We start from the raw sequence: 72089 nt of genomic DNA, 5'->3' as shown, positions 1-72089 counted from the left end.
ATCCACGGTACTGCACCCGCTGAACGCTCTTTTACAGAAGGGTGTACCATGGGAATGGAGTGAAAACTGTAAGAAGGCATTTCGCAAAAGCAAAGAATTGATCACCTCAGAGGAAGTGTTGGCTCACTTCAACCCGACACTGCCTATTCGGTTGGCTTGTGATGCTTCTCCATATGGTATTGGGGCAGTACTCTCACACAAGTTGCCAAATGGCACGGAAAGGCCAGTCGCGTTTGCATCCAGATCATTGACCTCCGCTGAGCGCAACTATGCGCAGATCGATAGGGAGGCTCTCAGCCTTGTATGGGGAGTGAAGAAGTTTAATCATTACCTGCAGGGCCAAAAATTCACACTTCTGACAGACCATCAGCCGTTGGTATCCATTTTTAACCCTAAGAAGGGTGTTTCGGTGATGACAGCACAGCGACTCCAGAGATGGTCCCTTTTCCTAGGGGCACATCAATATCAAATAGAATTCAAAGGTACAAAGCAGCATGGCAATGCTGATGGGCTGTCGCGCCTGCCACTACCTGAAGCAGAAGAGACGACGAAAGTTGACCCTGTTGAGTTATTTCATTCGACCATCATCGAGTGTTTACCAGTCACCAATGCAAGTATTGAAAGAGAAACCAGGAACGACCCGACACTGTCCCGAGTTTACGAGGTGACAGTGAAGGGATGGCCAACACATGGTGATCCTCTGTTACCGGCATTCTCGGCAAGGCGAGACCAGCTGTCCGTCTGCCATGGTACTTTGATGTACGGGACAAGAGTGATTATTCCTCCCAAGTTACGGGAAAGAGTTCTAAAGGAACTGCATGAAGGTCATCTGGGGGGAGTTAAGATGAAAAGTCTTGCTAGGGCTTATGTATGGTGGCCGGGCATTGACCAACAGATAGAGGAGTTGACAAAAAGCTGCGCTGGGTGCCAAAAAGTGCAAAATGCACCTCCGATCGCACCGCTACACCCATGGGAATGGCCTTCAGCCCCATGGCAACACGTACATATTGACTTTGCTGGTCCATTCATGGACTCCGTGTTCCTAATTGCGGTGGACGCACATTCCAAATGGCCAGAAGTGATCAAGATGAATACCACTACTTCAGAAAAGACAATTGCGGTGTTAAGAACAATACCCGCAAGGAACGGATTGCCAGAACAGATATGTTCGGACAACGGACCACAGTTCGTGTCGGAAGAATTCCAAAAATTCTTAAAGAAGAATGGGGTGAAACATTATACCTCTGCCCCATATAATCCGGCGACAAACGGGTTGGCCGAGAGATTTGTCCAAACATTCAAAAAGGCAATAAAGGCCATGAACGATGATCAGATTCCATTACAACACAAGGTGGACAATTTCCTAATGGCATATCAAAACGCCGCTCATGCAGTGACTAACCAAAGTCCTGCCATGATGTTTTATAACAGGAGGTTGCGGTTCAGGTTGGACTTGTTAAAACCAAATGTGCAGAGGGAAGTGGAAAACAAACAGTTCCGGCATATTAATAACAAGTCCACTCGAAGTTTCGACGTAGGACAACCAGTGTTGGCAAGGGGCTATGGAAACGAAAAATGGCAGTCCAGAACAATTCGGGCCAGACAAGGACCTCTGATGTACACAGTAGATATTGGTAACAATGTGATAAGGCGTCATGCGGATCAACTGGTAGAATCAAGAGCAAGGGTCGAACCCCTGGTTGCGACAGAGACAACTTTGGAAGACGTTAATGAACCTAAAGCATCTACCTCGGCAGGGACTGTACCTGATGATGACGTCCAATACATAGGAAACCAACAAGAAGAGTCACCTCAGCAACAAGAATCAGAGACCACTGAAAGGCGTTATCCAAACCGAATCAGAAGGCCTCCTGAGAGACTGAACCTTTGAACTGTTTATACCTGAAGTTATATATGTTATGATGTTATGTTAAATGGGTATATGACTGTTAAGCTAAAAAGGGAGGATTGTGGTGTATGTAACCTGTTCCACCTTAAGAGAACTTAAGCCTGTTCCACCTTAAGAGATGTACTACTTTCTCTGGCTGCTGTATACGTAATACCGGTGGTGACCACCGGTATATAAGTACTGTGTAGTGATATTGTATTTAGTATAGTCCTGACCTCCAACTAGTAAAGACCTGTTGAACTTTATTCTTGTAGTCTGTGTCAGTAATTAATCTTAATACAACTGGAACACACAGACTTAACATTCAGCAGCACCAAATAAAAGAGCATATTACAGTGACAGTTGTATTGGAGAGATACAGATATTCTTGAGGGCCTAGTGCTGTTTTGGTAGGGCATTGGCTGTGTCCCATTTTTTTGTCAGCAAATTTCAGATTAGCGTCACTTGTGCACTTTCTCTTGATTGCTGTGCTGTGACTCCAACTGGAAATTGTACATGTGTGAGTAATGGCTGAGAACAGGATAGGGCGTAGCCATTGTGCACCCTCTCGATGAAGCCTCTCCCCCTCCCGACCCTCCCCCCACCTGCCGTCCCCCACCTCCCTGCCTCTCAGTTGAATATCCTAGTGACCCTCAAGCTTAGATTTTTCAATTAGCCATGGACCCAAACAGAAGTAGAATGGAGTGTGATTCACTCCTGCCTGATGTAGTGAGTCCCGACCCCAATGTCATGGGGCAGTCGTATTATAATATTTTGGGTGAATTCCCAAGTGCTGTCTGCCCTCTAAGCTGTTGCAGCACATGAATTCCTGTAACATCGCACTATTTTCCACCCTGAAACAGGTGAGCTCCTCTGCTTGGAGGCACTGAGTTCTCTAATAGAGTAGTAGAAATGCTGCTGCAGGAGCTTAGGCAAAGAACAACAATACTCTTTGGTATGGAGTGCTGCAGGACCCCAAGAAGAGCTGCCCAAGGGCAATAGCAGCAGATCGTCATATACCGTAAGTATCAACTTAGCCAGGCAGCCCCAGAAGAAGTTTAATGATCTTACCAGGCCAGCCAAGATAAGAGAGGTCACCAACCCCTTCCAAGAATACAGCATTATGCCAGCCACTTGCAATGACCTTTCTATCACACTGTGTTAAAGTGCTTTATTACTTACCATCAATATCCCTGAGGTGGCACCATACCCTTGATATCCCAGTCTTCACTTGGAATTGTTTCTTCCCCCATATCATGAGATGCAGCCACTCTGCAAAACCTGCATGTGGCTATTAATTGCTCATTTCATGCACCAGTCATCGCATCCATTATGGGCTGAACATTGTGTTTTACCACATAACATAGTAACAAAAGTTAATTCTTACTTTTTGTATCCTTTTTCAAGAAGGTCCATAGTACTAGAGAGAGCTGTGACAGACGATATACCTGAAAACCTCCCATCTCTTACCCGTAATGAGGAATAGGTGCAGCAAATCCTGGTGAGGAAGACTAAAAGGGCGCCAGAAGGGGGTAGAATAAGGGCATGTGCCAGCTGCGGGTTCATAATGAAAATCTATCTAGCTTCATTCTCATCCCATTATGCTCCACATCAATGTTCTGGACAACTGTTTTTTATGGGTAAGAGCAGGTCCAGGTCGAGTTCAGAAGAATGAGAGGTGATCTTATTGAAACATATAAGGTTGTGAAGGGGCTTGATCGGGTGGATGCGGTGAGGATGTTCCCAATGATGGGTGAAACTAGAACTAGGGGGCATAATCTTAAAATAAGGGGCTGCTCATTCAAAACTGAGATGAGGAGAAACTTCTTCACTCAGAGGGTGGTAGGTTTGTGGAATTTGCTGCCCCAGAAAGCTGTGGAAGCTACATCATTAAATAAATTTAAAACAGAAATAGATAGTTTCCTAGAAGTAAAGGGAATTAAGGGTTACGGGGAGCGGGCAGGAAATTGGACATGAGTCTAGGTTCGGAATGGTCATGGCCCTGTGGGTAGTGGAGTGGGCCCAGGGGCCGTGTAGCCTTGTTCTGCTCCTACTGTGTTCTAATTCTGTTAGATTTCAGGAGATGGTTTTATTCCTGTTCCTGGCTGGGGTGGAGATCGCCTTTACAGAAGGTAAGTACTGTAGAAAATATAGGGACAGAGTGATCTCCTGGAAGAATTTCGATCGCCTAGATGGGTCGGAGAGGAATTTCCCAGATTTTTTTCTCCCAAATTGGCCATTGGGTCTTTATCTGGTTTTTCGCCTCTCCCGGGAGATCACATGGGTTCGGGTGGATGCAGAGTGATAGAAGATTTGAGGTTAGGATCAGATCAGCCATGATCTTATTGAATGGTGGAGCAGGCTCGAGGGGCCGATTGGCCTACTCCTGCTCCTATTTCTTATGTTCTTATGTTCTTATGTTCAGACACAATGGAGGCTGCAATAACTTAAAATCGGACAGCTTTTATCACTATGTAATTACTGCCTGATTTGAATGCACATAGCCATTTTGGGACGTTGCTTTCCTTAACAGGTATAGATCCCTATTTCCATTTCCTGTCTGAATTGGATTGTTAAAATCCAGGATTCATTGTCTAGGTTCATTACTTCTTGGCCAAAGTGCCAGAGAGAGACTAGCACCCAAGAAATTGTAACCCAATGCACTCAGGAGAGGAGGCAAGATCATTAGAACAGCAACAATATTTGATGGTGTTTCTCATTTAATTTTGCAGTTTAGATGGAGTTGCTGAACAGATGATTTATTGGACTCTGCTACAACAATTTGCAAATTGGTTATTTTTTATATACGGCTCATAAAAATAAAAATCCTGATACCAGCAAAATCTGGATCCCAGAATAACACTTTTGGAAAGCATTTGTCACAATTCGATTGTACTGCCCATCAGGAACAGATGGAGAGGCAATAATTTGCTACGTCAGATTTGCTTACATTATGACCATTGTGCAAAGCATTATGGGATAGGGAGAATTTAAGATTTGAAGTCAGTTTGTGTGACAGTATCTCACTGCACCCTTTCTCATAGCTGAATCCTTGATACACTTCCACTCCAATCTTATTTATGTTGCAAAATATATTTTTTGGTGGGCAAAGTGAATACAGGAACAAAACTTCCCTGAGCCTCCAGCCCTCATTGTTTCACTTCTATTAATATCAGCTGCTCTCAGTGATCACACTCTTGTCTCTCAGAAAGTTGTAGGTTCAAGCCCCACTATGGACTGGTGCACACAATCTGAGCTGACACTCTGGGCTGAATTTTGCCAATGGGGAGGTTTTGGAGGCAGGACTCCCACTTGTTGGGTTTCAGTCCCGCCTCCATCAACTTCTGGTCAACCCACGCTATTTTCCCTTGATTAACCTTGTTAAGCCTGCCCACTCCTCATCAAACTACAGAGAATGTCAGTGTTTGACAGCTTCACAAAGCTGTCAAATGATGATAATTCATCTGTCAAAAATTTTTGACATACGTTGACATTCTTTGCAACCGGCTTTCCCTTAATTGGCCTGTCAATCAAGGGAAAATAACGTAGGTTGGCCAGAAGTTGATGGAGGTGGGACTGAAACCCGACAAGTGGGAGTCCCACCTCCAAAAGCTCCTCACTGAGAAAATCACCCCCTAAATCTTCTGATGGATGCACCCATATTTAGCAGTTCAATGGTATTGAGGTGAAAATGCCTTCATGGCCTTATACCTCCAATTTTCCTTCATTTCCACCTCATTTACACAGCTTGCTCTTCTTGCTCTTATGGAAAGGTGGGGGAATTGGGTGGTGCCCATTTTGGGGCGCTAACCTCACCGGGGTGCTAATTTTAGCGCCCCAAAATAGTTAGCGCTGCTACCCCGTAAATTCAGTAGTAGCGCCCCAAGAAGGAGGCGGAGTGCTGCTGGAAGTGCTCTACCTCCTTCTTGGGGCACTACTATTCAATGTCGCGGTGCTACGTGCAACAGCGCCGCGACATTGCAGGCCTCCTGTCCTGATTAAAGGGGAGGGGCCTAGTGCTGCACACACCGGGGCCCTGCCGGACCACCGGGGAGTGGGGTGTTGTGGAATCAGCCTGGCACTCAAGAGGAGTGCTGAGCTGAGTGATCGCAGCCAGCACCCTACATACAAATGTGAAAGGGGGCAGATGCTGGCAGTTGGCCAAAATAAAAATGGCCGCACGATACCTGCCGTTTAAATTGCGCCGCCGCCCGCTACCACCACTGCAAAACCGCCCCCTGATCCTGTCACACATATTGCCCGGCGATAGGTCAGGGGACGCAAGGGAAGTTTGTGGCTGGGGAGTAAACAGGGCGCTGCACACAGCGATGACGTCATCACCGCCGTGCTACCTTCGCCGCTAACCTCCCACTGAATTTCGCAGGAGGCGTTAGCGGCGCCCTGCCCGGGCACAGGGCATTTGCGCCCCGTTAGCGCCCAAGGTGCAAAGCAACCCAATTTCTAGCCCATCTGAGTGTCCAAAGTTACTGGGTGCTGGGCAGAAGAAAATTTAAAAGAGGCTAGCATCAATATTCATAGCATCAGTGTAAAGCTTATTTTTGACTCAATTTTTCAGGTATTTTTACTGTTGCTAACTACTTAGATACTTGCCTGAGCCATTTGCAGTGGGATTGCCGTTTTTTCTCCCCACCATTTCAGACAGGACACAATGGGCTTTCCATTGGGAATCATTATTTAGAAGAAGAGGAGCAATGTAGGGATGCCAGGCAGGCCAGGCAGCACTGGAGGCTCTGCATCATTCACCAGTATTCCCATACCAGAATATATAGGCAAAGGTGCACGTAACTGTATTTGTCAGAGGAGTAACCCATAAGAAGGGACTATTGTTCATAAAAGATGACAGATTGAAATATTTGCTACGGTTCTGTCAACACTAAGACAACAGGCCAACTCAATAACTACCCAAGAGTGAACCTATATTACTTTATCTCCTGATGCTGGCAAGTGAAGGTTGGAGTTCCTAGGAACTGAAATGTTCATTCGAAAGGTTTATAAATAAAATGATATTTCTGATCCAATAAAATGTCAATGAAAGTAGGTGATTGATCGGATAGTTTTGATATCTGTCAGTCTTTGGCTCTGGTTTAAAGTATTTTCTGACCTCCCATTAACTCTAATAGGAGCTGTCAGATTATTCCCAGACACATGCCATTTGTTTTGAACCCCCTCCTGAACTGTTCCTACCATGAGTCTTGAACACCACCACCTTGTATTTATAAACAGCTCATGTAAAGAACATCTTGGAGCACTTTACAAGGCAGAGTGCAAGAAGCGAAGGAATTTAGAGGAGAGACTGAAATATTTGATGAAAGCTTTTGAAGGCAGGGGAACAAAGAATTCAAGAAAACATCAGCATAACAGCTGAAAAGTTGGCCTTTGATAATGGAACTAAGTAGATAGGGAATGAGTTGTGTTTTGGAATCTGAGGAATGAGGGATATATGGTTGGAAAAGACTTCCCATGTATGGTGGGGCAAGACCATGGAAGGATTTGAAAATTAGGATCTTGTCAAGGGCGTTGATGGGAGTCTTCAATGCCCTCCCCACCTCGGGCTGCAGCAACCATACAGCTCTGCCTCAGCCACTCCTAAAACATTACCTCCCACCCAACAACTTATTTCCTTCCCCAACAGTTAGCTGTTAACAAGCCTTATCTTCCTGGCCACCAAAATTTGCTTTCATTTTTCCCTCTGCTTGAATAATAGAAAAACCATTCACTCCCTAGGTTGCTTTGGTTAACCTTTGTTCCATTCCACCTTGGGGCATCATCCTTTCTGGCCATCCCAACCATCACAATAAACCTTTACTTCCCCCCTCCCCCATCAAACCAGGAGGATTTCTTCCCTTCAGCTTTCTGCTCGTTTCTACTGAAGGCATTGAATCTTACTGAAGACAGTTCTACCAGCCACCCTTACCTGAATGGCTACTCTTCATGCATAAACCAAGGCAGTAAGGCCTGGATTTTCCTCAGATATCCAACCCTGACCTTAAATTTCCTCTCACTGCCCCCACTGGGACTGCCCATGAATGCCTCTTTCCTGCCCACCGCGGTGGCGTTGAGTGGAGCGAGAGTTTGGTAAGTGGGAGAAAAGTCATTTAAGTGTATTTAGTGAATTTAAGTGAGGGGAAAAGTAAATTATTTAAAGTAAGTTTAATTATTTAGAGTTAGTAAAGCTGTTGGGGAGTTTAAACCGGAAGTCGAATCCGGGTATAAAAAGGGGCGGGCCTAGTGCGGCAGCACGAGTGCGGTGGTGTTGAGTGGAGCGAGAGTTTGGTAAGTGGGAGAGTTCGGGCAAGTGGGAGGTGAGGGGGTGTTTTTGCTCTGTTTTGTTCCCTACTCCCAGGCTTAGACAGCACTGCGGAAGTGGAGCAGCGAGACGAATCAACCTAACAGGCCCCACAGACAGCATTCAAAAGGGAGGTTGGTGATCAGCTGGTTGGTAGGTTCTCTTCCTTCTCTTTTATACCTGTAAGTTGGTAAGCCCTATTAAATAGTGGTGTGATATTACCATCTATATCCGGGCAGAGGGTCTTCATAACTAATAATAAGAAATTTAATTAATTACATAGAATGGAGCAGGTGATGTGTTACTGTTGCAAAATGTGGGAGCCGGTGGTCCCCATTGAGGCTCACGGTGATTACATTTGCGACAAGTGTTTGCTGCTAGAGGAACTCCGGCTCCGTATTGAGGTGTTTGAGACCGACCTTCAGACACTGCGACACATCAGGGAGGGGGAGAAGTACCTGGACTCTATGTTTCAGGAGGCAGTCACACCTATGAAATTAACTAATTCAGATGTAGTCCGTGGTCAGGGACAGGATGGTGTGACTATGAGTGAGGCAGGTACGGGGATCCAGGAGGCAGTGTTGAAGGAGCCACAGCCCTTGCTCTTGTCAAACAGGTTCGAGGTGCTTACTCACTGTGAGGGCGGGAGCGGGGACTGCAGGGAGGATGAGCAACCTGGCCACAGCACCGTGCAGCAGGGGGCCATTCAAGTGGGGGGAGTAAAAAGAAATGTTGTAGTGGTAGGGGATAGTATCATTAGGGGGATAGATAGGGTTCTATGCAGTCGAGAGCGGGAGTCCCGAAGGCTGTGTTGCCTGCCCGGTGCCAGGGTTAAGGACATCTCTTCTGGGCTGGAAAGAAACTTGGAGTGGGAGGGGGAGGATCCAGTTGTCATGGTCCATGTTGTTACAAATGACGTAGATAGGACAAGGAAGAAGGTTCTGTTAAAGGAGTATGAACAGCTAGGGGTCAAATTAAAAAACAGAACCTCAAGGGTAATAATCTCTGGGTTATTACCTGAGCCACAAGCGAATTTGGCTAGGATAAATAAAATTAGAGAGTTAAATGCGTGGCTCAAAGACTGGTGTGGGAAAAATGGTTTTTGCTTCTTGGGGCACTGGCACCAGTACTGGGACAGGAGGGAGCTATTCCGTTGGGACAGACTTCACTTGGCCAGTGCTGGGACTAGAATCCTGGTGAATCATATAACTAGGGCTGTAGAGAGGGCTTTAAACTAATTAGTGGGGGGGAGGTTTCTAGAGAGCAAATAATAAAAATGACAACGGAGAAGGTCATAGACTTAGGTAGCAGTGGGGGGATTAAAAACCAGAGCGTGTCAGGAAGGGACAGAAGGTATGGAGTGAAAGGTAAAGTAGTAAAAGGGGAAAAAGCAGGAACTAAGTGTCACAAAGCATATTTGAAAGTTCTTTATCTGAATGCACGTAGCATTCATAACAAAATGGACGAGTTAACGGCACAAATAACTACATATGGGTATGATCTAGTGGCCATTACAGAAACATGGCTGCAGGGTGACCACGACTGGGGATTAAACATACCAGGTTATTTAACAATCAGGAAGGACAGGCAGGAAGGAAGGGGAGGTGGGGTGGCTATGTTAATAAAGGAAGGAGTCACTGTAATACAGAGAAATGATATTGGGTCAAAGGATCAGGATAGTGAAACAGTTTGGGTGGAGCTAAGGAATAATAAGGGGAAAAAAACACTGATGGGCGTAGTCTATAGGCCTCCGAACAGTTGCAACTCTGTTGGACGGAGTATTAATCAGGAAATAGTTGAGGCTTGTAATAAGGGAACAGCTATAATTATGGGGGATTTTAACTATCATATTAACTGGACAAATCAAATTGGGCAGGGCAGCCTTGAGGATGAGTTCATTGAGTGTATTAGGGATGGGTTTCTTGAGCAGTATGTAACTGAACCAACCAGGGGGCAAGCAACCTTAGATTTGGTCCTACGTAATGAGACGGGATTAATTAAAAATGTCCGAGTAAAGGATCCCCTTGGAATGAGTGACCATAACATGGTTGAATTACATATTCAATCAGAGGGTGAGAAGGTTGGATCTCAAACAAGCGTGCTGAGTTTGAATAAAGGAGACTATGAAGGTATGAGAGCGGAATTGATTAGAGTGGACTGGGAAAATAGATTAAAGGGTAAGACAGTACATGATCAGTGGTGTACATTTAAGGAGTTATTTTACAACTTCCAAAAAATATATATTCCACTGAGGAAAAAAGGGTGTAAAAGAAAAGATAGCCATCCGTGGCTAAGTAAAGTAATTAAGGATAGTATCCGACTAAAAACAAGGGCATATAAGGTAGCCAAATCTAGTGGGAGGATAGAAGATTGGGAAGTCTTTAAAAGACAGCAAAAAATAACTAAAAGATTGATTAAGAAAGGGAAGATAGATTATGAAAGTAAATTAGTAAAAAATATAAAAAAATATAGCAAAGGTTTCTATAGTTATATAAAAAGAAAAAGGGTGGCTAAATTAAATGTTGGTCCATTAGAGGATGAGACCAGGAAATTAATGGTGGGAAACATGGAGATGGCAAAAATGCTGAACAAATATTTTGTATCAGTCTTTACGGTAGAGGACACTAAGAATATCCCAACACTGGACAAACAGGGGGCTCTAGGGGGGGAGGAGCTAAATACGATTAAAATCACTAAGGAAGTGGTACTCGGTAAAATAATGGGACTCAAGCCGGATAAATCCTAGGGTCTTGAGGGAAGTGGCGGTAGGGATTGTGGATGCATTGGTAATAATTTTCCAAAGCTCCCTGGACTCAGCAAAGGTCCCGGCAGATTGGAAAACTGCTAATATAACACCCTTATTTAAAAAGGATAGTAGGCAGAAGGCTGGAAACTATAGACCTGTTAGCCTAACATCTGTGGTTGGTAAAATTTTAGAGTCCATTATTAAGGAGACAGTAACGGGATATTTGGATAAACATAATTTAATAGGACAAAGTCAGCATGGTTTTATGAAGGGGAAGTCATGTTTGACAAATTTGCTTGAGTTCTTTGAGGAAGTAATATACAGGGTGGATAAAGGGGAACCAGTGGACATAGTGTATTTAGACTTCCAAAAGGCATTTGACAAGGTGCCACACAAAAGATTATTGCTCAAGATAAAAAATCACGGGATTGGGGTTAATATTCTGGCATGGGTGGAGGATTGGCTATCTAACAGAAAGCGGAGAGTTGGGATAAATGGTTCATTCTCAGACTGGCAATCAGTAACAGTGCTGGGTCCCCAACTCTTTACAATCTATATTAACGATTTGGAGGAGGGGACCGAGTGTAACATATCAAAGTTTGCAGATGATACAAAGATGGGAGGGAAAGTAGTGAGTGAGGAGGACATAAAAAACCTGCAAAGGGACATAGACAGGCTAAGTAAGTGGGCAGAGATTTGGCAGATGGAATACAATGCTGGAAAGTGTGAGGTTATGCACTTTGGCAGGAAAAATCATAGAGCAAGTTATTATCTTAATGGCAAGAAACTAGAAAGTACTGTAGTACAAAGGGATCTGGGGGCCCTGGTGCACGAAACTCAAAAAGTTAGTATGCAGGTGCAGAAAGTGATCAAGAAGGTCAATGGAATGTTGGCTTTTATTGCTAGGGGGATAGAATATAAAAACAGGGAGGTATTGCTGCAGTTGTACAAGGTATTGGTGAGACCGCATCTGGAATACTGCATACAGTTTTGGTGTCCATACTTAAGAAAAGACATACTTGCTCTCGAGTCAGTACAAAGAAGGTTCACTCAGTTAATCCCGGGGATGAGGGGGTGGACATATGAGGAGAGGTTGAGTAGATTGGGACTCTACTCTTTGGAGTTCAGAAAAATGAGAGGCGATCTTATTGAAACATATAAGATTGTGAAGGGGCTTGATCGGGTGGATGCGGTGAGGATGTTCCCAATGATGGGTGAAACTAGAACTAGGGGGCATAATCTTAGAATAAGGGGCTGCTCTTTCAAAACTGAGATGAGGAGAAACTTCTTCACTCAGAGGGTAGTAGGTCTGTGGAATTTGCTGCCCCAGAAAGCTGTGGAAGCTACATCATTAAATAAATTTAAAACAGAAATAGACAGTTTCCTAGAAGTAAAGGGAATTAGGGGTTATGGGGAGCGGGCAGGATATTGGACATGAGTCTAGGTTCAGAACGGTCTTGGCCCTGTGGGTAGCAGAGCGGACCCAGGGGCCGTGTAGCCTGGTCCTGCTCCCACTTCTTATGTTCTAATTCTGTGTTAAATTTCAGGAGATGGTTCTATTCACAGGGATCAGTGGAGACATCGAACAGGCTGCCAGCTAGGTGTCCTTCAAGAGTAAATTGGGCCTGTTCCTGGCTGGGGTGGAGATCACCTTTTACAGAAGGTAAGTACTGTAGGAAATACAGGGACAGAGTGATCTCCTGGAAGAGTTTCGATCGCCTCGATGGGTCGGAGAGGAATTTCCCAGGTTTTTCTCCCAAATTGGCCATTGGGTTTTTTAACTGGTTTTTCGCCTCTCCCGGGAGATCACATGGGTTCGGGTGGGATGGAGAGTGATAGTAGATTTGAGGTTAGGATCAGATCAGCCATTATCTTATTGAATGGTGGAGCAGGCTTGAGGGGCCGATTGGCCTACTCCTGCTCCTATTTCTTATGTTCTTATGTTCTTATGTATAAATGCTGGCAGAAAGGTAGGGGCCACATTCCTGGTCCATTTCCCTCCTGTCCTGCCTCCTTACAGTCACTTCCTAGGAATGCCACGTGAAGCCTATCAGTAGTTGATGGGACGGCTCCCAAGTGTGATGATGGAGGCAGAGGGCCTAATTGTAGCCTCCTCACCCTCTATTTTGCCCTAATCCCTTACCTACTTCCTGGTCTTAGCTGAGGCCTTCACTAGAAGATCTGCTGCAGCCTTTGGGGCTCTTCTACCACTTTAACCTGGCCTCCCGCCTCTTCTGGTGCTACACTGGTGGTCTCTGTTTGTGGCAATTGGCAGGTTTCTGCTTGCTGGTGGGGAACCTGCCATGAATACATAATAAGTCCCAATGCAGGAAAATGGACCAAGGTCATGGTGGAGTCGCGAGGCTGCGGCATAAGACCTGCCCTGAATCTCAAGGACAGGATCAGGAAAATCCAGCTCCGTCAGCAGGCAATTTGCTCATGGGAACATCACAGCCACTCTGATCGAACAATCACACATATACACACTTTGCAATAGTGCAATAGCCATTCATCCCACAGCAGTCACGTACACGGTGTGATGTTGTCCATGAAATAAATGTAACTGATGCAGGAATTTCTAGCCCAGTGTTTGCACACATGAAGCCTCTTTGAAGGCTGAGAATAGTATTCTGATTGAAAGCTATGAGAAAAATGTTTGAATGGAACGTGACACCTGACCTATTAACCCATATTTCTCTGTCAGATACATAGAAACACAGAAACATAGAACATAGAAGATAGGAGCAGGAGTAGGCCATTTGGCCCCTCGAGCCTGCTCTGCCATTTAATGAGATCATGGCTGATCATCCAAATTCAGTACCCTGTCCCTGCTTTCTCCCCATATCCCTTTAGCCTTAAGAAATATATCTAACTCCTTCTTGAATACATTTAATGAATTGGCCTCAACTGCCTTCTGTGGTAGAGAATTCCACAGGTTCACCACTCTCTGGGTGAAGAAATTTCTCCTCATCTCTGTCCTAAATGGCTTACCCCTTATCTTTAGACTCTGACCCCTGGTTCTGGACTCCCCCGCCATCGGGAACATCCTTCCTGCATCTAGTCTGTCTAGTCCTGTTAGAATTTTATAAGTTTCAATGAGATCCCCTCATTCTTCTAAACTCCAGTGAGTATAAGCCCAATCGACCCAATCTCTCCTCATACATCATTCCTGCCATCCCAGGTATCAGTCTGGTGAATCATCGCTGCACTCCCTCCATGGCAAGAACATCCTTCCTCAGATAAGGTGACCAAAACTGCACACAATACTCAAGATGTGGTCTCACCAAGGCCCTGTACAACTGCAGCAAGACATCCTGGCTCCTGTATTCAAATCCTCTCGCTATGAAGGCCAACATATGTAGAGAAGGGGGGCGGTGGTACTGGGGTTATTGTCTCTGGCCAGTCAGAAGTATCTGAGCTGCTCCAGAGCCCCGTGCGGTTTCGAATCGCTCCCCTTTTCTGGTTCTGACCGCCGGACTTATTTCAGTAGCGATATAGACAAAATGAGACTCGTGGTTGGGTGCAAAGAAGACCAGTATTTATTGGAAATAAGAATAAATTGAAAATAATGATGAATACAGCACTCTTTTACTTAATACAGCACACCTTTGCTTAATACAGCACACCTTTGCTTAATACAGCACACTTTTGCTTAATCTTAATAGAGCACACCTGTGCTTAATACAGCACACCTTTGCTTAATACAGCACACTTTTGCTTAATCTTAATACAACACACCTGTGCTTATACAGCACACTTTTGCTTAATACAGCACACCTTTGCTTAATACAGTGTACTTTTCTACTTAATACAGCACACTTTTGCTTAATGGGAGGAGAAACAAACACATCGAGGGAAAATTGACTAAATTATGATTTAACAAAATTCCCCTTTAATTCCCACCTTAATACCTATCTAGGTTGCCTTGTAAAGGGCCAGAAAGTTTTATGCTCACCAGTAAATGCCTGCTCTGTGCCCCTGCGGTCTGTCTTGGATTCTTCACCGCCGCGAAGTAGAGATACCCCAGTAATTCAAAAGTAACTGCTGGTATTCCACTTCTTTGGGCGGGCTGTTGAGCTGTTCCCCTTTGTAGGCAGGGCATGGAGGCGAGGCAGCAGAGAGAGAGAGAATGGCTCCCTGAGGGGCTATCTTTATACCCCATTGGGAGCCGTAATCTTCGTGCCCAAATCTGGATGGATCTGGGCCATACAAAAAGGACCGAACTATCCCCATTGACTGTAATGGGTTTGAATGTGTTACCCATTCATTTACACTGATTTACGACCAGTTTGAAATGTCCCACTGATTTCTCAAGTGTTCAGTCAACGGCACTCAAGTGCTTTGTAAACAATCCATTGTTCTGCGGTCACCGCCCAACCGCAATTGATTGACAGCTTTAAGTACTTAAGCCTTTGAGTCAACATTGTAGACAGTTCTGTAAACAACATCCTTTGTCCTGTGGGTGAAACTTCCTAAACTGCAGTTGATTGACAGTTTCAAGTACTTCAACATTCGCGCAGGCTGGTGTTTTATTCAAATCCTTTGTCAGCCCATGATTGAAGATATACAAGCAGGCTGTCTTTGTCTTCTGCCACGAGGCCTGACAGCCATTTTGATACCCTGGGTTTTTAAGGTATATTCCACCCAGGTTTTCTTTAATCAAAAATAATCTTCGGGGGCTGTAGGAATTTTCTGAAATTTTTGCAAACCTTATAGTCCCCCATCGGATACTAAAACTTGCTTGAAGTATCCTGTTTAAAGGTGAGCAATAACTTCTGACCCCCCACAAACAACCTGCCCTCATACTTATCTATATCTGTCTCTGATCCCCCGACACCTCCATCTCCCCTACCCAGAGAGAATCACATTACACGGTAGGCATCAATCAATAGAAAAACATGATTAGTTAATAATTCAAACATGGAGGGGTTCCAATGCCCCTGCACCACTGAATACTTACAATAATTCAAGCATGGAGGGGGACCAATGCCCCTGCACCACTTGTGACATAGTTTTTAACATGATACAACGGCCTAGAAATTCAGTATAGCCACTTTTGGGGCGGTAAAGTCGGGCGGCCGCTAAAGTTTGCGCCCGGCGCAAAGTGGAGGCCACTTTGCCGATATTCAGTAGCTTTGGCCAAGGAGTTTGCTCGAGCGCTAAAACTGGCGATGCACGGCTATCTTTAGGCGCTAAGCCGGCGGTGCAGAGTGATACCGCCGAGGCCGGGCGCAGCGCAGGTGCGGTCATTTCTTGATTGACAGCAGACACCCTGGCGCCGGCCAGCTCTTAAAGGGGGAAGGGTCGAGTTCGTCTGCTGCCACGCCCTGGATACTGCAGCCCTCCAGCTAGGCCTAAACACTGCTGCTGGAGAGAAATAGCGCCAGGAAGGATGCAGAGGGCCCGTGAGCGAGCGCAGCGCTTCTCTGCCCATGATTTAAAGGTGCTGGTTAGGGCTTTGGAGAGGAGACGCCATATCTTGTTCCCGGACAGTGGCAAGAAGCCTGCCACCAGGGTGTACAGGAAAGCTTGGAGGGATGTCGCCCAGAGGGTCACAGCCACCTGCGATGTCCCCAGGACTGGTGTCCAATGCTGGAAAAAGTTTAACGACCTCACTCGGATTGTCAGGGTGAGTACCCTTTCCAGTGTCCTCCTCATCCTTGCATGTGCACCTCACATTATGGGCAAAGGGACCTCAAAGCCCTAATGGCCAGCCCTCATCCAGCAGCTATGGCACTGGCATGAACATCAATTGCACTTTCTGCACTTTACACACTGGCCAAGCTATTCGACCATGGGAGGCAGTGCATACAGCAACAGGGCACCACACTGGCCAAGCTATTCAACCATGGGAGGCAGTGCATACAGCAACAGGGCACCACACTGGCCAAGCTATTCGACCATGGGAGGCAGTGCATACAGCAACAGGGCACCACACTGGCCAAGCTATTCGACCATGGGAGGCAGTGCACACAACAACAGGGCACCACACTGTACTTAGAGGCCGTCCTTTCTCTTGCAGGCCAAGCTGGCCCAGAATCTGAGGAGCCGGACTGACACCGGGGGAGGCCGTCCCCAGTTCCAGCAGCTCAGTGACCTGGAGGAGCGCGTGGGTCGACTCATGGGTGGCCGGCTGATTGGCCCCGTTGCATGTGGCGATGCCGACCCTGTGCTGGGCCCCAATGGTAAGGACATCACCTTTTGGACCTCTCTCGTTCCCCTTGCGCTTCAGATCTACATCCTTTGCCACTGTCCGACCAATGCGCTGAATGCCACCACTCATGCCTCCCTCGCTGATGCCCTGTCCTCACTCTAAAGCTACTCTTGTGCCTTCCTGCTTTCAGCTGGTGAGGAGGAGGTCCCTGAAGCTGCCAGTGACAGTCCCTCGGAAGAGGAGGACGAGGAGGAGCAAGAGGAAGGCGGCCCATCTGGGGAACCCTCATCCGCGCCAGGGGATGGCAATGGAGAGGACACGTCTTCCCTGGAGGAGAGCCAGGGGGAAGTGTCGGAGGGGGGTGTAGCTCCTGTGCCCAGTGGCGTCCAGCCACGCGGGAAGGGTCGGTCAGCTCGGCGGCCTTCTCCCCAGAGGGGGGAAGTGTTGCAGGGGAGTGTAGTTGCTGTGCCCAGTGGCGTCCAGCCACGCGGGAAGGGTCGGGCAGCTCGGTGGCCTTCTCCCCAGAGGGGGGAAGTGTTGCAGGGGAATGTAGTTGCTGGGCCCAGTGGCGTCCAGCCACGCGGGAAGGGTCGGGCAGTTCGGCGGCCTTCTCCCCAGAGGGAGAGTCCGGCCTCCAGTCCGGAGATGGCCCTCGCCCAGGAGGTGCGCCTCCTCGATCAAATGTCCGTGGGCTCGGATCGCCGGCACACCGAGTTCATGGGGGTTGTGGCACGGTTGCCTGAGGCCATCGAGTCCCTGGCTCATAGTGTGTCCAATTTCGGGGCCTCACAGGCCAGGGGTTTCGAGCAACTCGGGGCAGCACAGGCCAGGGGTTTCGAGCAATTCAGGGCAGCACAGGACGCGAGTCGGGCCGAATTCAGGGCAGCACAGGACGCGAGTCGGGACGACTTCAGGGCAGCACAGGCAGCGAGTGGCCAGTTGATCAGTGGTGCCGTGCAGTCACTGGCTGGTCTGATGCGGGCACAGACCAGGGCAGTACGGGCACTCACTGCTGCCACACTCGCTGTGTCAGCCAGGCATCGCCAGGGCACCCGCCGCGCTGCAGCAGCACAGCGGTCTGGCCTTCAGCAGATTGCTGCGCTTGCTGCAGTGCCAGCCCGGCCGAGTGCCAGTGTCTCAGGCGAGCAGCGAGCGCCTGGCATTAGCCAGCTTGCCCCCATTGCTGCAGCCGCCACTGCCACTCCCCCAGTGAAGCTGCCACGAGCTGCTGGAGAGACTGATGCTGCCCAGCCACAGCTGCAGCAGTCAGCAGCCGGCCCCTCGAGGGCCAGAGCTCGTCTAGGCCGACCCCCAAGGGCATCTGCCGTCACACCATGTGCCCCTCAGGAGCCTTCCCCCAGCCTTGCAGCACCCACAGGGCCCAGGTTGAGGCGGAGCAGCAGGTCGGCCAGGGGCCGGAAAAGGCTGGACAAGGACTCGCCCTCTCGGCACACAAAGTAGAGGGTGTTGCCAAATGTTTTTTTATATGGGGGTGGTTGTGTTGTCTATGGGGGTGGTTGTTTTGGTAAGGCCGAGGATGAAGGCCATTTGGATGGAAAAGTTTTGTTATTCCTCCCCAGGTTGTGGGAGTGAGTCATGTGTTTGACTGTTTTTTGGGGGTGTTGTCTGTTTTTGGGTTTCATGTGGGAAGGGCCCTGAGTTTGTTCAATAAAGCTTTTTCTTTATTCAGCTTGTCAATGTTTGATGTTTGAAGTGGTTGTTGCGTTAACCGGCTGAGGGCTTGCGGAGCGGCTGCATTCATGTCCCTTCATTGCCACAAGCCATTCCCTGACAGGGGGCCTAGAAGTGTCGTTCAATAAGCCGCCGACGGATGGCCCTTGGACCTTGTGGCTCCCTCCTGGGCTGGTACTCCTCCTCCTCCTCCTCCTCCTCCTCATGGTCCTCCTGCTCCTCCTCCTGAGGTGGTGGTCCAACGTGAGGTGGCAGTGCCTGAGTCCTGCGGATAGCCAGGTTGTGCAGCATGCAGCAAACGACGACGAACTGGGAGACTCTATCCGGCGAATACTGCAGAGATCCGCCGGAGTGATCCAGGCAGCGGAACCGTTGCTTGAGGATGCCAATCGTTTGCTCTATGATGTTCCTTGTGGCTTGATGGCTTTCGTTGTATGCCTCCTCAGCAGGGATCCTGGGCGCGCGGAGCGGGGTCATGAGCCATGTACACAAAGGATAGCCTTTGTCCCCGATAAGCCATCCTCTTGGGGGAGGCTGTGCCTGGAACATGTCAGCCACAGTAGTCTGGCGCAGGATAAATGCATCGTGGCTGCTGCCTGGAAAGCGGGCATTGACAGCTAGGATGCGCTGCCTGTTGTCACACACCACCTGTACATTGAGGGAATGGTAGCCCTTCCGGTTGCGGTAATCCTCGGCATTGTCGATAGGTGCCCGCAAAGCCACATGCGTGCAGTCAATGGCGCCCTGCACCATGGGGAAGTCCGCGATCCTCGCAAATCCGACTGCACGCTGCTCCTGCCTCTCCAGGGTCATGGGGAAGGAGATGAATTGGTGTCTCCTTGTGAAAAGGGCATTGGTGACCTGCCGGATGCAGTGATGCACGGCAAACTGGGATATGTTAGCTATGTCCCCAGCAGCGGCTTGGAAGGAGCCGCTTGCATAAAAGTTCAGAGGCACCGTGACCTTCACTTCCACCAACAGAGGCGTCCTGCACATCAGTTGTGGATGCAGATCTCTGTGAAGCAGCTGGCAGATCTCTGCAACCACCTCCCTTCTGAAGCGCAGCCTCTTAACACACTGCGCGGCAGTCATGGTGAGATAGGACACCTGCTGGCGGTATTCCCTGAGTGGGTAAGGCCTACGTTGCCGACGCCTGATGCCCCCTCTGCGTCTAGGCATGGCTGCCCCTCTCACACAGCGTCTGCGAGCCCTTCACACATAATGCTGGAACTGAGGGTTGGCACCCCATGCAGCCCCCATAATATACTGGCAAACAATGAAATCACAATGAGGCAAATTGCCAAGCTCTGGCCAGAAGCCAAAAATACCTCTCCTATGTTGGGCCAAATCAGTAAGGTCTCTTCCTTGGTCTCTGTCCAGAAATCCGTTGCACAAAAGTCATTGCAGCAAAATGGCTGGCCTTTATAGTTCAGCGTAAGTGCCCTTTAATTAGCGCTCCCCGAGGCCCGCAGGGCCTCTGCTGCGTTCCACTTCACAGTTCTTAACACCGCCATGCCCACATTGGGCGGGCGCGACTGAAGTTCCGGTTTGGGGCGCACAAAGGGCGTTGCACGACGAAATGATGTCATAAGCTGCGCGCGCAGCTGAGCGCACGCAAACACTTTGCGCCGGCGCTAAATGTCTCCTGAAGTTGGGCGCAGGCGCAGATCGCGCTGCGCCCGGCTGCTAAGTGTCTAGCGCTCGAAGTCTACTCCTCTTAAGGCGCTAACGGCTGGCGCACGCAACTGAATTTCTAGGCCAACATCTTTAATGGGATTACCACCAAGCCAAAACATATCTGTTAAAAATACAAACGGAAGAAAACGAGCTTCCTTTTCTTTTTCTTTATAATGCAATTGCCTGACACTTTAATAAATGGCACCATTCTCCAGCCATAAATGTATTTCAAACTTTCACAATATACAGACACAACAATTCATAGGCATATGCAACTTGTTCAATTGACTCTAAACAAGTAGTGCAATCTCACAGTTAGGAACTAAATTCACACATTATTTCCTTTGGAGTTGGGACCAGTACATAATACAAAATATAAAATAATTAACAAGCTTTTGGTAAACTCTTAATCTTAATCTGGATTTCCAATAACAGTTTAATAGCTGTGGGCATCTGCCTCCTGCAGACCCCTCCCTTCGTGGGCTAGGGGTGCTCCCTTCTCCGAGCATTCAAAGACACGATGGTCCTCTGCACCTCCCGAAACTCTGAAAAAGACTTTAAAAAAACATCTAGCCAGGTTCCCTGGCTCGGGGGAATGTGATCGGGTCCCACGACCTTGGCTCACATAGACAACACTCTGGAACGGTACCATACTTAAAACTTATACTCTAATAATTAACACTACCGAATTGCAATATAAAATTAAAATTAACACATTCTAACTTAATCATTTATACACGTTACTTAAACAAAGCTATATACAAGCACCGCCCATCTCCGGGCGGCCAGCCTAATCCCTGTTTGGATTGTTACAGGCTGCTCCCTGTGCCGAAGCTGGACTGATTCCAACTTCTAGTCCCTCGCAGCTTATGGCTGCTGGTTGGGGACTTCTGTCTTTTGGCTACTCCCTGACTCGGGAGACCACCCTATTCCACTGGAAAGTGGGTGACCATACTTTCTTGGGCTGGGGTACCCGAAGAGACCTCCTAGGGAGTGTCGCTGGTGGGGCTACCCTGGTGAGTGGACCCTTAGCTCGGGTCACAGTCCTTGCTGGCTGGGGACCTTCTCCCTCGGGTCCCTCCCTTCCCAAACCTGGGCTGGGGACAGGCAATCCCTTGCCACTGGCTGCCAGTGGCTGAGAGTCTTCCCCTTCAGGTCTAAAACCTGGTTCAGGCTCCTCCCCGGAATCCCATAAGAGAGGGGGAATCGCTCAGGCCAATTGCTGGGGAACTTCTCCTCTCACGCACGCGACTGCGCCTGTGTGTGCAGCCTGTGTGAGTGTACGCGCTGCAGGCTGAGGATTTCTATTCTCAGGTTCAATCCCAGCTGCCCGTTTCCCTGCCTCCGGCTTATACAACCTGCATTGTTTAATATAACTGGCAGCCTGCCAGTAACCCTGTTCTAAATCCTTTTCCCTTACCAGGGCGGCCTTAAAGGCGGAATCTTGGGCTTGGACCTGCTTTTGGTCCGGGGCCAAAACTATCCCCTGTGTGCTTCCCTTGTCCCGGATTGCTGCTACCAGGCCTGCTCTACAGGGGTCCCAGAACTCTCCTTCCCTGTCCACCTGCTTAAACAACTTACACTGGTCATGAATGGCTCCTCCCCTAACACAAGCCACAGCGCCTGCCTGTGCAGCCTGTGAGCTTGTACCCACTGCGGGCTGAAGATTTCTGGCCTCAGGTTCAATCCCAGCTGCCCGTTTCCCTGTGGGTCCCATTAAGCTAAATGGGACCTTGTTAGACCGGGGTGAATTGGTCAGGTCTTCCGAGTGGACCACCGTGCTGGAAGCTCCAGTGTCCACCGAATATCTCCCCTGCACTGTCTTCACCCCCATCTTATCATAGGGCCTGCTCCCCTCAGCATTTTCGCGGGGACACAGGTCGACAGGCTGCGCTGGCTCTAGTCATTGCTGGGAGTGGGAAGGGGCAGATGGGGTCAAAGCACCGGTGGTGGCTGCTACTCTCCCCTGGCCAGTCAGAAGAGACCGTAGGGGCTGTAAAAATGACTCGACCACAGCGGGAGGGATATCTGGCCCTGCCTTTTGGGCTGGAGCTGTGGGGTCCTTTCCCTTGTTATCCTTCCAGGGATTCTTACAGTGTTTTCCCCAGTGACCGTCTTTCCCGTACCCATAACAATTTAACCTAGCCTGGGAGGGACGGTTCCCCTGCTGGTGCCACTCTTTTTTACTCTGGCTCCCAGGTTTGACCTCATGGACTTTTCCCTTAGGTTGGGGCGCCTTGATACACCTTGTGATAAAAATGATAACTTCCGGAAAGTTATGTCATCACTTCCTGTGAACTATGAACTATGAACTGTGTACATACCTCACTTCCTGTCATATGTCACTTCCTGTTGGACTGGTATAAATACTGGTCTGTTCAGTATTGTAAGAGGCTTCTACCAGAGGCATGGTAAAGACCTCTCGTGTATATAGTGTGTTTATAAGTTACTTAAAGCTTACTTTAAAGTTACTTGATGGTAAGTCTCCTTTTTCTTACATCAATTTAAGTAACTTAGTATTTACACTGACAAATACTAGACCTTCAGACAAACTCGGAAGTTAAGGATCCAGGGAACCACCCATCATGGAGAAAATCCTTAGACCTATTCGTCTGGACTTGGACCCGAATACACCAGCAGCTGGCAGGGTATGGAAGCATTGGTATCGTACTTTTGAGAATTTTCTGGATGAATGTAAAGCGGATGCTTCTGCTAAATTGAAGATACTTGTCAATTATGTGACCCCAAAAGTGTTCGAATATGTTGATGAATGGGATAATTACGAAGAGGTGATTCGGGCACTTAAGAAACTGTATGCGAAGACCCCAAATGAGGTCTATGCTAGACATCTACTGGCCACAGCCCGACAAGGGCCCGGGGAATCAATTGACGAATTCCTGCAAGAACTTCGCAGGCTCAGCGTAGATTGTAACTTTCAGGCAGCCTCAGCTGAGCTGTACCGCCAAGAAATGATTCGTGATGCTTTCATCTGCGGGATTGCCTCTCCATTTATACGCCAGCGTCTACTAGAAAGTAAAACACTTGAGCTACAAAAAGCTTTTGACCTAGCTTGTTCACTGGATTTGGCAAAGAGAAATGCAGACCTCTATCAGCTGCCCAGATCTCGATCTGCTGCTGTAGCTGCAACCAGACAATTCAAGCGGTCTCAGGTGAACCCTATCATGGGGGAATCTAATTCTGATAATTCTGATGAAGAAGAGGAGGACGACCCCACTTTAGCAGCCTCTTGGCAATCTAGGAAGGAATGCTTCTTTTGTGGAGATGCTTTTCACCCTAGGAAAACCTGCCCTGCTCGCAATGCAATCTGCAGTTATTGCGGGAAAAAAGGACACTTTGCTAAAGTTTGCCTATCAAGGGCCTCTACGAGGGCCAATCCAGCTAAGGCCTACCGAACTGCCCCAATTAGGGCCTATCAAGATGCTCCAGCTAGGACCTATCAAGCTTCCTCTCGAGCTCTCTCCCGAAGAAGCACACCGAGAGTTTTAGCCACTCTCTGTGCAACGACACCAATTACAGCTGCTTGCCCACAGAACCTGTCTCATGCAGCCACAAAAATTTCAATTAAAGGGCATACCTTAGATGCCTTAATTGACTCAGGAAGTACTGATAGTTTCATTAAGGAACAGATTGTTGCGAAATTGAAACTACATGTCTTCCCATCGGACCAGGCAATTGCGATGGCCCAGTCATCACTTAATACCAGAATCTCCGGCTTTTGTGTTGTTGATATGACACTTCATGGTCGTATGTATCCCTCCACCCGACTTTCGGTGCTCAAGGACTTATGTAGTGATCTCCTCTTAGGGCTGGACTTCCAAAAACAGCATAAGAAACTCACCATTGAGTTTGGTGGATCCAAACCCGGACTTACTATTTCTAATATACCGTCTAAATTACCATTTTGTGCATTATCAGCAGCTTCACTTGATGAACCCTCATTATTTGCCAGTATTCCGCCTCAATGCCAACCGATAATAACGAAATTGCGGCGCTTTAATCAGGAAGACCAATCTTTTATTGCGGCTGAAATCTCTCGACTTCTAGCAGAGGATATCATTGAACCATGTTCGTCGCCCTGGCGGGCTCAAGTCGTCATTGTCAAGAACCCTCTAAAACCTCACAAACAGCGACTATGCATTGATTATTCGCAAACCATCAATCAATATACCGACTTGGACGCCTACCCATTGCCACGCATTGATGATATGGTTAATAAACTGGCCGAATACAAAGTGTTCTCAACTTACGATTTAAAAAGTGCCTATCATCAGTTACCCTTGAAGGTCTCAGATAAACAGTACACAGCCTTTGAGGCCAATGGACGGCTGTACCAATTTCGTCGCCTCCCATTCGGGGTTACTAATGGAGTGGCTGTCTTTCAACGGGCAATGGATGGCCTGGTTAAGCAGGAAAACCTAAGGGACACTTTTCCCTATCTTGATAACATTACCATTGCAGGTCACGATCAACAGGAACACGACTCCAACCTCCAAAAATTTCGGGATGCCCTCCATCGCCGTAATTTGACCCTGAATGAATCCAAATCTGTTGAGTCGCAACCGACCATCAACATCCTTGGCTACTGCGTAGGCAATGGTATCATTAAGCCAGACCCAGAAAGACTTCGCCCGCTCCAAGAGCTCCCGTCACCTAAGAATCCGGCTTCTTTACGTCGGGCTCTCGGTCTGTTTGCATACTACGCTAAATGGATTCCTCATTTTTCGGACAAAATCCAACCCTTGCTGCATGCTAGATCATTTCCACTGGGAACAGCGGCTGTTGCAGCCTTTAACCTTCTCAAAAAACAGTTGGAGAAAGCGGCTCTTCACTCCATTGATGAGAATCTCCCTTTCGTGGTTGAATGTGATGCCTCGGAGGTGGCGATCTCGGCTACTCTGAATCAGGAAGGTCGTCCTGTAGCATTTATGTCCAGGACCTTACAAGGTGCCGAGCTACATTATCCTCCGGTTGAGAAAGAAGCCACAGCCATCATAGAGGCAGTACGGAAGTGGAACCATTTTCTAGCTCGCCAGCACTTTACATTGATCACGGACCAACGATCAGTCGCCTTCATGCTCGATAATCGAAAACGAACCAAAATTAAGAATAATAAAATACAACTTTGGAGGATGGAACTGGCCTCTTTTGGTTATACCATTCTCTATCGGCCTGGCAAGGAGAATGTGGCCCCGGACACCCTCACACGGGCATTCTGCTCCACTATGTCATCCTCCACTCTCATGGATGTCCACAATGGTTTGTGTCATCCTGGCGTTACGCGCATGCTACATTTCGTACGATCACGGAATCTCCCTTTTTCCACTGGAGATGTGAAGAAAATATGCTCAGAATGCCGGCTTTGTGCGGAATTAAAACCTCAGTTCTTCCGCCCCTCAGATGGTATACTCATACATGCAACCCAACCGATGCAACGACTTAGCATCGATTTTAAGGGCCCAGTGCCCTCTTCAACTCGGAACACATATTTGCTCACCATGATCGACGAATATTCACGTTTTCCGTTTGCCTTCCCCTGCTCCAATATGCTGGCGTCCACAGTAATCTGCTGCCTTGAGCAGGTATTTTCTCTCTGTGGCATGCCGGCTTACATTCACTCAGATCGGGGTCCATCCTTTATGTCAAGGGAACTCAAGGACTACCTCTCAGAACGGGGAATTGCTACAAGCAAAACAACACCATACCATCCCATCGGAAATGGGCAGGTAGAGAGGTATAATGGTATCATCTGGAATTCCGTACGTCTCGCTTTAAGATCTCGGGGCCTACCAGACCAGCAATGGGAAACAGTGCTTCCGGATGCATTGCACTCTATACGGCCCCTGCTTTCTACAGCCACAAATACTACACCTCATGAGCGGTTCTTTAGATTCCAGCGTCGCTCATCTCATGGGACATCACTCCCGTCATGGCTAACTACTCCTGGACCTGTATTACTCCGAAGATACGTTCGGACGTCTAAAAATGACCCTCTTGTAGACGAGGTCGAACTAACCCATGCCAACCCCACCTATGCAAACATACGATATTCCGACGGCCGAGAATCTACCGTATCATTACGGGATCTGGCTCCCTGCCCACCAGGACCTAGTGGGATATCGGGTGATGGCATTTCACCAGGAAACTCTTGGGACCTATCGGGTACCCCTCTCCAGGATCCTGATCGGATACCAACTAGCTTGGTGCCGGTAGAACCCCGTGCTCAAGGTTGCGACCCTCCCAGTACCGCGCATGAAAGTACTGATCTGCCACAGACCAGCTCTGCACCTCCCTCTGAACAGAGGCAGTCCGACTTTGAACCTATTGGGGCTCGTACTTGAAGCCATGATCTCCCCGACCCTTCACAGGGCAATCCAGGCCACACAGACTCTGACCAATGGCCAACCGCATGTAAGCGGACCAGCGACCCTCTACGACGGGAATCCAAACGGGTGCGACTCTTCCTTGTTCGGCGGCTGCGGACCAAAAGGTAGACCACAGCCTCCAAATCCTGCAGGAGGGAAGAATGTGATAAAAATGATAACTTCCGGAAAGTTATGTCATCACTTCCTGTGAACTATGAACTATGAACTATGAACTGTGTACATACCTCACTTCCTGTCATATGTCACTTCCTGTTGGACTGGTATAAATACTGGTCTGTTCAGTATTGTAAGAGGCTTCTACCAGAGGCATGGTAAAGACCTCTCGTGTATATAGTGTGTTTATAAGTTACTTAAAGCTTACTTTAAAGTTACTTGATGGTAAGTCTCCTTTTTCTTACATCACACCTCATGTCTCTAAAGGCTACTGTGAGCCGGTGGGTCACTGCTTCTTCGGTGGTCTGGGGGTTTTGGGGGTCAAACCAAGCCGCGACCTGGGCTTGGATTTGGGGTAGGCTGTTTGTCATAAGACAACGGAGCCAGTGAGTCAATTGGACTGGGTTCAGTGCTGCCCGCCCAGGCATTCCCGGGCATGCACTCCGGTAGACTGGCCACAGCCTGTCTGCGAATGCCTGCGGGGACTCCCCTGGGAGCTGCACCGTTCTTTCTACCCGGGCAAATGGACTACCATCATTGAGTCCCATGGCCTCCAATATCTCATTCTTCAGATCCTCATAATCCTTCTGCCCCTGTGAGGTGCCAGTCAGTTCCTTCTGTAACCTCTAGATGGCACCTTCACTTGTTTGTTTGCTAGGCCTTTGTTAATTGTTTCCTAGCCTCCTGTGTTTATGCTTAATGGCCTGTTAGCTGTTCATGGGTTGCACCTGGTTTTCTTGGTATATAAGTTCTGTGGTTGCTTCATTCCTTGCTCAGTCCTAGCCGGGTAACTGGGGGGGACTAGCCCTTGCTCTGTGGCTCCTGGCTTTAACTAGTTGGTTGCCACAGTTCTCTCGAGCTTTGTATTTAAGATGTATTCTCGAGCTTTGTATTTAAGATGTATTCTCAAGCTCTGTATTTAAGATGTAACTAACATTGTGTCCTTGTTTTCTTAGTCTTGATAAGGTGCTGGACTGGACTGGCGTGTTGCCATGCTGGCGCTTGTCTTGAGCTCTATTGAGAAGCCTGTTATCCCTGCGGCAGCCCCTCGTGATAGCTTGTCTCGAGTCCCGTCTCGGCAAGCTGGTTGCGCTTGTGGTAAGCTTATCCCAGCTCAGCTTGGACAAGTATGTTGCCTCATGGAAGCTGTCCTGAGTTCCTATTCTTGACTAGCCATTTTGTAACTTGTCTCGAGTTCTATGTATATTGTTCTTCTCTCGAGTTCTATGTATGATGTGGTGTTCCTGTCTTGAGTTCTTACGTATGCTGTTGTGTCCCTTGTATGAATCTAGTTATGTGTGAATCTTGTTAAGTAATGAATAAAGTACTGTTCCTTAAGATTGTATACCTGCCTCTAGCCTGGTTTCTGCACTTGGGTCCAGACCCTACCTTGCCCGGAGAGCACGGCCCCATATCTACACGGCCCCGTGGCTCCCCAACCCTGACAGTAGGACTGAGCCATACATGGACCCAATAGAAACCAACCGGCTAAGGTTTGAAACTCTCAAGTTAATTTTCGAGTTCTCTTGGGCAATATAAACTCTTGAGTTAATTTTCGAGTTCTCTTGGGCAATATGCGGTTCTCCTAGGAAGGAGACCCCCACTGTGTTAAGTTTTCAAGTGTACTTTCAAGTCTTGTGTTAAATTTTCGAGTGAATTTTCGAGCCTCCGGTGTTAAATTTTTGAGTGAATTTTCTAGTCTCTTGTGTTAAGATTTTGAGTAAACTTTCAAGTCTCCTGGGCCTTCATAGTGTTAAATTTTCAAGTAAAACTTTTGAGTCTCCTGGGCCTTCATTGTATTTAGACTCCCAGGTGAACTCTCAAGTCTCCTGGGCCTCTATTGTGTTAGAACCCCAAGTAAATTCTCAAGCTTCCTGGGCCTTTGTTGTGTTATATTTTCAAGTCAAACTCTCAAGCTTCTTGGGCCTCTACTGTTAGACCCCCAAGTCAACTCTCAAGCTTCTTGGGCCTCTACTGTTAGACCCCCAAGTAAATTCTCAAGTCTCCTGGGCAAATTAAGCCTTCAAGTTCTCCTAGAAAAGTTAGGTTTTCCAGTTCTCTTGGGCAAATTAACTTTTCAAGTTCTCCTGGGCAAGTTAAGATTTCAAGTTCTCCTAGGAAAGGTTAGGTTTTCAAGTTCTCTTGGGCAAATTAAGTTTTCAAGTTCTCCTGGGCGAATTAAGCTTTCAAGTTCTCTTAGAAAAGTTAGGTTTTCAAGTTCTCTTGGGCAAATTAAGTTTTCAAGTTCTCTGGGGCAAATGACTCCCCCCTGTGTTTGTGTTTAATTCTTGAGTTCCCTAGGAGGAAGACCCCGCTGTGTTTTGTTATTCTCCTGGACAAGTTAAACTTTCGAGCTCTCCTGGATAACATACTTTCGAGTTCTTCTGGACAAATGAAACTTTCGAGCTCTACTGGATAAGACGTTCTTGAGTTCTCCTGGACAATTAAATTCTCAAGCTCTCCTGGACAAGTTAAATTCTCGAGTCTTCGCCCTTCTTGCATCCCTTCGGAATATAGTCCATTGAGCGTGCTAACTCTGGAGAGACGATGGCTCCGTTGCTTACCAAGATTTTGGTCAGATGATCGCCACGACATGTCTCTGCCGCTAGTGGATGAAGAGGATGATTCTGTCTTGAGATTTCTGAACATCTGCAGTTTGTGAACTGTTGGAATGGGGAATATCATTGCTTGAAAAGCTAAGAAGAGCGCCTTGTGTGTTAGCGCCCTGTGTATTAGCGCCCTGTGTATTAGCGCTCTGTGTATTAGCGCCTTGTGTATTTTCGAGCCCAGTGTATTTTTGAGCCCAGTGTATTTTCGAGCCCTGTGTATTTTCGAGCCCTGTGTATTTTCGAGCCCTGTGTATTTTCGAGCCCTGTGTATTTTTGAGCCCTGTGTATTTTCGAGCCCCCCTGTTGTCTCTCGAGCCCCCCTGTTGTCTCTCGAGCCCCCCTGTTGTCTCTCGAGCCCCCCTGTTGTCTCTCGAGCCCCCCTGTTGTCGCTCGAGCCCCCCTGTTGTCGCTCGAGCCCCCCTGTTGTCTCTCGAGCCCCCCTGTTGTCTCTCGAGCCCCCCTGTTGTGGAACGTCAGGAGCCGTTCCTAGGAGGGGGGGTCCTGTGAGGTGCCAGTCAGTTCCTTCTGTAACCTCTAGATGGCACCTTCACTTGTTTGTTTGCTAGGCCTTTGTTAATTGTTTCCTAGCCTCCTGTGTTTATGCTTAACGGCCTGTTAGCTGTTCATGGGTTGCACCTGGTTTTCTTGGTATGTAAGTTCTGTGGTTGCTTCATTCCTTGCTCAGTCCTAGCCGGGTAACCGGGGGGGGGGACTAGCCCTTGCTCTGTGGCTCCTGGCTTTAACTAGTTGGTTGCCATAGTTCTCTCATGCTTTGTATTTAAGATGTATTCTCGAGCTTTGTATTTAAGATGTATTCTCGAGCTCTGTATTTAAGATGTAACTAACTTTGTGTCCTTGTTTTCTTAGTCTTGATAAGGTGCTGGACTGGACTGGCATGTTGCCATGCTGGCACTTGTCTTGAGCTCTATTGAGAAGTCTGTTACCCCTGCGGCAGCCCCTCGTGATAGCTTGTCTCGAGTCCCGCCTCGGCAAGCTGGTTGCGCTTGTGGTAAGCTTATCCCAGCTCAGTGTGGACAAGTATGTTGCCTCATGGAAGCTGTCCTGAGTTCCTATTCTTGACTAGCCGTTTTGTAACTTGTCTCGAGTTCTATGTATATTGTTCTTCTCTCGAGTTCTATGTGTGATGTGGTGTTCCTGTCTCGAGTTCTTACGTATGCTGTTGTGTCACTTGTATGAATCTAGTTATGTGTGAATCTTGTTAAGTAATGAATAAAGTACTGTTCCTTAAGATTGTATACCTGCCTCTAGCCTGGTTTCTGCACTTGGGTCCAGAACCTACCTTGCCCGGAGAGCACGGCCCCGTATCTACATGGCCCCGTGGCTCCCCAACCCTGACAGCCCCCTTTTGCACTCACTAGATAGGGCCTGGAGGAGATCACCTCCCAGGGAAAACAGCAGCATTTTTGCTTGCTCTGCGGCAGCGCAGTCATTAACACAAGCTGCTTGTTCTATCTCCCTGAAGTGCAGTGAGGGGTCTCCCTTTTTAGCGAGCTTGGGGATGTGGCTAACCATGTCCCTGAGCTGGTGGGTGCCATACGGCACCACAAACAGATTCTGGATGGCCCCTGGGTCATCTTCATCAATGGGCGGACCGTACCTCCGTTGTCAGAGGGGGTACACTGGTCCTGGTTCCGGCCTAGCTAGCGGGGCCTGCTGTGCTTCCTCTACCACCTCATCCTCCACCCCACTTTGCTGCCAGAGCTCCTGAAAGCTCGGAGCTGTGGGTGGCGGTCGTGGACCTCTGATTCCCTGACCAACCTTGTTCTGGGTGTTGCCTGTGGGACGGTTCTATTAGGGTTGTCGGTAAAATCCGACTGACCTGTCTATGGGCCCTCTTTAAAGCCATATTCAAGCTTTCTATCTCTTCCCTACAGGGGCCATGATCTGCTTCCTCAAACCCTTGGTTGCAGGCCAGCTTATACGCTGCCTTTACCTCCCTAACCTTTTCCTCCTGCTCTTTTACTTCTTGTATGAGGTGGGCATTCTCCTCCCGCACCCTCATCTCATTGCTCTTGGCCTCTGCAAGTAGGCACTTCAAGTACTCTAATTCGTACCTCGTGTGGCTTTTGCTCTCACTAAGCTGGTCCACCAGGCGCTCTATCTTGGCCTGGTATTCTTCAATGTCCATTTCCCTATCCCAACTCTCTGCTCTAACTTCCCTAAGCTTGCGGGAACCTAACCACAAACAGATCAATGGGATAAAAAGAAACCCAATAAGTGCTGCTCTCTCCAGACCCAAACCATCGTCTGCTACATCGCATACTGTTGCCAATGGTCCTGCCGCGGTCACCATTTTGTAGAAAAGGGGGGGTGGAACTGGGGTTATTGTCTCTGGCAAGTCAGAAGTATCTGAGCTGCTCCAGAGCCCCGTGCAGTTTCGAATCGCTCCCCTTTTCTGGTTCTGACCGCCGGACTTATTTCAGTAGCGATATAGACAAAACGAGACTCGTGGTTGGGTGCAAAGAAGACCAATATTTATTGAAAATAAGAATAAATTGAAAATAATGATGAATACAGCACTCTTTTACTTAATACAGCACACCTTTGCTTAATACAGCACACCTTTGCTTAATATAACACACCTTTGCTTAATACAGCACACTTTTGCTTAATCTTAATACAGCACACCTCTGCTTAATACAGCACACTTTTGCTTAATACAGCACACCTTTGCTTAATACAGTGTACTGTTTTACTTAATACAGCACACTTTTGCTTAATGGGAGGAGAAACAAACACATCGAGGGAAAATTGACTAAATTACAATTTAACAAATTCCCCTTTAATTCCCACCCCTAATACCTATCTAGGTTGCCTTGTAAAGGGCCAGAAAGTTTTATGCTCACCAGTAAACGCCTGCTCCATGCCCCTGCAGTCTGTCTTGGATTCTTCACCGCCCCAAAGTAGAGATACCCCAGTAATTCAAAAGTAACTGCTGGTATTCCACTTCTTTGGGCGGGCTGTTGAGCTGTTCCCCTTTGTAGGCAGGGCACGGAGGCGAGGCAGCAGAGAGAGAGAGAGAATGGCTTCCTGAGGGGTTATCTTTATACCCCATTGGGAGCCGTAATCTTCGCACCCAAATCTGGATGTATCTGGGCTATACAAAAGGGACCGAACTGTCCCCATTGACTGTAATGGGTTTGAATGTGTTAGCCATTCATTTAAACTGGTTTTTGACCAGTTTGAAATGTCCCACTGATTTCTCAAGTGTTCAGTCAACAGCACTCAAGTGCTTTGTAAACAATCCATTGTCCTGCGGTCATCACCCAACCGCAATTGATTGACAGCTTTAAGTACTTAAGCCTTTGAGTCAACATTGTAGAGCGTTCTGTAAACAAACATCCTTTGTCCTGTGGGTGAAACTTCCTAAACTGCAGTAGATTGACAGTTTCAAGTACTTCAACATTCGCGCAGGCTGGTGTTTTTTTCAAATCCTTTGTCAGCCCGTGATTGAAGATATACAAGCAGGCTGTCTTTGTCTTCTGCCACGAGGCCTGACAGCCATTTTGATACACTGGGTTTTTAAGGTATATTCCACCCAGGTTTTCTTTAATCAAAAATAATCTTCGGGGGCTGTAGAAATTTTCCAAAATTTTTGCGAACCTTACAATACCATTTGCCTTCTTAACCACCTGCTGCACCTGTATGCTTACCTTCAGTGACTGGTGCACAAGGACACCCAGGTCTCGTTGCACTTCCCCTTCTCCCAATCTATTGCCATTCAGAAAATAATCTGCCTTTGTTGGAGTCGACAGAAAACAACAGGCTGAGACTTTTCTTTAGGCAAAAACAAAATGTGTCTTACTTTAATCACATCTCCACGAGGTCTGATGACCCAGCCCCGTGCAGGGGCTATGACATCCTCATGTTCCCGATGCTCTTAAAGCGACCCTGCACCAATAACCCAACCCAGCATGTACATATCACAACATTGCTATACAAAGTGAATTGTGTTTAGGTACATATAACAGCATTGGGTACACATTGTGTTATTGTCCCTTTGTGGTCTCCGCCACATACGTCCCCCCAGAATTCACAAGTGCTGGCAATGTCAGTCGTCGGGGGGGCCGGATCACTCGGTTGGAACGGCTCTTCGATTCCGGGGTGGAGACCGGGGGGTTCATCGGAGGGACCTCGGGAGCTCGGTGGTGGACAGAGTGTGTGGAAACCGGAGGCCGGTCCCGTCTCGGGGGCTGTGCCAGCTCAACGGGTCGGTCCAGATCCAGGTGGGCCGGCTTAAGACGGTCTACAGAAATGCAGTCCGGCTTACCGCCGACATCCACGACGAAGGTCCTGTCCCCGGTTTCCAGGACGTGGAATGGTCCATCGTAGGGTGGCTGAAGAGGTCCCCGGTGGGCGTCATGGCAGACGAAAACGAATTCCGCCGCACGAAGGTCGAGCGGAACGTGGGACTGCGGGAATCCGTGCTGCAACGTTGGCACCGGAGCGAAAACCTTGGCGTTGTCCAGAAGGTCGGACCGCTGATGGGCTGCGGACCAAGGTTCCGTTGTGTTGGGGATGAAAGCCCCGGGAACCCGCAGCGGCTGTCCGTAGACGAGCTCGGCGGATGAGGATTGGAGGTCCTCCTTGGGAGCGGTCCTGAGTCCCAGCATGACCCACGGGAGTCTGTCGATCCAGCCGTCATCCCGGAGGCTGGCTCGGAGCGTGGCCTTCATGGAGCAATGAAACCATTCGCACAGCCCGTTAGCCTGAGGGTGGTAAGCTGTGGTGCGGTGGAGTTTCAAACCGAGGCCTCGGGCGACAGCATTCCAGAGCTCTGACTTGAACTGGGGCCCCCGGTCGGAGGAAATGTCAGATGGGGCGCCGAGCCGGGCGACCCAAGTGCTGATGAACGCCCGAGCTACATCGACGGCTGTCGTCGAAGACAGCGGGACGGCTTCCGGCCATCGGGTGGTTCTGTCGACCATTGTGAGGAGGTGGGTGAACCCATGGGAGGGCAGCAGGGTCCCTACCAGGTCCACGTTAACGTGGTCGAACCACCTCTCGGGGACTGCGAAAGGCGCCAACGGGGCCTTGGTATGGCGATGTACTTTGGGGCATTGGCATACCACGCAGGTGCTGGCCCAGTCGCGAACGTCTTTCCTGAGCCCGTGCCAGACGAACTTGGCCGCCATCTGCTTCTGTGATGGCTTCCTGCCCAGGTGGGAAAGATTATGGATGGCTTCGAATACTTGCCGTCTCCACCCTTCGGGTACGACGGGACGTGGCTGCCCAACAGAGACGTCGCACAGGAGAGTGGTGCCGGCAGCGTCAAACACAACATCTTCAAGTTGAAGGCCCGTGACCGCCGTCCTGTAGGCCTGGACGTCCGGGTCGGAGGCCTGGTTGGCCGCCATGTGGGTGTAGTCGACGCCGAGGTGCACGGCGCTGGCGACGGCTCGGGAGAGACAGTCGGCGACGGAGTTGTCTTTCCCAGCCACATGCTGGATGTCCGTTGTAAATTCCGAAATGAAAGCCAAGTGGCGTTGCTGATGGGCCGACCATGGCTCCGAGGCTTTGGCCATGGCAAAAGTCAACGGCTTGTGGTCCACGAACGCCGTGAACGGGCGGGCCTCCAACAGGAAACGGAAGTGCCGGATGGCGAGGTAGAGGCCGAGGAGCTCGTGATCAAATGGGCTGCACTTCCGCTCGTTGGGGCGGAGCTGCCGGCTGAAGAAGGCGAGCGGCTGCCAGGCACCGTTGACCCACTGTTCTTGGACGGCACCGACCATGTAGTCCGAGGCGTCGGTGGTGAGAGTGATCGGCGCATCGGGCAACGGATGCGCCAGCATGGTCGTGTTAGCCAGGGCCCTCTTCGTGTCTGTGAAACAAGTGGCCATCTCATCAGACCAGTTGACGGCGAGTTTGTCGGGCTTGCCTTTGAGGGCCTCGTAAAGGGGCCGCATAACCTGGGCTGCTCGGGGTATAATGTCTGTGTCTGTGTATAATAAGACACAGACTGCAGGAGAACGGTACAACAGGTGTTTGCTCAACGTGGCTCACACTGGAACTGATCTGTACAGATTACTACTCAGTGCTATATACAGGTGTGGTCACTGCCGGTACTACAGTATACATGAGCTGTAAAAGATAGTTCCCCCCTTAAAGGTATATACATTACAATTCCTCCCCTTTTAGATTAACAGTACCATAACACTCATTTAACAATTAAATATCAAACTAATTACAATTAACACTTTTAACATGCAACATTAGCTGAAAATAGTCTATTTATATATTCAGTCTTTGGGGAGGCTTCCTGGTCCTTTCTGGATAGCGCCTTTCCCGATCGTCTTGCTCTTGGTGCGGAGGCGATTCTGGCTCCCTGTCGTCGGTTGGTTCATCAGCTTCCGATGCTACTGTTTCTGGGGTAGATGCGACCTGTACGTCGGGTTCATCACCAGGTACGTATGGGCGAGGCATGGGGTTGACTTGTTCCTGTGACTCTAGGATCTGGTCAGCATGGCATCTCACGATGCTCTCCCCAACGTCCACTGTGTACATTAGTGGGCCCTGCCGTGGGCATATCGTTCCTGGCTGCCATTTTTCTGTTCGGTAGTCGCGGGCCAAGACTGGTTGCCCTACATTGAAGCTCCTTGTTGGCTTCTCATGGATGTGCTGGAATTGCTTACTCTCAACATCTCTTCGTACATTTGGTCTGAGCAAATCCAGGCGAGATCTTAACCTTCAGATAAAGAACATCATGGCCGGGGCCTGGTTGGTGACTGCATGTGTTGCATTCCAGTAGGCGAACAGGAAATTGTCCACCTTGTACTGCAGCGGAATGTTGTCATTGTACATAGCCTTTATTGCCTTCTTAAAGGTTTGTACGAACCTCTCAGCTAATCCATTTGTGGCTGGATGATACGGGGCGGATGTGTAATGCCTTACCCCATTCTTTTTCAAGAACCTCCGGAACTCTTCGGACACAAACTGTGGTCCGTTGTCGGAGCAAATCTGTTCTGGCAAGCCATTCCTGGCAAAAAAGGTCCGTAGGACTGCAATAGTTTTCTCCGTGGTGGTGGAGGACATTTTGATGACCTCAGGCCATTTCGAGTGCGCATCCACGGCTATTAAAAACATTGAGTCCATGAATGGACCAGCAAAATCAATATGCACCCGTTGCCATGGAGATGAGGGCCACTCCCATGGGTGTAGAGGGGCCTGTGGTGGTGCATTTTGGACTTTCTGGCATCCTGAGCAGCTCTTGGTCAGGTCCTCAATTTGTTTATCGATTCCCGGCCACCACACATAAGCCCTGGCTAGGCTTTTCATTTTTACCCCTCCCAGATGACCCTCATGAAGCTCATTGAGCACTCTATCCCTTAACTTGGGTGGAATTACCACTCAGGATCCACACATCAAGGTCCCCAGGCACACTGACAGCTGTTCTCTCCTTGTCGAGAATGCTGGCAACAGTGAGTCGCCATGTGCTGGCCATCCCTTCACCGTCAAATCATATACCCGAGACAGTGTTGGGTCATTTCAGGTTTCCTTTTCGATACAAGCGTTAGTTACCGGTAGGTATTCAACTATAGCCAAATGGAATATTTCGACAGGATCCACTGCTGGTTCTTCCTCCGCAGTAGGCAGTGGCAGGCGTGATAGCCCATCAGCATTTCCATGCTGTTTCGTGCCCTTATATTCAATCTCATAGTGGTGCGCCCCTAGAAAAAGTGGGACCCAACACCGGCATCCTCACCACTATTCCCATGATAGTGTGATTCGAGCGTCCACAGTCCACTGGGACTGGATACACCTCTGCAGCTAGTCTGAGCTGGCATGGACTTAATGCGTTCTCAAAGGGGTGGAGTGCTTGCAAGTGCTTATTGCTGATCCAGGACGGGACCAAACCTTGTTTTAAATCCTCCAGATTACTGCGGCCCTCGCCCAGTAATCACGCCCCGTATAGCACACAAGCCTCATTCTGTGCAGCCTGATCGGACGCATTCCGATCCTCCCTAATGAGTGCATTTACCGTTCTAGCGTGTTTCTCCAGCTCAGCGATTATTTATTTTAAGTGTAGTGTCATGGCCTGGTCCTCATGTAGCTCAGAACCCACTACCTTATTTTCGTTTGTCAGTATGTTCCTTAACTGGGCCTTTAGACCATTAATCTGTGTCTGCAGCTCCACGTTGTCTAGAGCGTTGACAACAGACGTCCCGGTACTAAAAGCAGTGAAGATGTCATTTACAGTACCCCTTCTTTGCCTCCCTACCCGATCCAAAACTTCCTGTGGTGTGGTGTACAATTCGGCTTTGTCGATGTCGGCAAAGTCAAACTCATAAAATTGTCTGAACATCCTGGTTAACAGGACCTGGTACAATTTCTCCGTTTCCTTGGGACACCACTCCGGCAATCGTATCTCAGTGAGGTTTAAATTCACTGAGGCCACGGCGTAGTGTACCCCTTGGTACAGCATCTGACCGGTGGGTACCAATACTAAACCGTTCCCGGGTCCCTTTGTGGTGGTGGGGCACCCTTCCTTCTGGGCTAGTGCTACCGGAATCGTGGGCAGGGGCTTGCGTGGGCGGGTGATGAGTTCAGTGGCGTTTACCGGAATCGGGGAGCATGGGACTCCGCACTACCGGGTGCTCCCACCTCATCCCTTTCCCTTCATCCTGCCACTGCCTCTGGAAAAAGATGGATATGCCTTTGGGGCAAACGTACTTCGAACCCCACATGCAGACATATATCCCTTCATCTGGTTCCCACCACTTGTCCCAACACACACGTAATTGTCCGTGAGTCCCCGTAATTGTCCGATGGGTATTGTTACCCAGTCGCTCCCACTCGATTGTAGAGTTCTTCATATTCCTTCCCAGCTTTCGAAGCCACCACCATCTACTTAGCGGTGCGTTCCCATTACACACCAAACAGATCCCCTTTCCCACGGTAACGCTGACTCTGGGTGCAATGATCCTCACCCGAGGGCACAGTAACGAAGCCTCTTGGTAGGCAAACCCGGATTTGCTGGAGTATTCTGTAGAATTCGACCCCAGCCATCCTGGCCATCTGCCTTGGTGGAAGTAGGTGGCGGTTTCCTCAACCTCTCGCTTCCCCATCCCATCCGTCGCGACGGGGGCTGTGTCCCCGGAGCATCCGAACACGACGACGTCCTTGGTGCGGCCTCGGTAGGCCAGCCCGCACCCGATCGCCGCGAGCACCACGAGAATCCTCTCCAATGTATTCCTGGTTTCTGTAACCGATAAGATGATGTAGCCAGGCTCCCAATAGGCGCTGGCCTAATTAAACGGACGCTCGGGTCCCTTGACCCCGCTTCCAAACAAACACACATACTGGGCAGACTTCGAAAACTACCTTTTAAAACATCCCCATCATCTTAAACTTTACATGCCTTAAACTAACGTTAAAATTACTTAACTTAACTTATCATTACCTAAACTTAACATACCTAAACTTCAGGCGGCCTACCTAATTCCTGTGAGGGCTGCAGCGTGCCGCTCCCTGTGGCGGGGCTGCACTGACCTTCGGCTTTGATCCCCCGCAGCCTGTCGCTGCTGAACGGGAATCGTGTCTTTCCTGGGCTACCCTGGATCGATGTTGGGGGAAGTAAGGACGATCTGGCCAAGACTTTCTGGGCTGACGCGTCCGAGCCGACCTACGAGGGGGCACCTTGGGCGAGGCTCCCAGGGCTAATGGACCGGGGATCGGGACCTCCACCGTCGCAGCCTGTGGTCCCACCACAGCTGCCGGCTCCGGCTCCCTTCCCTCAGGCTCCGCCCTCCTGGGGCTGGGATTCCGTGGCATCCGACTCCACCCCACCTGTCCCCACAGGTGGTGAGTCTCCGCCCCCAATCCTTACCTCCCCTATGCTCGAGTCGGGGGCGGGACCTTCGTCCTCCGACTCCTCCTCCTCCGTGATCGGGTCGGGGCGGGGTCGAGCTGTTCGGGCTCTTCCTCGTCCGAATCCCAAACTAACGGGGAGACCTCCCACTCCGATGGGATGACTCCTCCCCTCACGCAGGCTACAGTTCCAGCCTGTGTGGTCTGTGACCCTGTCTCAGGCTGAGGATTTCTGTCCTCAGACCTGGCCCCTGTTGTTGGCCCTTGTGCACCCGGCTTAAACAGTTTACACTGGTTAATGTGAAACCATTTAGTACGTCAGGGCACCTTCACTGCGTACACCATGGGGCTGGCCTTGTCTACAATGCTGTAGGACCCCATGTACAGTGGTTCTAGGCTCCCTACTCGGGCATAGTTCCTAACCATGACCTGGTCTCCGACTTCCCACTCTTGCTTCTTACGGGGTTCCAGCAACAGTCGATTGCCCTGATGCTGTCTCCCCATGTTCCCAGCCGCTTGCTCATAAACCTGTTTCAGGCGCTCCAAAAGGGTTTGGATGAACTTGTCCCGATTCACCTCTTGGAGCTGGCCCTCAGTGAGCACCGGGGCTAGTACATGGGTGGGTGTTCGCATGATCCTCCCAGTCATTAACTCGTGCGGGGAGTACCCCGTACTTTTGGACTGGCTGGCCCGGATCCCCATGAGGACTAGAGGCAGGATCTCCGCCCACTTCTGGGGCGAGCCCATTGCCTCTTTCCTCAGCTCTTCCTTGAGGGTCCGGTTCATGCGTTCAACAATCCCGGATGACTGGGGATTGTGCGCTACGTGCCACTTCCCTTCAATGCCCAAGAGCATGAGGGTGTTCTGCATCACTTGGCCGGTGAAATGACTCCCTCGGTTGGACTCAACAAACCGGGGGAGCCCCCACCGTGAGAACACTTCCCGGACCAAGATCTTGGCAGTACCCAGCGCCGTAGCTGTTCTACACGGGAAGGCTTCTACCCACTTGGTAAACACATCCACCAAGACAAGGCAGTACTTATAGCCTCCCTGGGCGGTGGGCAGGGGCCCTATGTAGTCGACCTGTATTGACTGCCATAGTCCCTCTACCCTCCTGATGTGCCCCATGGGCACCTTCCTTTTCTGGGGGTCTGGGTTGTTTGCAGCGCACACAAGACAGCTTGCGCAGAACTCGCGGACATCGTCTCGAAGTCCCGGCCACCATCCCGCCTGCTCTACCCGTTGCCAGGTAACCTCAGGACCGGGGTGTCCTGCCCCTGGACCCTCATGGGCCAGTTGAAGGAATTCCCTCCGGTGCTGCTGCGGCACAACCCACTGTTCCTCCCGGAACAACATGCCTTCCTTGACGGAGAGGGCTGCCGTACTGTACGGACCCTCTACCTGCTTGCCCTCAGCAATAGCATTGAGGACTGTTTTCAGGGCGGGATCCAGGGTTTGGACGGTCTTTAGGTCTAGGGGCGGTGTCACCCCTGTGATCCCTGGAGTCCCCTCCCTGCCTCGGATCGCTGCCACGGGTCCGGGTCCATAGGGGTCCCAGAAAATGCCGTTGCGGGCACCCTCCCTGGCTAGCGCATCCGCCTGCTGGTTTCCCTGACTGCGGGGTTCTGTGGTGGAATGAGCCTTCACCTTGTGGATGAACACCTCCCCTTCCTCCCCCACTGCTGCCAGGATCTTTTCCAGCAAGGGCTTAACTGTTAAAGGTCGTCCGTCCGCGGAGGTATATCCGCGACGAGACCAAATGGCCAGGTTTTCCTTACACGAATTGCATGTGAGCATGCTGTCCGAGCAAATCGTGTATGGGGTTGGGAAGATCTCGGGGTGGGTAACCACGTACGCCACCGCGGACAGTTCAGCCTGCTGTGCGCTCATAGTGCTGGGGAGCCTAATCGCCAGGGCAATGTTTGCCGCGGGGTCATAAACTCCACACCCTGTGAGCCGTTCGCCAGCAGATACCGTGCTGGAACCGTCTACGTAGATCTCGCGGCCTGTGGGGTGTATCCCGGCCCGTAAACCTATGTTGACCTCCCATACCCCTTCGACGGTACACCGATGGGCTGTTCCGGGATATACCGTGTTGGCCGCGAGCTTCGGCTCGCAAAGACCTTTAACCTTGAGATCCATCTGGGAAAGGAGGAGGGTCCAGCGCGCAATCCGAGTGCTGCTTACGGTCCCATCCTTAATCCTTCCATCCAGAAGCATCTTTGTGGGTGTGTGATGGGTGAGGAGAGTGATGGGAGAGGTTCCTGTGAAGATCGCTGATCTGTTCACAGCCCAATGCGTGGCCAGGAGATGCCGTTCGCAATTGGAAAAACTCCTCTCCACATCCGTAAGCACCCTGGAGGAGTAGACCACCGGCCTCAGCTTGCCGTGTCACTCCTGGAGCAGCACGGCGCTCAGGCTGTCTCCACTGGCGGCTACTTCCAGGAAAAACTCCTCCCCCCCATCTATGGCCCCTAGGGCTGGCGCGGTCTGCAGGTCCCCTTTCAACTTCTCGAATGCTGCCTGACAACCCTCGTCCCACGACCACTCGACTCCCTTGTGTAAGAGTCGGAGTAGCGGGGCTGCTGTGGCTGCATAGTCCTCGATGAAGTCTCTGCAGTACCCGGTCAGTCCCAAAAAGGACCTCACACCCGTTACTGTGTTAGGAATCGGCAAATCTTGCACCGATTCCCGCCTAGCCTTATCTATGGCTCTTTCCCCAGCGCAGATGGTCAGACCCAGGAATTTCACCTCCTGCTGACCGATCCGTGCTTTCTTTGGGTTTACTTTAAAACCCTTCCTTTCCAGTAGCTCCAATAATTCGGCTAATAGTGGGCCGTGCTCCTCCCTTGAATCCGTGAACAGGAGCAAGTCATCCACATACTGCACTATCTGATTGGGCTGGCTAAATTCCTTTAAACTTCCTGCCATGCACTGATGGAAAATGCTGGGGCTGTTGTGGAAACCCTGTGGCAAGCAGTTCCAAGTGTACTGTTGCCCTTTAAAAGTAAAGGCAAACTTGTACTGATCCTCCCGCCGCAACGGAATGGACCAAAAACCGTTCGAGATATCCAGCACCATGAACGTGGTCGCGGATGCTGGAATACTCCCTATTAAGTCGGCAACTGCTGCTACCGTGGGCGCGCAGGCTGGGATGTTACTGTTGAGGACTCTGTAGTCCACCGTGGCCCTCCATGAATTGTCCGGCTTCCTTACCGGCCATAATGGGGAGTTCACGTGAGTGGCTATCGGCCTCAACACGCCCTGCTGCGCCAATGAAGATATTGCTGTCTCCATGTCGGGTTCTGCTTCCTTGGGGAAGTTATACTGCCTTTGGGGTCGGATCATGGGGTCCCCGTCTACGCTGACCTCAAACCCGGTGACCCTCCCACAGTCGTGCTTGTGGGTGGCAAATGCGGTCAGATTGTCCGACACAAACGCTTGCAAGTCCGTTGGGATGTCCGCGACCATAAGCTCGAGGTCGTAACCCCCTGACGGCTTCATGGTGCACAGGGTCCCCTTTTCTCCCTTCCCTGGGATCACAACTACCTTACCTAAACCATTCTCGGCTCCCCAGAGACAGTGATTTCTAAGGTCCACGAGGATCCCGTGTTCCACCAAGAAATCAGACCCGAGGATGCCTTTACCACCCCAATCGTTCCACTTAATCAGGATACACGTCCATGTGGTGTGGAGTGCTCCCAATTGAATGGAGAGCGGGATGGAGAGCGCGCCAGCCTGTTCTTTGCCTGTGAAACCCGCTAATGAGAATGGAGCCTGGGTAGACAGAGGTGAGGCAAAAGGTTTAGCTGTGTGGATCACGGTACATGATGCCCCCGTATCCAACAGGTAACTACCCTTTTCCTTCTCTACCTCCATCTCCACAAGGGGTCTTCTCCACGCGTCATATCGGAGCAGACACAGGTAGACGGGCTGCGCGGGCTTTAGTCATTGGGGCGCTGCGGTTGGGGCTGGGGGCGCAACAGGGCCATTGGCGACTGCCACCTTCCCCTGCGAGGTCATTAGAGACCGCATTGCCTCTAAAACTGACTCAATCACATCGGGATGGATCGACGCATCGGCTCCTTTCTCCCGGATGGGCATTTGGGCTGGGGCTGAGGGAGCTTTTCCCTTTAAATCCTTCCAGGGATTTTTACAGTCCCGGCGCCAGTGACCTTCCTTCCCACACCCGTAACAACTATTCTTGGCTTGGGGAGGGCGATTCCCCTCCTGATGCCACTCCCTTTTAACAGGAGCTGCAGGCCTCACCTCATGCACCTTTCCTTTCGGGGGAGGCACTTCCTTACTCCTGCTGTTCCTGTAACCTATCGTGAGCTGATCAAGTACTATCTCCTCCGTGGAGCGGGGGTTATTGGGGTCAAACCATGTTTTGGCCTGCTCCCTCACCTGTGGCAAGCAATTGGTGACCAGGCACCGGAGCCAATGAGCCCTTTGACCAGCGTCCAGCCCGTCCCGGGCCGGCCCGCCCGGGCAGCTGCGCCGATACACTGGCCACAACCTTCCGGCGAAAACCCGTGGGGGCTCTCCCTCTAGCTGTACCGTCCTACCCAATCGGAGGAACGGACTTCCGTCATCTTCCCCCATAACCTCCAGGACCTCGTCCCGTAAAACCTCATACTCCCTGTGCCCTCTCTTGCTCTCGTGAGAGAGACACTGGAGGATCGAGCTGTCCAGGGAGAACAGCAGCATTCTGGACTGCTCTACCCCGTCACAGTCATTAACTGCTGCAGTCTGCTCCATGTCCCTAAAATGGACGGAGGGATCTCCTGACTCGGAGAGTTTTGGGATGTGGCTTATCATTGCCCTTAGCTGTTGTGCGCTGTGGGGCATTACGATCTGATTCATGAGGGGTCCGTCATCGCCATTCGCTTCGTCCGGACCGAGCCTCCGGTGTCGAGCGGGACACATCGGTGCCGGCTTCGACCCTACTACCTGGGGTTGCTCTACCTCAGGAATCTCTTCGACTAACTCCACCGTTTCCTCCCCCGCAACCCAAGACTCATCATAGCTGGGAGGTGCCGAGGGCTCGGTGGTTGGTACCCCAACTGCCTCTCGCGGAATCGGTCTTTTGGATTCCCTGGCTAACTGTAGATGGCTCGCTGGTGGGTTTATGAGACACACCAAGCTGTTTGCCTCCACTAGGGCCGTTCTCAGGTCCTCTAGCTCCCTTTGGCAAGCGCTATGGTCGGCGTTCTCAGACCTATCCTCGATGGCCATCTTGTACGCTGCTCTAGCTCCCAGAATACTCTCCTCCTGTGCCTTTACCTGCTGAGCTAGGCGGACACACCTGTCTCTTATTCTTCCTTCACTGGACTTGGCCTCAGTGGCCTGACACTCCAAGTAATCTATCTTGGTCTCATGGCGATTGGTTACGGAGTGGCGTTCCTGATTCAGCGCGTTGAGCAATGCAATCAGTCTCTTTCCTCCCGCAACCTTTTCCTCTACTTCTGCTAGTAACCCTTTGATCTGGGCCGTCTGTGCTACAACGACTTGGTCCAAAAGCTGGACTTGCTTCTTGTAGCACATCAGCCAGACCGCTTTTTCTACACATCTTTTGTGCTCTTTGCTTTCTGTCCACTTGATGGCTGCATCTAGCGGGCGCCTATCTCTTAATAGGTCGGATATCCACTGTTTTGTAAGGTTTACCTTCCCAAAAACATAATCCGCTATTCTCTCATCCATCACATTTCGTTTATTCAGACCTTGATCTAAAACACTACATTCCTGCTGCCAAGGTCCTGCCGCGGTCGCCATCTCTGTAGGGGGTTTCTCTTGCTTGCTCTGGTCTCCTGCCAGGCTTCTTGCAATAATTACCCGTGAGTGGTTCAACCCACTCGCCCCTACGGTTCTAGAACTTGGACTTAGGTGCAGGGAGCTGTAGTGCAGAAAAACTCAATAGACCAGGTCGAATAGCACAAAATGGATGCCTTTATTGAACAGTTTGCAGCATTATAAAATACATGTCATATGCACAGATTAAAGCAACTACAAGCATGCACACATCTATAAACTTAACTCTATAGAAATGGGGAACACACGGCACATCGTGAAAGGGGTAACACATTACAATTACCCTTAACCCCCTCCCCTAAACCTAACTAAGTTTCGATTTGAGGGACTCGGGATCATGCTCACCACTTTAAGAATTGCGAAAAAGGCTTTGCAGCCTTTCGACACAGCCTTCCGTCGTCACGTGGGTTTGGAAGCTGCTGGTGCAGCTTGTTTTCCTCTTGGTTCTCCTGCGATGGAGGCAGCCGATACAGCCTTGGTGAGCGCTTGCCACGGATGGATCCATTACTGATGTGATTTTTAAGAACTGGATGCACACGGATGAATCTGTTACCGATGTGATGTTGAAGAACTGGATCCTGGGCTCCGGGACCTGAGTGTCTTCTTCTCCGGCCTGGGTCGTCGATGATCTCCCGACAAAAGTACCCGGGCCTCCCTCGTCGTCTTCCCGTCGTGGCCGGGCCTTGCCTGGCCGAGCTGGCTTCCAAGCCGAATTTTTCTCGTCGTCTTCTCGTCGTGGCCGGGCCTTGCCTGGCCGAACACCGAACACGTTCCGAACCAAAATTGTTCCGAAGGTCCGAACCGAAGTGCTCCTCGAAGCGTCCCCATGGACTTTACTCAATCCACAGTTATACCTTTTTGGAACATTCTTATATCCCGCCAAATCATAGTCCTGTCTTTGTAATAATTTTGGCGGGCAGAACTCTCTGCAGGGGTGTTTTGTCTTCATAACGGGAGTCGGTGATAGCTTAACTGGCCTTCCTGGGCCGATAATGTCTTTTGCTTTGTTACCGTAACTTGGTTTGTATATTGATCGGTCTGGAGATTGCCCTGGATGGCTGTTAAACGGCTTCTCTTTGTACAGTGTAATGGGCTAAAGCGTTCGTTCAATTGTCCGCCCATTTCTTGATGGGTCTCATCCTGTCACCCAAATCTGTCCTGTACTTATAATCTAATCAATATGTATGCTCAGTTCCATGAGTTTCGGCTTCCCGAAACTGGTTTTCGCGGGCTTTTAATGCCCTCAATCCACAAGCCTGTCTGGCTTGCAGTAACAGAAATTCAAATGGTCCCAGAAGCTGGTCACGAGGTCTGGCGGCCATTTTGTGTGCCCTTTTATCAAAGGTTTCTCTGTAAAAGCTTCTTTTGGTCAATAAAGCTGTTTTATTAACCCTATTTTCTTCCGTGATTATTTACTGAAAATTTCGCGAATCTTGCAGTACGTCTTCAAAATAATTTTTGTGTCTCTCAAGGGTATGTGTGAGAATAGCCGCTCATAGTCCCGTCGGTTTATGACTGTTAGGGCTGATCCTGTGTCTGATTCCATCTTTACCTGGACTCCTGCTATCTTGAGAGTGACCCAAATGGTTCGGTGATCCTCCGTTGTGATTACATTATGTAGTTTCAGACAACTCAGTTCCCTGCTTTCGGAGTCGTTATCACTCTTTTGTTCGTCTGAACTATTCTCCGTCATCTTATGTAACTTCTTGGACCTTTCTTTGGTAGGTTTCTTATTGCTGGTTTTCTTTCCCGACCTGCAGACTCGTGCTATGTGTCCTACTTTTCCACACTGTCTGCACACTTTGTCTTTGAACCAGCAATCATTCTGGTCATGTGTTGTTCTGCCGCAGCGATAGCACTTCTCTGTTCTATATAACATTTCGTTTGTGCCATATTCTTGCGGTCTCTGTTGTACCTCTGCAGCACGCTGTGCTGCTGCTTCATATGATACCACAATGCTGAAAGCCTTTTCCAGCGTAAGGTCCTTTTCAGATAAAAGCCATTTCTGGGTTCCTTCACTTTGAAGCCCACACACAAACTTATCCCTTAAGGTATCTGCCAGTCCCGCTCCAAACTGGCAGTGTTTCGATAGTTATCGCAGTTCTGTTAAATAACCAGCATTGCTTTCATCCTTATGCTGGTTCCGTTTGTGAAACTTGAATCTTTCTGCTATCAGCAGCGGTGTGGGATTTAAATGTTCCTTTAGTATCGTTACTATGTCTTCAAAACTCTTTTCCATTGGCTTCGTTGGGGTTACTAGATTTCGTAATAAACCATACGGCTTTGCACCCATTAAATTTAACAATACCGACGCTTTCTTGTCATCTGACACCTCATTTGCCTTGCAGTATACCTCTATTCGTTTGACATAGGTAGTCCAATCTTCGACTTCATTGTCAAACGCGGTGATACTGCCACTCTTCGGCATTTTGGGTGTGGTTTAAAATGGCATCTCCCAATGGCTTAAAATGGCGTCCCCCGTGCTTTCCTTCCTCCCCCGCTGCTGCCAACGCTGCTCCCGGTGGTTCTCATGGCAATGGCGGTGCCCTGTAGGTTTCGCGCGCTTCTCCTGCGCTGCTGCCAACGCCGCTCTCGGCAGCCCTCGTGGCAATGGTGGCGCCTCGCGAGTTTCTGCGCGTCTCTCTCTCCCTCTCTTCGACGCTGCTCAGCCCCTGAACACTGGCTGCGCCCTGTGCGCTCTGCCCTCTCTCTCTCTCCCCCATCGACGCTGCTCGGCCCTTTGCTGTGCCGCTCGGTCGGGCTCTAGCCCGCCGATGTCCGGGAAGGGTCTGCGCACTACCTGTTGCCAGCCCGTTTCGCTGGACCGCCTCGACTGGAAAGCCAAGCCTGGCTCTCGACAGCCTCCCCCGCAATTCTCGAGTCTCTGCTGGATGACTGGGCGGTTGCCCGTGGTCGACGCCCGAGTCTCTGGCCTTGACCTCCAATCCACTGATCTCCAGGAATGAATCCCCGGGAGGTGATGCAGAGTTGCAGGTAGGTTCGAACTTGCCTTGTCGCCAATGTTGTGTCTGTGTACAATAAGACACAGACTGCAGGAGAATGGTACAACAGGTGTTTACGCAACGTGGCTCACACTGGAACTGATCTGTACAGATTATTACTCAGTGCTATATACAGGTGTGGTCACTGCCGGTACTACAGTATACATGAGCTGTAAAAGATAGTTCCCCCCTTAAAGGTATATACATTACAGAAACGATGGTAAAAGTTCACCATGCCCAAAAACTCCCATAGGGCCTTAAAGGTGAGGGGTCACGGGAAGTCCATTACGGCCTCCACTTTCGATGGGAGTGGCACCGCCCCGTCCTTCGTGATGCGGTGCCCCAGAAAGTCGATTGAGGACAGCCCGAACTGGCACTTGGCCGGGTTGATGATTAGGCCGTGTTGGCTGAGTCGTTCGAAAAGAGTCCGGAGGTGGGACACATGATCCGTCCTGGAGGTGCTGGCGATGAGGATGTCATCCAGGTATACGAACAGAAACGTCAGGTCCCATAACACGGTGTGCATGAGGCGTTGAAAAGCCCGTGCGGTGTTTTTGAGGCCAAATGGCATGCGGAGAAATTTGAATAGCCCGAACAGGGTGATCACCGCGGTTTTCGGGACATCCTGCGGCCGGACGGGGACCTGGTGATAACCCCGGATGAGGTCCACTTTCGAAAATACCACTTTCCCGGCCAGGCGGGCGGAAAAATCCTGGATGTGTGGAATCGGATAGCGGTTGGAGGTTGTCGCGTCGTTGAGGCGCTGGTAGTCTCCACACAGGCGCCACCCGCCGTCTGGTTTCGGGGCGATATGGAGGGCCGAAGCTCACGGACTGTTCGACCGGCGGATGATGCCAAGGCGCTCCATGGTGTCGAACTCGGCTTTGGCGATGGAGAGCTTCCCCGGGTCGAGGCGCCGAGCGCGGGCGTAGACGGGCGGACCGGTGGTCGAAATGTCGTGCTCTACCCCGTGTTTGGTGACGGCGGACGAGAACGCGGGTCTCGTAAGGTCCGGGAACTGGGCGAGGAGGCGGGAAAATTTGTCGGAGGCCGAGAGTGCGCTGGACAACTGCGTCGTGCTGGACCCGCTGAGGGAAAATGGGAGCGAGCTGAAGGTTTCAGCGTTGATGAGACGTCGATTCTTGACATCTGTAGGATTCGCAAAATTGGACTTTGTATTAATAAGGGTCAAATGGCAGAAGAGGCCATGATTTTAAAGACTGTTTTAAAAGAAGACCAGAAAAAGGGGCATACAAAATGGCCACCATACCATGTGACCAGCTTATTGGGACACTTTAAAATGGCTCCTGCGCAGCCTCAGACAGCTTTGTGGATTCAACCTACAGCAAGTTCTGGAAGCCGTTTCTGAGAGAATGAAACCAGACCCACACGTATGCATATGAATTAGATGCAGATCCAGTCAAGATCGGCCTGGAGACAGAGGCCATCTAAATGTTGACCCAGATCAAAGGGGACAATTTCATATTCATGAGAACAGCACCCAGGACTAGATAACGAGATCAGCAGGACATTAAAAACAATGAAGGTAATTCCGACCAGAGATGGGCCTTTACCGGCCGTTTAAGGCATTTTAAAATATAAGAACTACCCCGCTGTGCTCCCAGCCCACCAAAAGTAAAACAAAGACTAACCTGATTTTGGGCGGGAGACGGAAGTTTCTGGAGGAAAGGTATATCTGGAAGACTTTTCGGCAGTTGGAGCAAGCTTGCAGCTTGAGCTCAGATGGAAATCACAGCCAGAAGAAGAAGCAGGCACTCGCAGGAGGAAGAAGAAAGCCAACATCGAGAAGGCTGTCTCGAAGCCGGCGTCCCGCCCCGGGGAAACACATCGGGAGATCATCGACCATCCCCGGGCCGTTGCCGGAATGAGAGGCCATCAACCCAACTTGGGAGAAGAGACAAAAAATAAAAACCCCAAGAGGAGAAACCTTCCAGCCACCCCGGCTCGGGAGAAGAGAGAAAAGGAAACTGAAGAAGTGATGGGAGCCAGCACAAGGCTCCTCTAACCAGGGTCGAGCCGACGATCCTCGACCCCGCCGACATCCAGGCCCGCCGGTGTCCAGCCGCCCCCGACCCCCACCTCAGGAGAGAGGTGTGGCGCAGCTCGCAGGGGCTTCACGATCCACGTGGAGACAAAATGCCTGAAAGGACCAAACACAGACTCGATTTCAAAACCTTGCACTTCCTAGTGGGATTGGTGAGCATGTTTCTGGCCCTTCACAATCAGATCTAGATAGGTTTAATAAGGGGGTGGATTTAAGTGTACAATTAACATGAGTTGTTGTCCCTCGATGTTCCGTGTGTTTCCTTATTTCATGATGATCTTTGTAGAGCATAAGATGCCTGTATTTGCTTTAGTTAGTACTGTGTCATTATGATTTGTTTGTGTGTTTTTCCCTCCCATGTACTCTCTTATCTGCTTGCATTTGATTTGATACTTTTCCTTATGCAATAAAATTTCATTCTGTTTCATCAAACTTGGTCTACAAGAGTTTTCTCTACATTGTAGTTCCTGCACCTAAGTCCAGAGTATAGAATCTAAGGGGCGAGTGGGTCGAACCACTCAAGGTTTTACTGTGCAAGAGAGAGAGGCCTCTAGAGAGAGAAACCTTAGGGAAATCTCTCAAGGAAAACCCCTTACAGAAAATGGCGACCGCGGCAGGACTCTGGCAGCAGGATTGCAATGTAGTCGATCCAAGTTTGAATGGATGAAATGCAATGGATGAGACGATAGCAGATTATGTCTTTTGCAAGGTAAATCTCACTAACAGTGGATTTCCAATCTCTTGCTGGATGGGCGTCCGGTGGACGCAGCCATCAGGTGGACAGAAGGCAAAGGGTATAAGAAGTCAGTGGAAAAGGCAGTGTGGCTGATGTGTTGCAAGAAGCAGGTCCAGGTCTTGGACCGGGTCGTTGCAGCACAGGCAGCCAAGATCACAACCCAGGCAGCCGAGATAGAGGAAAAGGCCATTGGTGGGGAAAAACTCATCACAGCGCTTCACGCGCTGAATCAGGAACGCCAAGTGGTAGCTAGTCAACATCAGGCTAGGATAGAGTACCTGGAGTGCCAGGTTACTCAGGCAAAGATCAATGAAACGAGGATACGGGAGAAAAACGCCCGCCTCGCACAACAGCTAAGAGCGCAGGAGGAGAGAGTAGTGGAGGTTAAGGCAGCTTACAAGCTAGCCCTCGAGCACGGGTTTGAGAGCACAGACCACGGCCCCTGCCAAAAGACCATAGAGGACCTAAGAACGGCCCTGGTTAAGGCAAGAGGCATGGTGTGTCGCGTCAGCCCGAAAGCCAGTCACATGGACTTTTTAAAGGAATCAAAACAGCCGATTCCAGCTGAGGTAATTGTGGTACCTACCACCGAGCCCTCAGCACTGCCGAGCTATAGTGAGACTTGGCCGGAAAAGGAGGGGGTAGTGGATGAGGAGGTAGCCGAGGCGGAGTGTGTGGAAGAACCACTGGTCGCAAAGCCGGGACCGGCACCAATGTGTCCCGCTCGGCACCAGAGGTTCGGTCCCAACGCTGCCGATGGCAGTATCGGACCCCACCAGAACCAGCTCTTGGTGCCCTACGCTGGCCCGCAATTAAGGTCCATGGTGAGCCACCTCGCATGACTCACAGTAAAGGGAGATCCCTCGATTCATTTCAGGGAGATAGAGGAAACAGCAGCCATCAATGACTGTGATGATCAGGAACAGGTCAAGCTGTTGCTTTTCTCCCTGGATTCCACAATCCTTCAGTGCCTCTCAGAGGATGGCAAGAGGGGACGGAAAGGGTGTGCGGACCTCAGGGAGGAAGTTTTAGAAGTAATGGGAGTGGACGACGGTAGTCCGTTCGACCGTGTAGAAGGAACCGTACAGCTATCTGGAGAACCCCCACGGATTTTCGCAGAAAGGCTGTGGCCAGTATATCGACACAGCTGTCCAGGTATGCCTGAATGGGCTTTAATGAGCAACGAACAGCGGGTTCATTGGCTCCGTTGTTTGGTTACCAACAGTTTGCCAGAGATATGGGCCCTAGCCAGGTCATGGTTTGATCCCCAAGGTCCCGGTGTCACGGAGGAGACGGTACTCCGTCAGCTTAATGTAGCGTACAAGAATTGTAGAGGTCAGGAAACACCTCCCCAGAAGGGAAAGGTGCATGAGGCAAAACTCGCAGCCCCAAGCCAGAAGGAGTGGAGTCAGGAGGGGAATCGCCCTGTCCAAGCCAAGCTCAATTGCTACGGGTGTGGGAAGGATGGACATTGGCGCAAGGACTGTAGAAATCCGTGGAAGGATAATAGAGGGAGATTTCCCGCAGCCCAAGCCCAAGCCCAGACCGCCGCCCCAGCACCAGCCCAAACCCAAGCCGTAGCTCCTGCCCCAGCACAAGGAGCTGGTGCAGTTATGAATCCCGCTGCGATTGAATTAATCATAGAGACAATGTGGTCTCTGGTGACTTCGCAGGGGAAAATAGCTGTCACCACCGGCCTTGTCGCTCCTGAAACCCCGATCGCTGTACCCAAGTGACTAGAGTCGGTGCAGCCTGTCTACCTGTGTGCGCTGCGATACGATGTATGGAGACGACCCCTCGTGGAGTTGAAGGTGGAGGTGGTGAAGGGAACCTATCTGTTGGACACGGGAGCATCGTGCACTGTAATCCACGCAGATAACCCCACCGCCTCGCCTCTGTCCACCGGGGTCCCATACCTTCTGTTGGGCTTCACGGGCGAAGAACAGGCTGGCGCACATTCCAATCCCCTCTCCGTTCATTTAGGACCACTCCGCACCACGTGGAAGTGTACACTAATGAAGTGAGAGGTGGGAGGTGGAACGGGAGTCCTGGGGTCTGATTTCTTGGTGGCCCACGGGATCCACGTGGACCTGAGAAATCATTGTCTCTGGGGAGCGGGTACGAGTGTGAAGTAGATAGAGAGTGTTAAGGAAACCCCTACGAAGGCGCGGGTTGGCCGGCGAGAAGTAAAATTCTTGGGTCTAACCCTATGCGCTGGCGAGAGAACTGTAGACCAGGAGGATGGACCGGAATCGGTGGAAAATCCACCGGTCTACGCCACTCGCACAGTGGAGGTGTCCCGATGCAACAAGTGGTTTCGCATGAAGCGGTGCAAACTGTTTAAATCGGGTGCAAGAGCATCAGCAACCGAAGCCAGGTCTGAGGATAAAGATCCTCAGCCTGAGGCGCGCGATGAGTCACAGACCACACAAGCTGGCATTGTAGCCTGCTTGGAAGGAGAAGGGGTCCCGCCCACCTGGGGGGGAGCCTTCTCCAATGGCCTGGGACTCGGACGAGGAGGGGCCCGAACGACAAGGTCCCGCCCTCGACACAATTCTGGAGGAGGTGGAGTCGGAGGGCGGAGATCCCGCCCTCGACTCGATCGTGGGTGAGGTAGAAATTGGGGGCAGAGATTCTCCACCTGTAGGGACAGGTGAGGAGGAGCCATCTGCCACAGGGCCAATTCCCGAAGGGGCGGAGCATGAGGGGAGGGAGCAGAAGCCCACAGTCGTGGAAGAGCCACGGGCTGTGAGAGCTGAAGTCCCACCCGAAGGTCCACTCACCAAGGGAGCCTGCCCAAATCCCAAAGGGGCGGAGCCTGAGGGAAGGGAGCTGAAGTCTACAGTCGTGGAAGAGCCACGGGCTGTGAGAGCTAAGGTCCCACCCGAAGGTCCAATCGCTAAGGGAGCCACGCCCAAAGTACCTTTTCGCAGGTCGACTCGAACGCCTCAGCCTGTAAAACCTTGGCCCGATTCCCCCGCTCCCAGAAGACACCGACTTCAGAAATCCTTGAAAAAACACAGTCCCCGATTAACAGCAAAAGGCTGCGGGGAACCAGAGCCACATGTCACTGCAGCCCCGCCACAGGGAGCGGCAAGCTGCAGTCCAATCAGGGATTAGGCAAGCCGCCCGGGGACGGGCGGCGCTGTACATAAGTTTAGGTTTAAGTTTAAGGTGTGTAAATATTAAGGGAATTTAGAGTTTAAGTAGTTTTAAATCTGCCCAGTATGTGTGTGCTTTTGGGATCGAGGTCGAAAGACCCGATCATGCCGTCACCTAAGTCAGAATCTCTCGGGAGCCTGGCTATATTGTTTGATTTATTGCAGGAACCAGGAGAAAGATGAGAGGGATCCTCATCGCGTTCGTGATAATCGGATGGAGCTGGGCCTATCGGGGCCGCACCAAGGACTCCACGATCTATGGGTGCTCTGGAAATAGAGGCCCCATCGCGACTGACGGAACCGGCCCACGGGACGCTGAAGAGACTGCTGCCTACTTCCATGAAGGGAGATGGCCAGGCTGGCTGGGGTCGAACTCTACTGAATACTCCAGCCAGACGGGGTTTGCATACAGAGAAACATCTCTGATGTGCCCCAGGGTGCGGATCATTGCACCCAGGATCAGCGTCACCGTGGGCAAGAAGATTTGCCTTGTTTGTCACGGACATGTACCTTTGGACCGTTGGTGGTGGCTGCGCAATTTGAGCAGCACCATGAAGAATTTGACGGTGGAATGGGAGAGGTCGGGTAATAACACCCATCGGACAATAACGGGAACTCACGGGGGGTTGAGTGTCTGTAGGGACAAATGGTGGGAACTAGATGAGGGGATCTACATCTGTATGTCGGGTTCAGAACGCGCTTGCCCCACAGGCGTCTCCAACTTTTTCCAAAGACAGTGGCAGGATGCTGGACAAGGAATGAGGTGGGACGTCAGCACACAAGCGTGCGGTGTCCCATACTCTCAGATCCCAGTAAATGCCACTGAGCTCATCGCCCGACCCCGCAAGCCCCTGCCCACAGTTCCAGTAGCAAAAGCCCTCAAGGAAGGGTGCCCCACCACAACAAAGGGACCCAGGAATGGATTGGTATTGGTACCCACAGGTCAGGTACTGTACCAAGGGGTCCACTACGTGGTGGCTTCGGTGATTTTAAACCTCACCGAGGTACGATTGCCAGAGTAGTGCCCCAGGGAAATGGAGCAATTATACCAGGTCCTGTTAACAAACATGTTTAAACAGTTTTACGAATTCAACTTTGCCGATGTCGACAGAGCCGAATTGTACACCACACCACATGAGGTCTTGGACAGAGTAGGGAGGCAAAGAAGGGGTGCAGTAAATGATATTTTCACAGCTTTTAATACAGGAACTTCCGTCATCAACACACTGGGTGATGTGGAGCTGCAAATCCAAATCAATGGTTTGAAAACACAGTTAAGAAAGATACTGTCTGATGAGAATAAGGTAGTGGGTTCTGAGTTACATGAGGACCAGGCCATGACACTACACTTAAAAGAGATAATAGCTGAGCTGGAGAAACATGCCAGAACAGTAAATGCTCTCATCAGGGAGGATCGGAATGCATCCGATCAGGCTGCGCAGAACGAAGCTTGTGTGCTATACGGGGCGTGGTTACTGAGCGAGGGCGCAGTAATCTGGAGGATTTAAAACAAGGTTTAGTCCCCTCCTGGATCAGCAACAAGCACCTCGCAGCCCTCCACCCTTTTGAGAATACATTGAGTCCATGCCAGCTCAGACTAGCTTCAGAGGCCTACCCAGTCCCAGTGGACTGTGGATGGTCTAATCACACCATTATGGGTATAGTGGTAAGAATGCCGGTGATGGGAAAGACAGCAAAGCCCACCCCAGTATACAGGGTGGAGAACATTGGAGTCATTCAGGGGGGTGCGCACATTCGCTACACGGGGGTCCCACCTTACGTCATTCGATGGGAGCATGCAATGATGGGTACTGACCTCTCGGGGTGCCGGAGCCGGGGAGCACACATCATCCTGCGTCCCCAGCACTTGAATGCCCATTCAAAACCACAGTGCGGGTTCAGAACTGCTGGCGCGAAGCCTATAAATTGCACCATGGAGGCAATGGCACAGGACCATGTGCCCCTGCAGGTGGCATATATAGGAGGTGGGACATACTGTGTCACCACTGCAGCGCCCTACTACCAGCATGGACAGCACGGTTGGTGTCCGGTTAGTGACAGCAGCTTCTGTTTCAAGCCCAGGGCAGAAGTTCAAGTGGCCCAAGAGCGAATTGTCCCCATTCCTGAACCTTCCACTGTTCACATCACTGTGAAAGAGAATTTCACCGATCTTCAGCGATTCGTTGCACATTTTGGATATATCATTCCCCCTCTCCCTGAACACCTCACCAAGATATTAAAAGCCGTTGTTGTTTCACAAAAAAACTTCTACACACTGGAGCAGAAAACGTTAGAGATAGGGGCAGACATATTGGACATAGTGACCCCACCGTGGTGGGACCTGTTCACTAATATAGAAGTCCCTTCCTGGATTAGGATAGCCTCCCACATTCTTGTAGTGTGCCAGGTCGTCATTGTAGCTTATTTACTGTTTGTACACTGTAAAAAGGTCAAACATTTGCAAAAGTATGAGAATAGAGGGGAATGGAGGGAGCATTATGTGCGGGTAGAAGAAGAGTCACCCGTTTAGATTTTGCTGCTTTGTATAAAGTTAAAGTTGTCCCTCCCTCCTCTGTATTATTTTTGATATGTATTCATGTGCATTGTGATTTTCCTGTGTACTCTATTTTATTATTGAAGTTTTATTAGATGCGATGTTATTATTAAAAGGGTAATGTGTATGCACTAGGTGATGTAGGGGTATAAGGACCCCCTCCATGCCTGGAAGTAAGTTGTTAGATTTTTAACTCCAAGGTATTGCCATCTATAGATGCTTAATGTACACTAGATTTTTCTGAAATGGGAAATGCATGTGTCGTGGGGTCATAGATAGGTAAATACTGGGGATGGTTAGATTGTGGAAAGTCAGAAAATTTTGCTCACCCAGAATTATGATACTTCAAGCAAGTGACAGTATCATCAGGGGGGAGTGTAGGATTTGCAAAATTGGACTTTGTATTAATAAGGGTCAAATGGCAGAAGAGGCCATGATTTTAAAGACTGTTTTAAAAGAAGCCCAGAAAAAGGGGCATACAAAATGGCCACCATACCATGTGACCAGCTTATTGGGACACTTTAAAATGGTCCCTGCGCAACCTCAGACAGCTTTGTGGATTCAACCTACAGCAAGTTCTGGAAGCCGTTTCTGAGAGAACGAAACCAGACCCACACGTATGCATATGGATTAGATGCAGATCCAGTCAAGATCGGCCTGGAGACAGAGGCCATCAAAATGTTGACCCAGACAAAAGGGGATAATTTCATATTCCTGAGAACAGCACCCAGGACTAGATAATGAGATCAGCGGGACATTAAAAACAATGAAGGTAATTCCAGACCAGAGATGGGCCTTTACCGGCCGTTTAAGACATTTTAAAATATAAGAACTACCCCGCTGTGCTCCCAGCCCACCAAAAGTAAAACAAAGACTAACCTGATTTTGGGCGGGAGACGGAAGTTTCTGGAGGAAAGGTATATCTGGAAGACTTTTCGGCAGTTGGAGCAAGCTTGCTTGAGCTCAGACGGAAATCACAGCCAGAAGAAGAAGCAGGCACTCGCAGGAGGAAGAAGAAAGCCAACATCGAGAAGGCCGTCTCGAAGCCGGCGTCCCGCCCCGGGGAAAACACATCGGGAGATCATCGACCATCCCCGGGCCGTTGCTGGAACGAGAGGCCATCGACCCAACTTGGGAGAAGAGACAAAAAAATAAAAACCCCAAGAGGAGAAACCTTCCAGCCACCCCGGCTCGGGAGAAGAGAGAAAAGGAAACTGAAGAAGCGATGGGAGCCAGCACAAGGCTCCTCTAACCAGGGTCGAGCCGACGATCCTCGACCCCGCCGACATCCAGGCCGGCCGGTGTCCAGCCGCCCCCGACCCCCACCTCAGGAGAGAGGTGTGGTGCAGCTCGCAGTGGCTTCACGATCCACGTGGAGACAAAATGCCTGAAAGGACCAAACACAGACTCGATTTCAAAACCTTGCACTTTCTAGTGGGATTGGTGAGCATGTTTCTGGCCCTTCACAATCAGATCTAGATAGGTTTAATAAGGGGGGTGGATTTAAGTGTACAATTAACATGAGTTGTTGTCCCTCGATGTTCCGTGTGTTTCCTTATTTCATGATGATCTTTGTAGAGTATAAGATGCCTGTATTTGCTTTAGTTAGTACTGTGTCGTTATGAATTGTTTGTGTGTTTTTCCCTCCCATGTACTCTCTTATCTGCTTGCATTTGATTTGATACTTTTCCTTATGCAATAAAATTTCATTTTGTTTCATCAAACTTGGTCTGCAAGAGTTTTCTCTACATTGTAGTTCCTGCGCCTAAGTCCAGAGTATAAAATCTAAGGGGCGAGTGGGTCGAACCACTCAAGGTTTTACTGTGCAAGAGAGAGAGGCCTCTAGAGAGAGAAACCTCAGGGAAATCTCTCAAGGAAAACCCCTTACAGGTCCACCAAAAGACCATTGGTGCAGAGGAAGTCAGCGCCGAGAAGGGGGGTGGACACTTTTGCTGTGACAAAGTCCCAGATGAACCGTTAACCGCCAAAACAAAGTGCCACGTTCCGTTTCCTGAAGGTGCAGATGGAACTGCCATTGGCGGCTTCGCGGACGGGGCCATGGTTCCTCCCTTGAATGTCTATGGTTGATGCGGGCAGGACGCTCACCTGGGCGCCCGTGTCGCAAAGGAAACGACGCCCGGAGTCGGTGTCTGTAACAAACAACAAACTGCCTGAACGGCCGACAGCCATGGCAGCCGACGAGTGGTCTTTAGTTTGCTTCGACGCGGGAAAACTGCACGGGGGCCGTCACCTCCTGGCTTTGGGGCCGAACTGCGCATGGTAGAAGCAGAGGCTTGAGGGTTGCCGCCGTTGGGCTGTATCAGTGGGGGCAGGGCTCCGCGTGGCCGCGCAGTACTGTTGCCCGGCGGAGAAAAATTTGTCAGCTCCTTGGCCAGGTCGCGGAAATCGGTAGTGGAAGAGTTGGCTAACGCCGGCCTTACCTGACCTGGTAGCTGTTGGAGGAACAGTTCCTTGAAGAGGAAGCACGGCGTGTGTGAGCCCAGGAGGGCCAGCATGTGGTCCATCAGCTCCGAGGGCTTGGAGTCGCCAAACCCGGGCAGAGAGAGAAGCTGGCGTGCGCGTTCGGCTTCGGTGAGTCCGAAAGTTCGTAAGAGGTGCGCCTTCAGCATGTTGTATTTGTTGAGCTCCGGGGGGTTTTCGAGCAGGTTCACGACTCTGGCCGCGGTGGAGCTGCCGAGAGCAGAGACGACGTAGTAGTACCTCGTGTCGTCCGTGGAGATGTCCCGGATCGCAGATTAAGCCTCGGCCTGGGCGAACCAAGCGGCAGCCTGTTGTTCCCAAAACTCGGGTAATTTGATGGAAACGGCGTTCGTCGCCATTTCGGATGAGGTCTTAGGAATCGTCCAAAAGAACAGCGGGGTCACCAATGTTGGAGTCGACAGAAAACAACAGGCTGAGACTTTACTTTAGGCAAAAACAAAACGTGTCTTACTTTAATCACATCTCCACGAGGTCTGAAGACCCAGCTCCGTGCAGGGGCTATGACGTCATCACGCAACCGACGTCATGACGTCATCACGTTCCCGATGCTCTTAAAGGGACCCTGCACCAATAACCCAACCCAGCATGTACATATCACAACATTGCTATACAAAGTGAATTGTGTTTTTTAGATACATATAACAGCATTGGGTACACATTGTGTTATTGTCCCTTTGTGGTCTCCGCCGCATACGTCCCCTCAGAATTCACAAGTACTGGCAATGTCAGTCGTCGGGGGGGCCGGATCACTCGGTTGGAATGGCTCCTCGATTCCAGGGTGGAGACCGGGGGGTTTGTCGGAGGGACCTCGGGAGCTCGGTGGTGGACGGAGTGTGTGGAATCCGGAGGTCGGCCCCATCTCGGGGGCTTTGCCAACTCAACGGGTCTGTCCAGATCCAGGTGGGCCGGCTTAAGACGGTCTACGGAAATGCAGTCCGGCTTACCGCCGACATCCATGATGAAGGTCTTGTCCCCGGTTTCCAGGACACGGAATGTTCCATCGTAGGATGGCTGAAGAGGTCCCCGGTGGCCGTGGTGGTGGACGAAAACGTACTCCGCCGCACGAAGGTCGAGCGGAACATGGGACTGCGGGAGGCCGTGCTGTAACGTGGGCACTGGAGCGAAAACCTTGGCGTTGTCCAGAAGGTCGGACCGCTGACAGGCTGCGGACCAAGGTTCCGTTGTGTTGGGGATGAAATCCCCGGGAACCCGCAGCGGCTGTCCGTAGACGAGCTCGGCGGATGAGGATTGGAGGTCCTCCTTGGGAGCGGTCCTGAGTCCCAGCATGACCCACGGGAGTCTTTCGATCCAGCCGTCGTCCCGGAGGCTGGCTCGGAGTGCAGCCTTCATGGAGCGATGAAACCATTCGCACAGCCCATTAGCCTGAGGGTGGTAAGCTGTGGTGCGGTGGAGTTTTAACCCGAGGTCTCGGGCAACAGCGTTCCAGAGCTCTGACGTGAACTGGAGCCCCCGGTTGGAGGAAATGTCAGATGGGGCGCCGAACCGGGCGACCCAAGTGCTGATGAACGCCCGAGCTGCATCGGCGGCAGTCGTCGAAGACAGCGGGACGGCTTTTGGCCATCGGGTGGTTCTGTCGACCATTGTGAGGAGGTGGGTGAACCCACGGGAGGGCAGCAGGGGCCCTACCAGGTCCACGTTAACGTGGTCGAACCGCCTCTCGGGCACTGCGAAAAGCGCCAACGGGGCCTTGGTATGGCGATGTACTTTGGAGCATTGGCATACCATGCAGGTGCTGGCCCAGTCGCGAACGTCTTTCCTGAGACCGTGCCAGACGAACTTGGCCGCCATCAGCTTCTGTGACGGCTTCCTGCCCGGGTGGGAAAGATTATGGATGGCGTCGAATACTTGCCGCCTCCACCCTTCGGGCACGACGGGACGTGGGTGCCCAACGGAGACGTCGCACAGGAGTGTGGTGCCGGCAGCGTCGTACGCAATGTCTGCGAGTTGAAGGCCCATGACCGCCGGCCTGTAGGCCTGGACATCCGGGTCGGAGGCCTGGTCGGCCGCCATGTGGATGTAGTCGACGCCGAGGTGCACGGCGCTGGCGACGGCTTGGGAGAGGCAGTCGGCGACGGGGTTGTCTTTCCCAGCCACATGCTGGATTTCCGTTGTAAATTCCAAAATGAAGGCCAAGTGGCGTTGCTGACGGGCCGACCATGGCTCAGAGGATTTGGCCATGGCGAAAGTCAACGGCTTGTGGTCCACGAACGCCGTGAACAGGCGGGCCTCCAACAGGAAACCGAAGTGTCGGACGGCGAGGTAGAGGCCGAGGAGCTCGTGATCAAATGTGCTGTACTTCTGCTCATTGGGGCAGAATGCTGGCTGAAGAAGGCGAGCGGCTGCCAGGCGCCGTTGACCCACTGTTCTTGGACGGCGCCGACCACGTAGTCCAAGGCGTCGGTGGTGAGAGCGATGGGCGCATCGGGCAACGGATGCGCCAGCATGGTCGCGTTAGCCAGGGCCCTCTTCGTGTCTGTGAAACAAGTGGCCATCTCATCAGACCAGTTGACGGCGAGTTTGTCGGGCTTGCCTTTGAGGGCCTCGGAAAGGGGCCGCATAAGTTGGGCTGCTCGTGGGACGAAACGATGGTAAAAGTTCACCATGCCCAAAAACTCCTGTAGGGCCTTAACGGTGAGGGGTCGTGGGAAGTCCATTACGGCCTCCACTTTCGATGGGAGTGGCACCGCCCCGTCCTTCGTGATGCGGTGCCCGAGAAAGTCGATTGAGGACAGCCCGAACTGGCACTTGGCCGGGTTGATGATTAGGCCGTGTTGGCTGAGTCGTTCGAAAAGAGTCCGGAGGTGGGACACATGTTCCATCCTGGAGGCACTAGCGATGAGGATGTCATCCAGGTATACAAACAGGAACGTCAAGTCTCGTAACACGGTGTCCATGAGGCGTTGAAAAGCCTGTGCGGCGTTTTTGAGGCCAAATGGCATGCGGAGAAATTCGAATAGCCCGAACGGGGTGATCACTGCGGTTTTCGGGACGGCCTGCGGCCGGACGGGGACCTGGTGATAACCCCGGACGAGGTCCACTTTCGAGAATACCACTTTCCCGGCCAGGCGGGCGGAAAAATCCTGGATGTGTGGAATCGGATAGCGGTCGGGGGTCGTTGCGTCGTTGAGGCGCCGGTAGTCTCCACACGGGCGCCACCCGCCGCCTGGTTTTGGGGTGATGTGGAGAGGCGAAGCCCACGGGCTGTTTGACCGGCGGATGATGCCGAGGCGCTCCATGGTGTTGAACTCAGCTTTGGCGATGGCGAGCTTCCCCGGGTCGAGGCGCCGAGCGCGGACGTAGACGGGTGAACCGGTGGTCAAAATGTCGTGTTCTACCCCGTGTTTGGTGACGGCGGACGAGAACGTGGGTCTCGTAAGGTCTGGGAACTGGGCGAGGAGGCGGGAAAACTCATCGGAGGCCGAGAGAGCGCTGGACAACTGCGTCGTGCTGGACCCGCTGAGGGAACACGGGAGTGAGCTGAAGGTTTCAGCGTTGATGAGACGTCGGTTCTTGACGTCCACCAAAAGGCCATTGGCGCAGAGGAAGTCAGCGCCGAGAAGGGGGGTGGACACTTTTGCTGTGACAAAGTCTCAGGTGAACCATTGCCCGCCAAAACAAAGCGCCACGTTCCGTTTCCCGAAGGTGCGGATGGAACTGCCGTTGGCGGCTTCGAGGACAGGGCCATGGTTCCCCACTTGAATGTCTATGGTTGATGCGGGCAGGACGCTCACCTGGGCGCCCGTGTCGCAAAGGAAACGACGCCCGGAGTTGGTGTCTGTAACAAACAACAAACTGCCTGAACGGCCGACAGCCATGGCAGCCGACGAGTGGTCTTTAGTTTGCTTCGACGCGGGAAAACTGCACGGGGGCCGGCACCTCCTGGTTTTGGGGCCGAACTGTGCATGGTAGAAGCAGAGGCTTGAGGGTTGCCGCCGTTGGGCTGTATCAGTGGGGGCAGGGCTCCGCGTGGCCGCGCAGTACTGTTGCCCAGCGGAGAAAATTTTGTCGGCCTCCTTGGCCAGGCCGCGGAAATCGGTAGTGGAAGAGTTGGCTAACGCCGACCGTACCTGACATGGTAGCTGTTGGAGGAACAGTTCCTTGAAGAGGAAGCACGGCGTGTGTGAGCCCAGGAGGGCCAGCATGTGGTCCATCAGCTCCGAGGGCTTGGAGTCGCCAAGCCCGGGCAGAGAGAGAAGCTGGCGTGCGCGTTCGGCTTCGGTGAGTCCGAAAGTTCGTAAGAGGTGCGCCTTCAGCGTGCTGTATTTGTTGAGCTCCGGGGGGTTTTCGAGCAGGTTCACGACTCTGGCCGCGGTGGAGCTGCCGAGAGCAGAGACGACGAAGTAGTACCTCGTGTCGTCCGCGGAGATGTCCCGGATCGCAAATTGAGCCTCGGCCTGGGCGAACCAAGCGGCAGCCTGTTGTTCCCAAAACTCAGGTAATTTGATGGAAACGGCGTTCGTCGCCATTTCGGATGAGGTCTTAGGAATCGTCCAAAAGAACAGCGGGGTCACCAATGTAGGAGTCGACAGAAAACAACAGGCTGAGACTTTTCTTTAGGCAAAAACAAAATGTGTCTTACTTTAATCACATCTCCACGAGGTCTGAAGACCCAGCCCTGTGCAGGGGCTATGACATCATCACGCAACCGACGTCATGACGTCATCACGTTCCCGACGCTCTTAAAGGGACCCTGCACCAATAACTCAACCCAGCATGTACATATCACAACATTGCTATACAAAGTGAATTGTGTTTAGGTACATATAACAGCGTTGGGTACACATTGTGTTATTGTCCCTTTGTGGTCTTCACCACACCTTCCTGTTTTTGCCACCAAAGTGGATAACCTCACATTTATCCACATTATATGGCATCTGCCATATCACCCAACCTGTCCAAATCATTCAGGAGTTTCTCAGCATTCTCCTCACAGCACACACACCCACCCAGCTTTGTGTCTGCAAACTTGGAGATATTACATCTAGTCCCCTCGTCTAGATCATTTATATATATTGTGAATAGCTGGGGTCCTAACACCGATCCCTGTGGTACCCAACTAGTCACTGCCTGCCACTCGGAAAACGACCCGTTTATTCCAACTCTTAATAATAATAATTCAACTTTATTGTCATTGTACAATGCACAAGTACATGAACAATGAAATGTGATCTTGCAAGCTCCCATGAGTCCAGTACAAATAACATTAACGTAAAAAGCACCGTCCTGGGAGAAGCAAAGCCGCTGCGTCTGTGCGCGCCGCCATTCCATTTCCACCACTCCTCCTGTCCGACAATCTTCAGCCCAACGCCCGGGCCTGCTCACCAGCCACCCCTCCCGGGGCTCTTTCCTTGACTTTCTCACCAACCGCCCCTCCTCGGGGCTCTTCCCGTGACCTTCTGCACCTGGTCTCCCTTGATGGTCACCCCTCCAGGTACTAACCAGGCCTAGTCGTTGCTTAGTTTCCAAGCCTTGCCAGTGACCCTGCCCCTAGTCCCAGGAACAGGGCTACCTGTCTGCCAACCAGTTCTCTATCCAAGTCAGTACCTTACCCCCAATCCCATGTGCTTTAACTTTACATGCTAATCTCTTATGCGGGACCTTATCGAAAGCCTTCTGAAAGTCCAAATATACCGCATCCACTGGTTCTCCCTTATCTATTCTACCAGTTACGTCCTCAAAAAATTCCAGTAGATTAGTCAAGCACGATTTACCTTTTGTAAATCCATGTTGACTTTGTCCGATCCTGTCACTGTTTTCCAGGTGCTCTGCTATTACATCTTTTATAATGGACTCTAGCAATTTCCCCACTACTGATGTCAGGCTTACTGGTCTATAATTCCCCATTTTCTCTCCTACCACCTTTTTTGAATAGTGGGGTTACATTAGCTACCCTCCAATCCATGTGAACTGTTCCAGCGTCTACAGAACTTTGGAAGATGACCAGCAATGCATCTAATATTTCTAGGACCACTTCCTTAAGTACCCTAGGATATAGATTATCAGGCCCTGGGGATTTATCGGCCTTCAATCCCATCAATTTCCCTAACACCATTTCCCTACAAATACTGATTTCATTCAGTTCCTCCCTCTCTTTAGACCCTATGGGGGAAAAATACAGTTGGTTTGCGCCTGCCGTTAGTGCCTTAAGAGGGCGGTAATGGGTGCTAATGGGCGAGGCGATTGTTGTGTATGTACCTTTGAGAGAATAACTGGTCTCAGACTGCAGTACCGGCAGTGACCACCCCTGTATAAAAGGCGCTAGAGAGCCTCTGTTGTTTAGTTTCGTTTATGCCTTGCACCAGTAAAGATCTGTTTGTTTTCTCTCCTGCTAGTCCGTGTCTCAATCATTCATGGACTTAACACTGGCGACGAGTTAGAAACGAACTTACCTGCAACTCAGCAGCAGCTCCGACGACGTTGTTGAAGGTCGGAGCCAGAAGAAAGAAGAAAAAAAAATAGGCCATTGAAACTCGAGAAACGGGCGTCGACCGTCAATCATCGAGTTCAAAACTTGCAGGAGAGACTGTCCAGAGCCAGGCTGGGTTCCTCGGTCCGTGGTTTCCCAGCTAATCGGGCTGGTGGCAGGTAGTGCTCTGATCCTTCCTGGGCTGCGGCGGGCTGAAGCTCGATCGGGTGGCTTTTCAGCGGGGCCGGGCAGCAAGTCGGGAAGCAAGGAGACAGAGAGAGGGTGGAGCATACAGGGCGCGGCCGGTGTTTCGAAGCTGGGCAACGTTCGGACCTCAGAAGAGGGAGGGAAGTGTCCCAGAGGGTCCGCTCCACGACGGGAAAATAATAAAAGAAAAAGAATACGCGCAAGAAACCGTGGAAAGCAGCGCTAACAACAGCAGGGAAGAAGGAAAAGCGCGGGAGGCGCCATTTTGTTAAATTGGAGAAGAAGGCAAAGCGCGGGAGGCGCCATTTTAGATTTGCAAGATGCCGAAGACTGGCTGTATCACTGCTTTTGATAATACATTAGAGGACTGGACCACGTATATGGAAAGAGTCGAGGTATATTTCAAGGCAAACGATATAGCGGAGGGGAAAAAGGCATCGATATTGTTAAACTTAATGGGCGCTAGAATGTACAGCCTATTGCGGGACCTGATTACTCCAGCCAAACCAAAGGCGAAGAGTTTTAACGAAATTGTTGCTGTTCTACAGGAGCACTTAAACCCTGCACCGCTGTTGATAGCAGAAAGATTTAAATTCCACAGGAGAACTCAGCACAAAGATGAGAGCAATGCTGAGTATCTTACGGAACTACGCAAGCTATCAAAGCACTGCCAGTTCGGAGCAGGACTGGCAGATACCCTACGGGACAAATTTGTCTGTGGACTCCTGAGTGAAGGAACACAGAAGAAGTTACTCACAGAAAAAGAGCTGACGCTAGATAAGGCTTTCAGCGTGGCAGTATCGTATGAAGCAGCAGCCAGGGGAGCCGCAGAAATTCAACAAAAACCACAGGAATACGGCACCCATGAAATGACACGGGGATTTGCAAAACGTTATCGCTGCCGCAGAACTAACCATGACCAGAAGGACTGCTGGTCCAAAGACAAAATATGCAGACAATGCGGGAAGATTGGACACATTGCACGAGTTTGTAGGTCTGGGAAGAAGACCAGCGACAACAAAAAGGCTACTAAGGAACCGTACAAGAAAGTACAAAAGATGATGGACAGTAGTTCCGAAGACCAGATGAGCGATAGTGAATCCGGAAACAGGAGACTAAGCTGTCTCAAACTTCACAATGTAATCGCAAAAGAGGATCACCGAACCATTTGGGTCACTCTCACGATAGCAGGGTCCCAAGTTAAAATGGAATTGGATACAGGATCAGCGCTAACCGCCATGAATCGACGAGACTACGAGCGGCTATTTTCACACATACCCTTGAGAGAGACATCCATCGTCTTGACGACGTATACGGGGCAAAAAGTATACCCCAGAGGAAAAATAAGGGTGCCTGTCGAATACAATGGCAAGAAAATACGGAAATTGTATCTCTACATACTGCCAAATGGTGGACCACTGTTATTGGGACGGGAATGGATCAGTAAGATAAACTTAGATTGGCATTCCATTCATGCAATGACGGTGGACGGTAAAAAAAATGAAGACGTCACTCCTGGACGATTGTCAACAATCTTAGCTAACGCCAAAGAGGTATTTCAACAAGAACTGGGCACACTTAAAGGCGTAACCGCCTCGATAAAAGTAGAAGAGAATGCAGTTCCCAAGATTTTCAAAGCGAGACCGGTACCATATGCGATTCGCCCAGCCGTCGAGGCAGAGCTGGAGAATCTGGAGAAGGCGGGCGTGTTGTCTAAGGTCGACTGGAGCGAGTGGGCGACACCCATCGTTCCTGTCATGAAGAAAACGTTAACCAATAAGTCCGGAGAGCCAAGGAAGATTCGCATCTGTGGGGATTTCAAGGTGACGGTGAACCCTGTCCTTCGCACAGTACAATATCCTCTTCCAAGGATAGAAGACATCTTCGCCTCGCTGTCTGGAGGGAAGCGTTTTACAAAAATTGACCTAGCACAAGCATATTTGCAGATGGAGGTTGAAGAGTCCTCTAGGAAGTATCTCACGATAAACACTCACAAAGGTCTTTACCAGTATCATCGATTGGTATTCGGAGTAGCATCGGCTCCGGCGATATGGCAAAGAGCGATGGAACAAGTCCTGCAAGGGATTCCGAGGACTCAGTGTTACTTGGACGACATCCTTGTAACAGGTGAAGATGACAGTGAACACCTTAACAACCTAGAACAGGTGCTCACTAGACTACGGGAACATGGGCTGCGAGCCAACCGCCCCAAGTGCAAATTTTTAAAGAAACAGATATCGTATTGTGGCCACGTGATTGATGAAGAGGGGTTACATAAGTCCCCTGACAAAATTGAAGCGGTTGTTAAGGCCCCAGCGCCTGAAAATGTGTCGCAGCTGAGGTCATTCCTCGGGTTGGTGAATTACTATCATAAGTTTTTGCCGAATTTGTCGACAATTCTGCACCCACTGAACGCCCTGCTACGAACGGGGGTAGCATGGAAATGGAGCGATGATTGTAAGCGTGCTTTTCAGAAGAGTAAGGACTTAATCACTTCAAAGGAAGTATTGGCTCACTACAACCCAGCACTGCCAATCAGGCTGGTGTGTGATGCGTCTCCCTACGGCATTGGGGCGGTACTGTCACATAAATTCCTTGATGGTGCGGAGAGGCCGATAGCTTTTGCGTCACGCTCGTTAACTTCTGCCAAGCGTAACTACACCCAGATTGACAGAGAGGCCCTCAGCCTAGTGTGGGGGGTGAAGAAGTTCAATCACTATCTGCACGGTCAAAAATTTACTCTACTAACCGATCATCAACCTCTTGTCTCCATTTTCAACCCTCAGAAGGATGTACCGATAATGACAGCACAACGGCTGCAGAGATGGTCCCTTTTCCTAGGGGCACACCAATATGACATCGAGTACAAAGGAACTAAACAGCATGGAAATGCTGATGGATTGTCACGTCTACCGTTGCCAACGGTGGAAGAAGAAGACCTTGCAGTGGATCCAATGGAGTTATTCCACTCGACCATAGTCGAATGTCTCCCTGTGACGAATGCAAACATAGAAAAGGAAACACGGAATGACCCGACACTATTACGGGTCTATGATTTAACGGTGAAGGGATGGCCAGCACATGGCGAACCACTGCTGCCAGCATTCTCGCCGAGAAGAGAACAGCTGTCAGTGTGCAGAGGAACCTTGATGTGTGGATCCAGAGTAGTAATTCCACCTAAATTGACGGATAGAGTGCTCAATGAGCTTCATGAGGTCATCTGGGTGGGGTAAAAATGAAGAGCTTAGCCAGAGCATTTGTGTGGTGGCTGGGAATCGATAGAGAAATCGAAGAGATGACCAAGAGCTGTGCAGGATGCCAGAAGGTCCAAAACGCCCCACCACAAGCTCCTCTGCATCCATGGGAGTGGCCCTCATCTCCATGGCAAAGGGTGCACATTGATTTTGCTGGTCCCGTCATGGACTCGATGTTTTTAATTGCGGTGGATGCACATTCAAAGTGGCCAGAGGTAATAAAAATGTCCTCAACCACCACGGAAAAAACTATCACAGTTTTACGAACCATATTCACCAGGAATGGGCTGCCTGAACAGATTTGCTCTGACAATGGACCACAGTTTGTGTCTGAAGAATTCCGGAGGTTCTTAAAGAACAATGGTGTTAAGCATTACACATTTGCCCCATATCATCCAGCTACTAATGGATTGGCCGAGAGGTTTGTTCAAACATTCAAGAAGGCTATCAAGGCAATGTGTAATGAAGATATACCCCTACAGCACAAGGTGGACAACTTCTTGTTTGCCTACCGGAATGCGACACATGCGGTTACCAACCAAACTCCAGCCATGATGTTCTTCAATCGAAGACTACGATGCCGCTTGGATTTGGTTAAACCAAACGTCCGAAGAGATGTGGAGAACAGGCAGTTTCAGAATATGAATGAAAGGCCAACCAGGAGTTTTAAGATAGGTCAACCAGTTTTGGCCCGGGACTACCGCACTGAGAAATGGCAGCCAGGAACGATTTGTACATGACAAGGACCTCTCATGTATACCGTGGACGTTGGGGAGAGCATTGTAAGACGCCATGCTGACCAGATTCTAGAGTCACTGGAAAACGTCAACTCCACACCACGATCTGATACAACTGGTACAGGTAGACTACCCTTTATCCGGACTTCCGAAAACCGAAACCCTCTAAAAACCGAAGGTTTTTTCGTTCAGCGTAAGTCGTACGTACGAACGAAAAAACCTTCGGTTTTTAGAGGGTTCCGGTTTCGGAAGTTCGGATAAAGGGTAAGTCGTGCACACGACCCCCCGCCGACCCCCCCCCCCGTGGACCCCGCCGGCCCCGACAACCGCCGACCCCGCCAGCCCCGACAACCGCCGACCCCCCCGCGGACCCCGCCGGCCCCTACAACCGCCGACCCCGCCAGCCCCGACAACCGCCGACCCCCCCGCGGACCCCGCCGGCCCCGACAACCGCCGACCCCGCCAGCCCCGACAACCGCCGACCCCCCCGTGGACCCCGCCGGCCCCGACAACCGCCGATCCCCCCCGCCGACCCCCCCGCGGACCCCGCCGGCCCCGACAACCGCCGACCCTGCCAGCCCCGACAACCGCCGACCCCCCCGCGGACCCCGCCGGCCCCGACCCCCGCTGACCCCGACTGACTTACGCTGAGCGTCAGCGTAAGTCGTGCGCACGACCCCCCGCCGACCCCCCCGCGGACCCCCGCGGACCCCCCCGCGGACCCCTGCCAACCCACCTTCCGAACTCCGAAATTCTCCTTTATCCAAAACTCGGCTGGTCCCGAGGTTTTCGGATAAAGGATAGTCTACCTGTAATGAAATCGACGTTCCAATTGCAGCTACCGCAGAACCGGTAATATTGGAAGCAGATGAACCAAACAACGACATTGATTCCGACTCAACATTGCCAGAAGAACCTGATACCCCAAAGAGGCGTTATCCAGGCAGAATCAGGAAGCCTCCTCAAAGACTGAACTTGTAGTTGCTTAAACTTAACCAATGTATCTAGCAACAGTAATTGTGATTGTAATTCGTTATCATTGGTTGTTAAATGAATGTTATGTACTGTTTATCTAAAAGGGGAGGAATTGTTGTGTATGTACCTTTAAGAGAATAACTGGTCTCAGACTGCAGTACCGGCAGTGACCACCCCTGTATAAAAGGCGCTAGAGAGCCTCTGTTGTTTAGTTTCATTTATGCCTTTCACCAGTAAAGATCTGTTTGTTTTCTCTCCTGCTAGTCCGTGTCTCAATCATTCACGGACTTAACAGCGATATCTGCGCCTCTCGCGGAATTGACCAGACATTTTGCGGCGGCGCTAAACAATACTGCCCGATCTCCTGCGCACGCAGATCTTGACGTCATTCGAGAGTGCAACACCCTTGTGACGCCCCAGAACAGAAATTGCGATGCGCCCCCCTCCTTTCCGCCTGGTACAACCAATGACAGGTAGACTGGAACGCTTCCCAGTCGCTGTGGGGCTGGGGGGCGCTATTTAAAGGGGGCCTCTTCCTGGCTTTTTCTGTGGTAGACATTTTTGCACCACTCATTCTGAGAGAGAGAGAGAGATTTTGAGAGAGAGAAAGAGAGACTTCTGCATTGAGTCAACACTGTCTGTAGTTTTGGCTTCTGACCATAACTTTGCAGGTACTTTGGTTTTTGACCTTCATTACGTTGATTACCAAGATACTATGGGGGCTGCACTGAATGGGGGCATCGTCCTGCGCCATCAGATTCGGAGGGCACAGAGACGCAGAGAGAGAGTGGCAATCATGGCCAGATGGAGGAGGGCCAACAGGCCTCTGTACAGGAGAACTTACCCTCCCAGGGTATTTCGCCAACAATTCTCCTACATTAATATGACTGAGGAGCAGTGTTTGCAAAGGCTGCGCTTCAGCAAGGAGGTGGTCACTGAGCTCTGCCACCTGCTGCAGCCAGATCTGCAGCCTCAAGTGAGGACCAGGACGTCTCTGTCGGTGGCAGTGAAGAGAACAGTAACTCTCAACTTTTATGCCACCGGCTCATTTCAATCAGCTACTGGGGACATCGCCAATATCTCCCAGTTCGCGGTGCATTGCTGCATCCATCAGGTCACAAATGCCCTCTATAAAAGGAGACGAGAGTACATCTCTTTCCCCATGACCCCGGACAAGCAACAAGAATGCGCAATGGGCTT

This window comes from Somniosus microcephalus, chromosome 13 (assembly GCF_052327205.1).
Source record: "Somniosus microcephalus isolate GS21.2 chromosome 13, FLI_Smic_1.0, whole genome shotgun sequence".
In the NCBI taxonomy this organism is placed as follows: domain Eukaryota; kingdom Metazoa; phylum Chordata; class Chondrichthyes; order Squaliformes; family Somniosidae; genus Somniosus; species Somniosus microcephalus.
Note: the sequence above shows the minus strand (reverse complement) of the source record.